The 72,089-nt window shown below is 41.0% G+C and overlaps 2 protein-coding genes across 2 annotated transcripts; one reads left to right on the forward strand and one right to left on the reverse strand.

The window, feature by feature from the left end:
* The first annotated feature begins 11,074 nt into the window (after positions 1-11,074).
* Positions 11,075-16,588, forward strand: LOC119773724. Its single transcript, XM_038270846.1, has 6 exons — positions 11,075-11,377; positions 11,483-11,616; positions 11,785-11,926; positions 13,933-14,135; positions 14,605-14,695; positions 16,449-16,588. Exons 1-6 carry the CDS (start codon positions 11,243-11,245, stop codon positions 16,566-16,568), a joined length of 825 nt encoding a protein of 274 aa, XP_038126774.1. The 5' UTR covers positions 11,075-11,242; the 3' UTR covers positions 16,569-16,588.
* An 8,143-nt stretch (positions 16,589-24,731) lies between these two features.
* Positions 24,732-47,237, reverse strand: znf507 (zinc finger protein 507). The gene is made up of 7 exons (XM_038270843.1): positions 47,087-47,237; positions 42,061-44,151; positions 41,557-41,665; positions 41,366-41,474; positions 38,151-38,255; positions 28,065-28,199; positions 24,732-26,271 (listed from the first exon to the last, which is right to left on the reverse strand). The coding sequence occupies exons 2-7, from the start codon at positions 44,146-44,148 to the stop codon at positions 25,872-25,874; spliced, it is 2,946 nt and encodes a 981-aa protein (XP_038126771.1). The 5' UTR covers positions 44,149-44,151; positions 47,087-47,237; the 3' UTR covers positions 24,732-25,871.
* Between the last annotated feature and the right edge of the window lie 24,852 nt (positions 47,238-72,089).

Genomic DNA, 72,089 nt, shown 5'->3' on the forward strand with positions numbered 1-72,089 from the left:
ATGGTGGACATACCTCGGGAGACAGGGAGACCAGTGACAAAATCAATGGCGATATGGGACCATGGACGCGAGGGAACAGGAAGTGGTTGAAGCAGGCCAGAAGGAGGTTGGTGTGAGGCTTTGTTACGGGCACATGTGGGGCAAGCCAACACATTCTCCTTTACGTCCTTGTGGAGAGTGGGCCACCAGAAGCGTCTGGAGATGAGAGCTACTGTTCTACTGACTCCTGGATGAGCAGAGAATTTGGCGGCATGCATCCACTGGATAAGACGGGACCTGACAGAAGATGGGACATATGTACGGTTAGAAGGACCGTTACCTGGATCGGGTTCAGTGGCCAAGGCTGAGTTGATGAGGTCAGTTATCTCCCAGTTGACCACTCCCACTGTACATGATGCCGGAAGGACAGGTTCTGGAGTCTCAGGATGATCGACGGAGTAGAGACGAGAGAGAGAATCGGGCTTCACGTTCTTGGATCCGGGTCTGTAGGAGATGATTAGGTTGAAACGAGAGAAGAAGATTGACCACCTGGATTGGCGAGGATTAGCCTGTTTTGTTGACTGGATGTAAGCCAGGTTCTTGTGGTCTGTCCACACAAGAACCGGGTGCTCAGCTCCCTCCAGCCAATGCCTTCATTCTTCCAACGCCAGTTTGATAGCCAGGAGCTCTCGGTCACCCACATCATAGTTCTGTTCAGCGGATGAGAGCCTACGGGAGAAGAAAGCACAAGGGTGTATCTTTTGGTCTGAGTCGAGCCTCTGGGATAGAAAGGCTCCAACACCGGAATCTGAAGCATCCACCTCTAGGATAAACTGCTTCGCAGGATCAGGTTGAATAAGGACAGGTGCTCTGGAAAACAAGGATTTTAATCTTTCAAATGCTGCTTGAGCCTCGGGAGTCCACTGAAATGTGCGTTTAACAGAAGTCAGGGAGGTTAGTGGAAGGGCGGTCTGGCTGTAGTTTCTAATGAACCGACGATAGAAGTTTGCGAATCCTAAATACCTCTGAAGTTGTTTTCGGTTCTCAGGGACTGGCCAGTCTAAGACTGCCTTGATCTTGTCCTCTGAAGGTTTTACCTGGCCGCCCTCTAGCACAAACCCCAAAAAGGTGACTGAAGGTTGATGAAATTCGCACTTCTCGGCTTTCACGAACAGCTTATTCTCCAGTAGTCTCTGTAAGACAAGACGGACATGTTTCTTGTGTTCAACGAGGTTCTTGGAGTAAATGAGAATGTCATCAATGTACACGAAAACAAACACGTTGAGAAAGTCTCTGAGAACATCATTAACTAGGGCCTGGAAGCAGGCTGGAGCATTAGTTAGACCAAAGGGCATCACTAGGTATTCGAATTGGCCCAAGGGTGTCTTGAAGGCAGTTTTCCATTCATCGCCCTCACGGATCCTGAGGAGATGATAAGCGTTTCTTAAATCCAGTTTGGAAAACACTGTTGCACCCTGTACTGGTTCAAAGGCAGAGGCGAGAAGAGGCAGCGGGTATTTGTTTTTGATTGTAATCTGGTTCAAACCTCGATAGTCTATACAAGGTCTCAGGGAACCATCCTTCTTCACCACGAAGAAGAACCCAGCGCCCAATGGAGAGGATGTAGGACGAATTATTCCAGCAGCTAATGATTCGTTGATGTATTTTTCCATTGTTTCTCTCTCGGGCTTGGAAATGTTATACAGTCTGCTGCTAGGAAGAGGAGCACCAGGTAAAAGTTCAATGGCGCAATCGTATGGTCTGTGTGGAGGTAGGGACGTCGCACTGACGTTACTGAAGACAGGGGCTAAGTCATGGTACTCAGAGGGGACTGAAGAAAGGTCAGGAGAGTCCATCTCCCCCCCACCTCTAGGAGACCCCAACAAGGGGGCAGCAGAACGAAGGCATGTTTCGTGGCACGTAGTGGACCATGATTCCAGATGACGTTTAGTCCAGTTAATGTGAGGATTATGCTTCTCCAACCATTCGAACCCGAGAACCAGCGGAGAACATGCAGAGGGAAAAACAAAGAATGTTATTGTCTCTCGATGGTTACCTGACAGAAGTTGCTCGAGGGGCTGGGTTTGGTGGGTAACTCGATGGAGTCTTTTCCCGTCAATAGCGGATACACAGAGAGGCTGAGAGAGAGGAATGATTTTAATCTGGAGTTGCTGGACGAGGTTAGAGTCGATTAGGTTACAGCCTGAGTCGACGAAAGCAGAGAAAGAGAGGCTTTGATTATCACAGAAAAGCGTGGCAGGAAGTAACAGTCGAGGAGATTTCTTTGTGTTTATTTGGCCCGCCAGACTCCTCAGATCCTCTGGCGGGCCCCGGCTTTTGATTTAGCCGGGCAGGAGGCGATGAAGTGTCCACTCTCACCACAGTAGATACATAGTTTACTTATAAAACGCCTCTGTCTCTCCTCTGGAGTGAGCCTGGTGTGTCCCACCTGCATGGGTTCGAAATCCCTTTCGCCCGAATGAGAGGCCTGAACAGGCAACGGTAGAGACTGGGGCTTAGTCCTCTGAGTGGGCAACTGCTCTGTAGAGGGAGAACAAACAGTCATATTAAGTGAAGCAGAAGAAAATGTACTCTGCTTCTTAGAGCTGTTTCTGGCTCGAATTCTATTATCTAATCTGATGGAGAGGCGAATTAAATCTTCGAGGGTGGCAGGTTCATCGAGGGTTGTGAGTTCCTCCTTAATCTGCTCGTTTAATGCCATGAAAAAGGCTCCTTTCAAGGCGCTTTGGTTCCATCCGGAAGCTGCCGCCTTAACCCGGAAGTTAATTGAAAATTCAGCCACCGAAGAATCTCCCTGTTTAAGGTTGAAAAGAGCTCTACCTGGGTAAATTCAGCAATGAAATCAGAGTAATAGCAATTTAAACTGTCGTCAGCGGCAAATCTTGCCTGAGCCCATTCCAAAGCTCTTCCTGTTAACTGAGAGAGAATGAAAGTTATCTTCTTGTGATCCGTGGAAAAACAACCAGGGGAGTTCTGAAAAATCAACCGACACTGAAATAAAAATCCTTTGCAATCTTTCATGTTACCAGAAAATTTCTCTGGAAGACTAGGACGGAACTCTGATGACCACACTGCTGGTGACCTCGGATGAGGGACTGGACCCGGAAATGGTTGTTGTACAGACGCAGCATTAGCGCTGTTCACGTAGTTAACATAGCCTTGAATGGCTTGATTCTGTCTTTCTATGTGGGTGTTTAACTCACGTAGAGCCAGGCCGTGTCCATGAATTTGGGCTGCCTGTTCCTCTAGTCGACGGAGATGGTGATCTGCTGGGCCTTGAGTTTGGCCGCAGTGTTCTGTCATGATGGGTTCACTGAAGGAGACCCAGTTATGCAGAACACCACTGACGGACACAAGGATGAAAAGTTGAACAGTTTATTAAAGCACAAAACACACAGAATGTACTGATTCTGGTTCGGGCCTGGAAACTGGTTCACCGGAGTCTGCGTGAGAGACAGCACAGTTAGTGACTGCTGACAGGGTTTGAATTCCACAGGTTCACTGATTGTACCTTGAGGGTTCTTGAGGTTAACCTTGGGAGAGTCACTGTTGGTTCTGGAGAAGGGTTTGTCAACAGAGTCCGTTTGCTGCTTCAGCATCTCACGTCTTAGCTTGAACAGACCTTGGCTTAGATTTCCCAGCTCTAGTCCTGAGCTGCTTGGGGGTTCTCTGTGAATCTTCAGGGTTTGGCTCAGAGGGTCGGCTCGGCAGGTTAGCTCTTCCAGAGTTCTCACAGAGGAGGCACGGGTTTCCTGGAAAACAGAGACAGTAGTTAGAATCCAGACTGGATTCAAAGTCATGGAGATACACTGAGGATCTAGGCTTTAGCGCTGACCAACTGGAACAACACTGCGGCGTTGAGGCAAGGTCTGAAGACAGCTTATGTAGTGGATCCTCTGATGATCTTGACGAGCTGCAGCTGTGCAGGAGGCTCCCTCAGAGGATCCACGGCGGACTCTGCTGGAGAAAGATGGGATTTCTCCAGCTCCCAACAGACAGAGACAAAAGTTAGAATCCAGTCTGGATTCAAAAGTCAACAAAGGTTCACAGAGATACTAGGCTTAGGTGCTAACCAACTGGATCAACACTGCGGCGTTGAGGCAAGGTCTGAAGACAGCTTAAGTACTGTGGATCCTCTGATGATGGAATGGGCTGCAGCTCTGCAGGAGGCTCAACTCAGGAGGATCCACGGCGGACTCTGCTGGAGGAAGGTGGTACTTCCCCAGCTCCCAACAGTTTCATCCCCAGATAAAATACATGAAATTGGCGACACAGAGTAACTACAGCCCAGATGTACAACTTGTATAGTGAAGTTAATATTTGAAATGCTCAGTGTCAGTTCCTCTTATAGTTCCAGTGCTCATGTAAATACATTATTTTCCGTCCCTTGAATGTATTATTTTTGCATGAAACAGTGAGAGCATATTATATACAAAAATACGAGTGGGGTTTACCTCTGCACAATTCTATATCTTCAAAATAAAACACAGCATAAATCTACATACAACAGACATATTTAGACTATATTTGGTTAAATAGGCACTGTCTTAGTCTCTGGTTTAAATGCAAACCTTTTCAAAGTGGGAAAAAGCCCTAATTCCACATTCCTCAGAGCCAGTGATGTTTTAAACACTGATAAACTGCATCTAGTGTGTGTAGTGCTTATAAGATTTGTATTAATGTAGCAAGAAATGCTGCTGTTCTCTTTAAACTAGATGTGCCTTTATGTTCACATTAAGCATAAAAAAGGATCTGCATATTTTTGCAAAGGACCAATGACATCAGACCAATGAAACTGAAGACCAATAGTTTCCCTACCAAAGTTGAAACCAAACCTACGCCCTTAGTGTGAACGGTGAGGTAACCCAAACTTAACTAACCAGATAAAGGTCTCCTCTTTTCAGCTTTTTGACTCTTTTGATATAGTGAAAGTCCTTTGGGAAACTGAAAGTCCTTTGGGAAACTCCTCCAACTCCCATTGTCATTGTGACACAGCACACACAAGTGAACACTGCACACCATGAAATTGCATTTATGCCTCACCCGTGCAAGGGGGCAGCCCTCAATGGCGCCCCAAGGGAGCAGTGTGGCAGGACGGTACCATGCTCAGGGTACCTCAGTCATGGAGGAGGATGGGGGGTCGGGAGTCGAACCGGTAACCTTTGGGATCCAAGTCTGACACCCTAACCGCTCACCCACGACTGATAGAAAGTGTGACGTAAAGTTTCAGTCTAAAAGAATAAAATTAATGTTTTTAATTTTCAGCTTCTAGGCTCTGGCCTCTGACTTTCTACCCTTTTCCTTCTCCTTCGCTCTGGTCTTCAATTTATAAACAGATTTACATCTCAGTCCCTGAAATGGTCATTACTCTCCAAACCCCCGCTGATAAAAAGATGAAAAGAACTGAGATTGGACTTATTCTGTTGGATAGTATGCTGCTGTTATCAGTGATTTCTCCTGCAGCTCTATGTATGAGTGGAGAGAAACTCTTTCTGTGGACTGAATGAGAAGCTGTAGCTATTATGGGTCTAAAGCCAAAAACCTGCAGAAATATCATTTAAATAGAGAATTATACTGATCAGTGCTCAAACACAGCAGCTGTTCTAGTTTAGCTTTTTGTAAAAAGTTTTTTTTTCTGCATTCAAAATGAAAACGCTCAAATGATTTAAGTTTAAAGAAATTAATAGTTAGTGAACTCTATTAAAGGGAGAATGAACAGTAACTTTAAACTGTTAAAAAAGGCAAAGAATCAACTTTAAACTTAAAGTCTGGTCAGATAGGAATAATCAATGGATCATTATTTATACCTAAAACTAATATGTTTGCAGTGATTTAATGAATTTTGCCTTATTAGTAAAAAGATAATAATTTCCGTCTTGACCACCGAGTCTGGGAGCGGCCATTTTTGCCCAAATATAGTAACACCTCCCTCCTGACATCTTCCTGCAGTGACGTGACGGTGCGGTAAGCCTAGCGCCATTCTCCCCACTTTACAAGCTAAATCAGTGGGAACTACTAGACACATCTGCAATCAACAACAATTATTGAAGATTTCCAGAGGACTTCACCATTGAAATTCACCAGAGCTATAGATTTTTTTGTTGTTGTTTTTGTTTTGAGTTTTCCGGCATTAGTGGCTTGTTCTTTCGACAGTAGGCTGACAGGAAAGGTGGGATGAGAGAGTGGAAGAGACATGCGGGAAAGGTTCACAGATCGGGCTCGAACGCTGCACGCTAACCACTGCACCACCTGCACGCCCACCATAGCTACAGTTACACTGACAATCCATGCATGGCAGTTGCATGTTGGAATACATCGGGTAAAAGTGAATTTTTTCTATTTCACCTTTCTGATTCCTGATCCTCGTGAGGGAGGATTTGCTATCGAACTTCTGGCCAGAGAAAAAACACGTAATATGTAGCCAACATTTGGAAGAAGAATGTTTTCAAGATGACTTGGATAATAGTGACAAACACCAGATACAGCACTGGGACTTGATCAACAGCCGATACCGCGGCGTGACGCCACAAACCAGTAGGTGGCAGTAGTGTTCTTTGACAAACATGGATGCCTCCAGTAAAGCACATTCAAATTAATAACTCTTAATTAAAAAACACTGTAATGATTTCATATTGAAGTACTTTCAGGAATTTGAATTCTGAATATGAGCGGACTTTTCCTCTAAAGAAACTCTGTATAACATTTAGCCACCAGGGGGCACTAGACCTGTAACTGCAGGGTTTAGCGCCCTTGAAAGCCTCTGGTATGGCAGACAAATTCTGTCATAATTCAAAACAGACACAGAAACAAACTAGAAAAAAACCCACAGAAAGCGCAGATTTCAGCCAAACAGCATTTTCGCCTCATATTGTGACCAAGAGCTAAAAGACACACGTGATCTGGATCATTAACACATTTCAATGGATTGTTCCTTGGCATGAGGCACATCTTTGATTAAAAATATAATTAAAATAAGTTCATGACCTTTCAAGTTATCCTGTATTCATAGAGGGTTTTAAAACTACCACAGCGACCACAAAGAGTTGTACATCCCAAGGTGGGTTCAAACTGTATAAAAACAGCAGAAATGGTTAAAAGATTCAAACAGATAAAAAAAATAAATGAGTTAAAGCAAATAAAACTATACAAAAAAAGTAAAACAAAACAGTCTCGTGCTGTATTAAAAGCCAAAGAAGAAAATAAGATTTTAAGACAAGTTTCTAGTCACAAGATTGTCTACTGAGTAGCAGCAACTGAAAAAGATGTGTCCCCTCCAAGCTTCCGTCTGGACATCAGCGGGTCAGGTGACCAGAGTGGGAGCACAGGGATGGAGGTCTTGGCCTCGTCTCGGTCCTCCTTGGTCTCGGTTGATGTGGTCTCGTCTAAAAGACCATTAAATACTGGCTTCTGGAGGACAATGGCGTCTGTGGATGAGGATCCTTTGCTCGCCAGTGTCTGTGATGGTGCCATGCTTCAACAAATCATCAGGGTAAGCTTCTAGTGAACTGGAGCATCAGTGGTTGAATGAAATAGACAGTTTAAAATGATTCATACATGTTTAGCAAATTACCTTCTGACCTGAACTTTTTTTTTTTTTTTACTTCCATGAGGTTTAGACTCAGTGATAAATAAGAGCTTTTTTTTAGGTAACTCATATTTAATTCAATTCAGTTTATGTATATAGTGCCAATTCACAACACATGTTATCTCAAAGCAATTTACAGGGACAATTCAACCAGATCATCCAGTCAGATTGATTTAAAGTTTTCTATCTAAGGAAAATCAGTTGATTGCATCGAGTCTTTGACTCAAAGGAAATCCCACACACCAAACATGCCTATAGCGACAGTGGAGAAGAAAAACTCTCTTTTAACAGGAAGAAACCTCCATCAGAACCAGGCTCAGTGTGAGCGGCCATCTGCCGAGGCCGACTGGGGTTCAAGGAGACAGAAGCAGATATACAAAATGATGACATAGCAGGAATGAATAAAACAAGGACATGTTACTAAAAGTTATCTCAGATCTAGACAGCATGGCGTTAGAAAAATGTCAGCTCTTTCTACTCACAGCAACACAAATAAGGTTTCTGGAGCAAGAAATCACAGAATTAAGCATCAAACTGGACAGATTGGTGTTAAATCTCAACCAGAATATCTCCGACTATTCCACCTTTTATCCATGTTTTCTTCACATCTAACCCTTTTGCTCATCCTTAATTTTTCAATGACATGATTTTATGAACTGATTTAGGAAGAAAACAAGATCCTGTGTAGAGATTAATAGACTGAGAGTTTTTTTTGTTTTGTAGACGTGAAGGGAATACAGAGGAAGCAGGTGAATTAATGGAAGCTCCTAGATTTTTTCTCTTTTAATACAAAAAGTCAATCTCAACCAGTTGTATAAAAAAAAAATAAAACACAGATGCTGTGTTTCAATCCTTTTCCAGGCAAAATGAGGCATTCACCTTGAAAGCAGCCTGGCAGGGCAGTATAATGAAAAACATTCCACTGAGATGTGAAGGAGCTGTGGCTGGTGTGAGGGTCGGACACGTCCACAACACTTTGCATTTTCAAAACTTCCTCTCTCCAAACTCAGGGTTATGCTTCTAGCAGATTCCAAAGAAAACTTTAACAAAAAATAAAGCTTTTGGGCGATGCTATGATGTGGAGGTAGGGTGCGTGACCTATATACCGGCTGACCTTTGCCGAACGTCTCTCCCTTTCCTTGTAACCCACCTCCCTGTCTACCTACTTAAAAAAATAACAAAATAAAGGTCACTAGTGCCTAAAAAAAATAATCTTTATAAATGAGTAAAGCTTTTATGACCTGTTAGCATTCAGAGAGCTCGCTGCCTCTGAGGCCTGGTTCTGCATATGTGCTTGTAGAATAGAATAGAATAATAGAATAGAAAATCCCTTTTTTGTCCCACAATGGAAAATTCTTGTGTTTACAGCAGCAATAAGATTATAGAAAAAAATGGTCACACAAACGTGGACCTTAGAAACGTGTATAACATCACAATGAAGAGTTAAAAGATAAACACTAAAATACCTTAGTGTAAAGTGTTTAAACAATATAAAACTGGAGAATAAATAACCAATATCCAGCTATGGATATTTTTACAGGAACGGATATTTGAAAGTAGCAGCAACATCAGAGATGTGCAAAATGACAGCAGCATGTTATTTAACTGACTAAGATAGAAACTTTGCTAAATTAGCATGAATGTAACAACTTATTGAGGTTGTTGGGAACAGTGGTGGTTCTAGAGTCTTCCAGCTGCTGGGAGGAAGTATCTGTGACAACGCTCCCTGGTGCATTTAAGGTGCAGCAGTCTGTCACTGAAGGAGCTGTCCAGTTCAGCACCAGCTTCATGCATGGGGTGGGAGACATTATCCAACCAAGACGTTTATTTTAGTAAGAAGCTTATGAACCTACAAATTTACCTCAATCCCAAAACATGATTAGCCTTCATTTTCTACTCACCCCCATGCTGAACAACACTCTGGAATACTTTTTTGATATCTCAAATGCATCTGGAGATCTGGGAGGCTTCTTGCTGTCTGCTGACATTCAAATAATGGAGGTCTATGGTGCCCGAGGCAGAAAGGTCCATAAAAGTCCACAAAAAACGTGTCAATATTCCTCCATACTGCTCGTCCAATGTATTCCAAGTGTCCTGAGTGGGTAGCATCCAGAATTTACTTGAAACGAAGTCATTTAGAATGTTTTTAGAGCATAAACAGTAGTGTATAGGATTTCCTGAAAGCGCGCACCTGCGCGTTCACAACGCTACGGAAGCCGGCAGACCAAACCGGAAGAAAGTGCGCATTCAGCGTCTGCTCTGCCAATAATGCAAGCATAGAAGAAGAAATGTGCTGTTTACCTGTGCAAAGAAAGAAACAACGAAAGAAAAATTTCTGAGGACTTCAGTGTTGAGGAAGAGCATGAGTTCTTTGCCGAGCTGAATGCGCACTTTCATCTGGTTTGGTCTGCCGCGGTTTCCGTAGCGTCGTGAACACGCTTTCAGGAAATCCTATACACTACTGTTTATGCTCTAAAAACATTATAAATAACTTCGTTTCGAGTAAATTCTGGATGCTACCCACTCAGGACACTTGGAATACATTGGACGAGCAGTATGGAGGAATATTGACACGTTTTTTGTGGACTTTTATGGACCTTTCTGCCTCGGGCACCATAGACCTCCATTATTTGAATGTCAGCAGACAGCAAGAAGCCTCCCAGATCTCCAGATGCATTTGAGATATCAAAAAAGTACTCCAGAGTGTTGTTCAGCATGGGGGTGAGTAGAAAATGAAGGCTAATCATGTTTTGGGTGTACTATTCCTTTAAGCGAAAAATCAAACGCGCGTCTACACCAAGATGCGTTCGCTGCGAGTCAGAAAGCTATGGTGCATTCAGGAGCATTGGAACATTTTAAACTTACAAGAATGAGGCCTAAAACAGAACTGTATTTTACTGAACTGTATTGTATTTTTTTGTTTGTTTATGCACATTGCTAGCTGTTTATTCTAAAAAATCTATAATATTACAGCAGCAATTTATCAAGGTTTTTCAAAATCCTGTTTAAAAGCTCCAAATGGGGCTTCAGATCATATGAAGCGACAATTGCACTGTCATTGTTTTACAGGGCAGAATTTGCATTTGCTTATCCTTGTACTTAATTACTGATGAATATACAGGAATACGGACGTACTGTACAAGTGTCAACGCCCTCATTAAGGCCAGGTTTGTTTTCAAGATCTTTGGCTAACATTGATGAGTCATGTGATTTATAATTGCAATGAATAAAGTTTAAATTGAGGATCTGGAATTTATGTTGCAATATGTGTGAAGTTTAGCATCAAAGTGATTGCAACTTGCATGGCAGGTGATCCAAGCCAGTCTACAATTTTTTTAACAGAAAAAATAATTCTGTGTTTCATAAGCAGAACAATACACCAACAAAAATCAAGTTACTTGGCTTAGATGGAGGCAATTGTGCAACAGCCTTTTTCTGTTCAGCTTACAAGCAGTGAGCAAAAGCCTTTTGGAGATTAGCAGTGGTTCATCTGTCACATTGCATTAGAATATATTTTGTTCACTCTAGCACTTTCTGTGATACTGCATTAAAATAAGTTTCAAATTTAAAGACATTATGGTTGGAGTTTTTATCATTTTGAAAACTAAGTGAGGTTTACCTTGAGGCTGAAAACTGACCAAGTGGGAACTATTCTGAATGTTAAGTTTCATAGTTAAGGTTAAACTTGATTGTCAGTTCTGTCATTTCTACTGGTTTGTTCTTCATTCATTTGATCTCTGTTGCATTCTTAGGTCCACTGATTTATTTCCTATCAGCTACTGGAGCAGTGAGGTTAGACTTTATTCAGAGCCTTAATCTAATCTAAAAGCATAATTTCTCATTTTGTTCAGTGCTCAGAGCCAAAATTTTGTGCTTTTCCCCCTCTCCAATTTGCAGAAGATCTACTTATCAGACCCCCTTGAGGTTGTTGATCTGTACAAAGTGCAAAGACAACGGCTTCTGATTCTGCATCAGCATATCGAAGCAAGAGTTCAAAAGCTGAGGGACATCAAACAGGACGTGAAAGAAATGTGAGAAGCTGCCTTAAAATCTGAAATGAGGTTTTAGACAGATCAGTCTTAATTGTAAAGCAGTATTGTTATAACAGATGCAGGCGACACAAAGACGTATGGTGACATGTAAAATAAAGGCAAATTACAGACAAATGGCTAACATTACTGTTACATGATTGTTTTAAGGAAAGAGAAAGTTAGCCATCTGGAAGAGAATCTATCAATCCAAGAAAGCGACATAAAGCCCATGTTGGAAATGGAAGACAGGAGGGCTAATAAGTTCAGAAGAGGAGTTCAACGCAAAGAGACACAGAAGACAGAAACACAGGTAAAAAAGCACTGGCACAAATGATATTTTCCTTCTGCTTTTAACTCATTTAAATGTTTTAGATTATTCACCAAACTGTCAGACAAGGGAACCTGGAAAACTATAAACGGTGGTTTTCAACAACAACAAAAACGTAATCAGACATCTCTGCAAAATCATGAGTTCACTGTGAATAAATCGTAGCATCTTTTGCCAACATCACAAGCCACATGAAGGATTGATTACTGTGGGAGCTGTCAAAAAACAACAAAATATGCCCTGGTACAAAAAATTCAAGAACAGATGAAAAATAGAATTAATGGAATCTATTCATCCGAACAAGGTTGAAGAAGCCATTTTTAAAACTCTTTGAAGTCGAGCAGACCACAGGGATGTGTCAAACAGTGATTAATCTCTGGGAGCAGCCAATGAACAGAAAGTATCCCAAAATCGGTTCAATGACTCCTTCTGGAGATCGTTAAAAAAAACATAGTTAAGATCGATTGCCCACCAGGCCTCACTGGCCTCCATCAATGTTTACTTTTAATGATTCAATAATACAGAAGAGACAGGGTAAAAATTACATTCGATGATTCATGGAACCACGAGGAAAAAGGGTAACTTTCTGGATGGGTGATTTTGTTACATCCAACGTAAAACAAGCAGCTATTTTAATTAGGGGCATGTCCTTCATTCTGGCTGGTTGGCGTTCATCTGACCTTCTCCACCAATATCTACCTCCACTGAGGTCTCTCGGTGCTTTAAAATGTTCTTTTACATTTAGTAGTGCTATGTCGTGTGTTGTTAAAACAAGTTTGTATTATAAAACCGGACATTGTCGATAATCATTAAGAAATCAAGAATCAAGAACAGTTTGAGTAACTTGTTTATTAAATATGCAAATCTTATAGAAGGTGAAGAAAAACAGATTTAATATTAATATAATATAATAATACAATAGATAAGATAGCTCTGTTTGTTCATGTTTGACATGATCTGTTTGAATCATGTCTGTTCTGTAAGGAAATGGGATCTTTAAAATCTTGGACAAATGAATTGCAAGATGTATTTGCTCACATGTATGTGTGAAGAACAGAGGCTGGAACAAAATACAACCAAGACAGTTCAGTGACGTTAGAGCATAGTTTATTCAGCAGCGTGCTTTGTGAGCAGGGCTTGAGTCTGAGAGGAGCCAGCAGGCTGCAGACTGATAGGCAGACAGTTTATGAGGAGATTTCCTGGGTTTATGATCCAGAGGAAGGCAGACAGATTTGGAAATCGAGAGGTCCAGGAGCAGAACAGAAAGGATATCCAGACAGGCTGCCAGAGTCAGAACAGGATCAATTATGCTCAATATCAGAAACAGAACGGGGCAGTTAACAGACGGGCAAACAAGTAATTTAGATGACGCTGGATAAATCTTACCGGGGTTAGTACAAGATAATCTGGCCCTGACGTCTGGTGTTATGGTGATTATATAGTGATGGAACCAGGTGTAGCTGGTGAAAGCTGATTGAGGGACGGGCGGAGCTGAGCAGGTGTATGGAAGGAGTGATCAGCCCAGCATCAGTGCAGAGATCATTACAGTATGGGCATTGCACTGATGGCACAGTCATGTACGAATGGCACTTATGTAAATTCATAATAAATAAACAAATAAAACAAAATCAGTACTGGCTGAAATCAAAATCAACAGGTTTTTTTTTAGAGTTCTGATCTTCAAAAAAAAACAACTGCAATCGTTGTGAACATCATGGCAAAACTAAAACATGGAAATGGTAGTGTGATGGTCAGTTATTGTTTCACATAGGATCTGGTTTTTTAGGCATGTTAGCTTAAAAGCTTTTATATATTTACTTGGGTCATTGTCATCTAATAATGACATATGTTTGATCAAATGAAACATTATGTGTGCCAAAAAAAAAATGGAAATGTGCAACAGAGTACATATTTTTCACAGCTTTGTTTTCAATTGTCAAACCTTTTTAGATCCAAAATAACTCATATAATTCTGTTCTTCTCTACAGGATCCCATCTTTACGACTGTGGATAGGAGGGTGACAGAAATTTACTCCTGCTTCTTCAAAGAACAACCAATCTCTACACCACTCTACACTACTCGGGAAAAGCTCATAAGTGTTATAGAGCCTATCGTCGCTTTGATGAAGACCCTTGAAAACATCCCTGAAAAGGAACTTCAGCAAGAGCGAGGCGCCCTCATTAAGGCCAGGTTTGTTTTCAAGAGCTTTGGCTAACATTGATGAGTCATGTGAACATATAACATCTTCCTAAAGAATTCTCATTCATTCTTTAATCTATGTTTTTTTGAAAGGCTTGAGAGTTTTTAAAGAGATTTTATGAGATAGAACAAAAAAAAAAGTGAATAAGAAAGACTAAACATTTCTCACACTTATATCTCTGGAGACTATTCCACAATGCTAATTTGGTGTTAAATGCTGGAAAACCTAAGTTTGCACAATTTCCAATTCTGACTCCAGGGGCAAAGGATGATCTGCCTAAAAAGTAGCTTTCCAAGTCATCAATGTATTAATATGAACCATTGCCAGAAAAAAACGCCAAATTTTCAAACACCAAAGCTGTTTGATAAAGCTACTTGAACTGGAAGAGCTTAAAAAAGGAATAAAGGTAATAGAGTTAGTTACCTGGTATAGGTTGTCTTATTGGACTTATCATTCCAGAATACGTGAGCATAAACGTCAGCAGGAGATGGAGAGGGAGAAGGAGAAGCAGAGGAAGTGTAAACGAGCTCTAACAGTGAGACAGAAAATGGTAAGCCATTCTTAAATGTTTTAAACAGGCGTTCACACTGCTTTTACAATTTGTATTAGTATAATACTCGAGGTCTCTATATGTTATTTTTTTTTTGCTTTGTTTTTTTGTATAGTGTAATACACTTCCAATTTCAATATTCAATTGAATCAAAATTCAATATACATCAAGAGCTCATTTCCCTTCATTAGACGACCTTGTTGCTGGTATGAACTATCACTAAACCGCTCATGTTTTTATTTTATTTTACATGGCAATTAATAAACAACAAAAGATCACATATACATATATTATATATATATATATATATATATATATATATATATATATATATATATATATATATATATATATATATATATATATATATATATCTCCATTAAAACCATAGTTATATAATTTACTTAAATAAAATATTGTGCGCTGTGTGAAAAACAAACCTGCTGCATAGACCTGCATATATTTCGATTCATAAAATTTTTTCAAAAACCTTTTTAATAAAGTTAAATAATATCATATTCTTTTGAATCTTTAATCATTCTTTGGTAAATTACTTTGTCTAAAGGTTTTAAAAAACAAGTTAATAGGGAAATGGGGCGATAAATGTTGAAAGATCAATGATCACAAGATTTAAACAATGGGATAACTTTGGCAACCTTAAAATCAGCAGTAATACATCCAATTTTTACTGTCAATGTAAAGAGTTACATATATGGAGTCAGAACTTCTTTAATAAATGGAGCACTTATTTATCATTTATCATTAAACCAACAAGCAGTTCCATAAGGTTTACACAGAGTGAAGTCCCCATCCACAAATATTGAAGCGAATTTTACACAGGCCTTTTTCATTTTAAGTAACTGATTTCTAGTTCTACATAAAATCATTTGCAGATTAAGAAAACTGATCATTTTAAAGGTGCAGTAGGAGATCTTTTATAATGCATTTATACCATGTGGCTTGAAGATCTCCCCACAGTCACTTAGCAAGCAGTGAAATAGAAAGTCTGGAAGTGAAACTAAAAGAAATGGTCCCCGCTACAGTGAGAAATCAATGAATAACCTCAACCGATCACAAAAGACAGTCCGTTGTACACGATTGGTTCCATGACATGTCAATCATGGTTGTCTGCTTGTCCCACACCCCGTGCGCGTACCCTGACACGTGAACGGATCAAGCCCCAATGCTCATGCAGGACGCCATGGCTGGAAGTTAGCCATTGTTTTGAATGTCAGATCATTCTGGCTTAAACATGTATATAAATGTACTCTATTTCAGACTATTGTCGCAAAAGTTAGAACATTTCTATTAAAAGAAAAAAGTCCTGTCTTAAAATCCGTCTTTTTTTCCATTATTTTATGCAGGCCAGTTTTCACTTATGTAATTTTAGCCATTATGTTGCATCACATCAAAAACAACAAATTAGTAGCTTTCATAAATGTTTGAATGATTTCTGATAGGATGAGTAATGAGCTTTGCAAATCTCAGCTAAGACCCCCGTTTTTAGGTTTCTATCATGGTAGGAATAGATTTTTTTTTTGTCTGAAAGCTTTGTTGTAATCTTTGTTAACTGAAATGTTAGTGCCTCTAAGGTACTTCACTTTATCCAAAATAGCAGTTTTGTCCTTTTGAGCAAAGAAACTTAACCACAATTGGTCTTATATAGTTCTTCCATTAAAAGAAAAGAAAAATTTAAGCAAAACTAAAGAAAAACATGTGCATTGATGAATTTTCTTTTTTTTTCTTTTTAAAGCCTGGAAGAAAGCTTGTGGAAAGAAGTCGTCCTTTACCAAAGGTGGAAGTCAAGAAAGAGCCCTCTGATGTCCAATATACACCAGAGGGTTGGCTGTTTCATCACATTTTATCTAAATAAAATAACTCCCTGTTCAAAAACAAGCTTATCTTTCTACATACACACCAAATGTTTGTCCTGCATCCCAATATAAAGTGTTTCACTTTCCTCCCTCAATTTAAGAACAAATGTACTTATTTTAAGAAAAAACTTTACATTTAGATTGAAAGTTTTTATAGTGCAGCATTGGAAAGACCAGTGAACTTAGCTTTTATTGCAGGCAGAAATGTGTTGATCTTCATCAGAATCTTCCTCCTTAACCCTTTTTAGGACACTCAGTTAAATACTTTGAAAATCTAAATTTCAAGCCAAGAGTTTTATTGCAAGACGTTATTATCTTTGTAATAGTGATGGGTTAATGAGGGAGCTTGAATCGTTTTGACACAATGCCAAACTGTATTGAAATGTGTTGATCTTCATCTGAAATTAAATCAGTTTTCCAGCTCTCAGCCGTTCCACTGCATAAGTCACTCCTGTTTCTCCCTCTAGAGTCCTTTGAATAACAGAGGTTTTTTGAAAAACAAAAAAAAGAAATGTTAATATGGGCACGCTCAAACTCCTGTAAATCAGAAACCACAATTATTTCAGAGCTGTAATTTGCCATTTAATCTATAGAGATATAAATAATTATGTATGTAAAATTTCAGCTAGATCAAAGAACTGGAAGTGTGTGAGGGGCTTTGCTTATTGAACGCCTCTGATATCCAGGTTTTCTGTTAGAAAACAGCTAAGCAGAAACATTGTTTAAATAGATTTAATTAATTAAATTCAGATCCAAAATGATCTTTTTTCTCTAAATTACCATAAATGTATTTATTTTTTCTCAGTGATGTAAACTCAGATACGGAAGCCCAGAGCGGTCTTGTCCCTCTGATACTTTTTCACGGTGGTTTTCACTTTCGTCTGGTTTGGTCTGCTGCGGTTTCCGTAGACTCGTGAACGCGCTTTTAGGAAATCCTATACACTACTGTTTATGCTCTAAAAACATTCTAAATGACTTAGTTTCGTGTAAATTATGGACGCTACCCACTCAGGACACTTGGAATACATTGGACGAGCAGTATGGAGGAATATTGACACGTTTTTTGTGGACTTTTATGGACCTTTCTGCCTCGGGCGCCACAGACCTCCATTATTTGAATGTCAGCAGACAGCAAGAAGCCTCCCAGATCTCCAGATGCATTTGAGATATCAAAAAAGTACTCCAGAGTGTTGTTTAGCATGGGGGTGAGTAGAAAATGAAGGCTAATCATGTTTTGGGTGTACTATTCCTTTAAAAACATGAAAAGGGCACTAAAATACAGGCTAATGTTCCTTTCCCCAGATGTTGGTTCATTGGGGCCTCCAGGCGTTCGGCCCCAGATTGTTTCGAAATACGCACCACAGTCTGGAGGAGCTCTGGAGGCGGTTCAGTGGAGCATTAGCCTGATGTCTTTTACAAAAGATGTTTCAGTAATTACACAGATGGAGAGGGGTTCTAGTGATCCTTTAGACTATCTGGATGTATACAGCCCACGGGCGTTCTATAGATCTGGGCTCGGTAGATTCTGATGGTCTAACGTCATCTAAAGTTTTTCTAATTCATACATTTTTTAATCATTGTCCATTTTTTAATCATTTGTAAACAAAAAACACCACATTGACCACACTCTGTTATGTCGAACACTCTCTGGTTTGTAAAGAGGATGATGGAGTCCATCAGCATGTTCCAGTTGTGGCTCGTTCACCTTTGCAACCTTAGTTTTGATTAAAAGCTCAGCCTCACCTGATCGAAGTAGTTGATTCCAGTTTAAATACCAGTACAATAAACTGGCCCCTAATGGTGGATTTGGTGATGCCCTCCGTTTGCTGCAGCTCTCTCTCTCTGATCTGTGGGGAGTTTTAATTGCGTCCTTTATCATCCTGCTGCCTTTACAGAGATAAATGAGTTGCCGTCCTGCTTGGTGTTCAGTTACCCAAGGAAGCAGACTTCTATACCAGCAGCAACAGAACGTCATCAGGGATTACTACTTAGACGCTCTGATTAATCAAAAACACTAAAGTAGAGATAATTAAAACAGCCAAGAAATGATAAAGGGAAACTTCAATTCTTCCACATTTTTCTTAAAACTGGATTATTTATCTTCCATGGAATAAACTTTCAGTGCTCTGCCTGCTATCCATGAGTTGCTCTGACTTTTCCTATTTTCCCCTTAAACTCTCACAGCTTAAGTTTCTGTTTGGCATATTTTTTCATTTAAAAGACTCATTTCCTGACCTATCTCTATAGTCATGCTGCTACAGGCTTAGACTGCTGGAGGACATAGGGATCAGTTTTTCCTTAATTCTCTTTTCTCCCACTCTGCAGAATCTATTAGTTCAATCTCTAACATTCTGCTCTCTCTGCTTTTTCTCATCGTAGCTTCATCTGTTCTGTTCCTGTTTGGCTGTGACTCCATCCTGGAGAGGAATATCAGCTGTGCTGCTGCCATCAACACCTTTGTATAAAGATGTTTGAGCTTGGCCTGTTTTTCAGTGTAGTCCTGTTTCTCTGACTGAGACTGGCTGGATGTGCTCTCTTGAGATGACATGCGTCATGAATTGACGCCATATAAATAAACTGAATTGAACTTGTAATAAACATTTAAACTGCAGTCGTTTCACAATCTTTATTAGCAAAAGATACAATGGCAAAGTAAAATAACACTTTGTGGGATGTTCAAAAATAAATACAAACAAAGCAAGTGTCACATTACAGTCTGAGAAGCTTTCCTGTTGACTGTTACAAAATTTGATACGGGCGTAAAAATATATGGTTCAGAGCAGATATGGCCTTTGGTTCAAACGCACACATCTCTCTTAAAAAGTTGATCATAAATGATGACAAAAGCTATTTGAAAACATTTAACAAACAATCTATGAAAATATTTTACAATTTGCAGAAATGTCAGTTCTTGGGGTTAAAAATATAAGCATTTAAGTTCTGGTGAGTAATCAAACATTGAGGCAGTGTTATGTACTTAGGCCCTGATCTACTGAGACTATTTATCCTAACAGATTGACAGAGGGGGATTATTTGGTGACTGGAAGTCAGCCGAAACATAGAACAGCACTGCGCACAGATGGCAGGTATGATGGCAATGTGGAGAGGAAACAGGCAGAGGACTTTAGCCCCTTTAAACAATATATTATTCACCACAACTACTTATGTGGGTGGAACACAAATTAGTGCCATTGCCACTGAAATTAGTCCCAGTAAATTACAGTCAGTAAATTTAACACTTAACCTGGCGATGGTGGAACGGATGTACCGACTGCTGCTATCGGCTTAGACTGCTGGTGGATATAGGGACCCCTTTTCATTATTCTGCTTCAATCTATCTCTATTCTCCCATTCTGCAGAATCTGTTAGTTCAAACTCTAATGTTATGCTTATGGAGAACGCAGAAGTATGCATGAGAAATGGCCAATGATTGGATGCAATCAGCTTGAAACAGACAGTATGAATTGTTTCTGGAAAGTGACCTTAGATGACGTGCGTTGTGAATGGGTGCTATAGAAACACATTTTTATTGATACTGTCAAAGAATTCCAGTGGGAAAATACATCTGTCAAACAGCTGATTAGCAATAACTATAGCTTCTAGACTGGAGGTTCCTACAGCCAAAGAGCAGCCATTACCTTGTCATATATAACAGGGCCTTGGGTTAGTTTACATGGACATGAATTATCTCTCCTGTGTACAACTTACTAATGCCTCCTTCTGACCACGCCTGCAGACCTTTATGTATTCTACTTGCACGCATCCTTCAAACAATTCCAGATGCAGTTCTGGCGGCGACTGTTTAGTGGATCACATTTTCCTGTGCAGTCAATTTAGCCCCGTTTTATAGACAGACCTTTAGTATGCTGGTGAAGATTCTCAGTCATCCAGGTCATAGACATTCCAAAAAAAAACAATCCACTGGACTTTGTTTCCAAGTTTGAAGACGTTTTCTTTTCCATCCAGGAAGCTTTTTTAATTCAAAATTTCAGGAATAGTGTGGAGTTTGAGGCTGTTATATAGCAGCCCATCAAAATCTTTTTTAGTTTAGAAAACATGCAAATTGGAACTGACAAACGGGTCCACTCCTTTGGAATGGGGGTCGTTTGGGTTCCTTTGTTAGCCTGCAATGCCCCATACCTGTCTATGTCTCTGAAAGGTTTTTTTTAAAGGGAACTGTTGGCCTGGCTGAATAGGCGAGGTTTTCTGTTCACCTGTGAAGAGGTATGGGCAGTGAAACGTCTTCAAACTCGGCAACAAAGCCCAGTTGATTGTTTTTTAACTTTTTTGGAAAACCTTCAGTAGATCAGGACCTTAGAGTGCTGCGTTAACTACCCTGAAAGAAGACATAAGGGCTGCTGAGGATCAGGGACATTCAAAGCTTTCAGAATAAAATGAAAATTCTAATTCTTTAAACAAATTCTTTAGCAAAAAAAAAAAAAAAAAACTAAACAAAAAACAGAAAAAATCCAAAACAGGCAAGAGGTCACTGATTTTTAACAAAAATATGGCACAGAAGAAAGGCCATGTGGTTGTTGTGCTGAGCGGAGCTTATGGGGAGAAAAATAACGGAAAGAATACCCAAGTGCTCAAACGCACCAAATATACAACACATTATCAATAAATATATATCTATGATAGTAGAAGTGTCAGTTATTCATGTTTGCAATCGGTGTGCTAGCAACGCAACGAGCTTCAGTTAGAAAAACCTTTCAAAGCATTGCTCCGAGGAGTGGGGTCTAGCAGATAACGGAGACGGGTTTAATAAGGAATAAAACCAGTTAAACTGAGCTACGCTCTACTTTTGGACACATCCTTTCAGATGTGTAGACTTTTCATGATGGGTGGAAGGATACAATGGCAAAAAAGGATAATGGGCAACAGATTCAACAAATGCTGGATTTTCTGCTTCTATTCAAGGGTTTACCCAGATGGTCTAAACCCTGAGGGCTCCCTGACCGCAGCGAACTGCTAGTTCAGCTGATCCAGGGGTTATTTTTAGCTCTGATGAAGATGATGGGTTGTAGACGTTCAGGTGGGACCTGATGTGAGGACTTAAGGGCAGATTAGACTTCTGCAACCGCACACATCAAATGTCGCATGGGTCTGGTCGCGAACCAGTTTTGCTGGTATGCTTCTGCACCACCTGTCTGAAAATTCTAAGGACGCACGGCAGTTTCCCGCCAAAGTGCAAGGGGAAGCCTATCGGAGAACTCAGGAAAACTTCAACGGATGGTATTTCCGAACCTCCTCGATCAACCTTTCGCCGTAGTTGTCCATTGTAATGGCACGCCCCCTGGCACCGAATGGAGAAGGACGACCACACAGACAGCCAGAAAGGTATATCAAAGACCAATCACAGCTGCTTTTCGTCTGCTCAGGTTTGCCACCGTCCGACGCGTAGTCAGGATTTTTTGAGGTGCACAACGACGGTTGCAGAACTTCTGCGCAGGGGTGGGGCGTGGTCGCGCACAGCGACAGATTTGACGGTTGCAGAGGCTATGCGTCAGAAGCATAAATTGGTCTTTAGTTGAGTTTACAGGCAATTTATGTTTAGAGAATAATCACATTCCAGAGTTTAACCCTCCTTATTCATGTAAAAAATCGATACTGTAAATCATTATAAACTAAAGTACAGGTTGGAGGTTCTGGTTAACTTCATGGACTCAAGACTCCAGCTGAAAGTCTTGGTTCTGTCCAGTGAAGTGCTGAACCTGAACTTCCTGAGCTGAACCCGAATGGAACCGATTTAAACCTAATCAAACTGGTGTTATAAGCTTATTGCAAAGAATCTAAATGTTTTTCATTTCAAGGAGGAGTAAAGTTCAGTTCTGTGGCCTCCTGATTGGTTCAGAGAGGCGAGCTCCACCGGACCACACAGAACCTTTATCCTGGACGCTGGTGTTAGTGAGAACATGTAAGCTGATGTATGATGTACGCAATATGATGGAAAGATTTGTGGATCAGAAACTGTTTTCTACTTTGAACTTGTCAGAAAAAAACAGGCCTATTAAACAATAAATGGCTGCTGTGACGCCACACTTTGGTTGCTGAATGTGAAACTTCAACGCAGATGGTGTGTTTGGATCCAGCGACTGCGTCCTCAGAAGGTCAGATTACGTCATTACGCGGCACCGAGGTCTATTCGGATTGGAATACTCCTCGTTATGCGGCCGACAAATGAATCCTTCTTTTTGCCCGTTTTGAAGGACAGGTCTGCTGTATTCTATGTAGCCTTGGTTTTGCCAGGATTCATTGCGAGTCCAAAGAAGCCGGCTGCTCCGTGATCAGAGGAAAAAGGCACTTGGTGCCAAACAGTGGTGAATATTGGAAGTTCAGTTTAATATTAGACATGTGAATAGTTCCATCTAAGATGAATGAAAATAGTTGTTTTAAATGGTTATTGAGTCAGACGTGTGGCGGATAATGTTGTTTTATTGAAAGGTTTTATCTGTGCCTGTGTCAATGGGTTTGGCTGATATTTAAGCTCAGATTCTAATATCTCTGCAGTGTGGAGACTATAAATCTGATATCTGAGACGACGGTACTGCTGCTGCAGTTCGCTATCCATTCTTTGCCTGCTTTCTGTGTAAACTGTCACGGTTGCTAGGCGACAGAGCGTACGCTGAGGCCGTTTCTCAATTCACAAGAACAGTGAGTATGGACTTGTGTCCTCTCCAAGTACGTTCTTGAGAAGAACACAGGAAAGTGTGGACTCTGGGAGAACGGGAGCACGCAGCATAAATATGGGTCAACTGGGACAGAAGCGTACTGATTAGGGCTGCAACAACGAATCGATAAAATCGATACAAATCGACTTTTAAAAGCGTTGGCAACGAATTTCATCGTCGATTAGTTGTGTCGCGCGATTATTGCGTCATCCGCCGCGCCGTCATCACTGCCTCTTGACTGAAAGAGGAAGAAAAAAAAATATGGCAGAGCGAGTCAGCGCCGCAGGTGCAGTGTTACCAACTCAGCGACTTTTCAGACCCATCCAGCGACTATTTTTCAAAAAAGCGACTAGCGACAAATCTGGCGACTTTTTTCGGTGTCACTGACGGCTTTTGGAGACTCTTACGTGAAAGCATGTATCGTTCCTACTCTGCCGTGGGGCGCCTCCCCCACCCCAACCGCGTTTTCCCGCAGGAGTCCCTCTCAGCGCTGCAGTCAGAGCCTCAGCGTCCAGACTGCAAATGAAGCGGGCATGCGCCGGGATTGACGGCGCAAATTGATCACAATAATTAAAATAGCCTGCGCTTTGTAAAGCGAAAAAAGTCGTAACATGCAACTTTTTTCAAAAGAAATTAACATGGCACGGAACCACCATGTTTGTTTGGTTTTAAAGTGGGGAAACGTTACGTTAGTTTCTCAGGTAGCTCATCTGATGCTTTCCTCAACGTGTTAGTAGGTTACAGACAGTGATAAGGTTGGCTACTTATTTTACCTTTAATTTCATTTGAATTAGCTTAAGCAGCGTTTACATTTACTTTATAAATAAATTAACTTGCAAATTATGAGGGCAAGGCTTTTAAAGTTTAAATCTTCTGGCAAAGATAAAGTAAAGAATATCCTGCAATTTATGGAAGTAAAGCAGAATAAAATCCAGCAAGATCAGTAATATGTCAATTAATTATCTGCCACATTCCCATGTAAATATCTGTCTTTGGAGGATGTGTTTTTTAGCTCCCCTAGTTCTCTCATTTTTATTCCAAATACAATTTATAATTTGAATCACAGGGCTATTTTTATCTCTATGGTTCAGTATTTTCTCAAGTAGCAACTTTAACTGCTATACTTTCCTGTCTTAAAAGGCAGAACTCTTCTATTCTAAAAAACCTCATTTGTTGAAATGGGGGGGCCTGTTGTTTGAACCCCTTAGGGGCTTTTAAAAACAAAAATGTCTTTTTTTGCGCTTTATGAAACAAAGTAGCGTATATTTTGTGGATGTACAGCTACATTTCTCATGTAAGTTTGCGTAGTTTTAACACAAACATTTATTTTTCATATAGCACCAGTACAGTTAATGAGCAACCTGTACTTGTGTGTTTGTTTGTTCTGTCTAAAATGTTTATTTTGGAATAAAGAGGTTAATATAAAAAATATTTTTTGTCCGATTCATCGATTTTTAAAATAATCGTTAGTTGCAGCCCTAGTACTGATGTCACCACACGCCCTGCTAGTCTGGAGCTACATTTCACCTCCTGTTATTATTAGTCTCTGTTATTTTATATTCTCAAATCGCACTGCGGGACCTTTTGCTGCACCTTGATGTGAGTCAACCCCCGACTTTGCATGAAAACTAGCTGCTTCTGCTGCTTGCAGTCTGAACGTAGCAGAAGAGCTCATAGTCCCACATTCGGTCTGCTGGATTTTACACTTGGTAAAGCCGAACACAGTTCAAGCAAAGCATCATGGGTAACACGAATAAGGTGGGAAAACACTGAGAAAGGCGTGATTTCAAAGTGTTTAGCTCCTAAATGCTGCGGTTAGAAGGTTTGAACTTAAAATACAAATAATATTAAACTACAAACAAATCAGAAACGGTGTGTGTGTGTGTGTGTGTGTGTGGGGGGGGGAGGATTATAAAAATACATTCAAACTTTAGCTTTAAAAAGGATCATAGCACCACAAACGTGATACAAACGTGTTCCTACTGTACAAACTTGGCACCAGCAGATGAAACATCGGCTCTAAAATAAACCAAAAAAAAAAAACTTCCCTTTGTTTAATCTTTCCGTTCATCAACAGCCGTTTCAAGTTAAACCTCAGTCATTACTTATTACTGTTAGAAAACGTCATTCCTCCATTTCCTCCTTTTTTCTTTTTAAAGAAGCCACTTTATAAACCATGCATCAAGTAAAACGACGTTACTTTGACTAAAATAAAGAAAAGAAGAAGTCTTGTCTTCCGGCAGCTAAAGGACATACAAACAAATGGATTCCTTCAGTTCAAACGGAAATCGGATCCTTTAGGCACAGATGGAGGTTTACTGGTGACCAAATAAAACCTTAAATATGGTCGGATGAAACAACTTCAACACTACAGTAGGAATATAAGAGCTGCCATCTTATAAAGTGGATGAAATCAGGGAGGAAATGTTTAAATCTTTTCAGCCTCTGCAGGCAGGCTGGGGCTTATTGATGGGTAAGCTTATTACTGTTCATACTTGGAGCAAAGCTTCCTAAAAATGAAATGATTTGACATAAATATTAACGGATTAAAATAACTTTCCTCTGAAGAACCGTTTCCTACTTTTCCTGAAGCTGTGCTGTTTGTGAGGCACAGCAGAGAATCTGCGCCCTCTAGAGGCTGGCCTGAGCCTCTGCTTCCTGCTGGTGCTGCTCCTTGTTGAGGATGATGCTGATGATGTCGCCCTCGTGCTCCTTCATGTGCTCCATCAGCCTCTCTTTGCTGGTGGACTCAAAGCCACAGATACAGCAGCAGAAGAGCAGCACGCAGTACTCCATGGTGGGGAGCTGTTCTGTCCGCACGTGCGATGGCGTGGTGTCCTTCCCCTCGGTGGGACACGGTGAGGAGTCTGTGGGGAGACCTGCCGGGTTTCCTGCAGGCGGCGAGGCTTTTGCTGCCGACGCCTGTGCAGGGAGAGGATCCACCTGGGTCTCAGCTTTCTCCTTAGAGTCCGGCGCCACCGCTGCACACTCTGACCCCGCCTCCAGGAGTCCAGACAACCTCTGAGACGTTCTGAAGGAACAAATGACAACGTCAAGGACTAACAGACGATAAGCAACGGGCTTTAACTAAAACCCCGATATTTTTTTTTCTCTCTCTCTCTCTCTATATATATATATTAGGGTTGGAACCGTTTGGTTCGACTGTCTCATGTTGCGTTCGGTTCATGCACTGCTCCTTTTCCTCATAGGCAAAGCATTTACACTCCAGAGCAGAAGGTACTGCGACCAAAGCCTATCACCAGTAGTAAACAAGAAGAAGAAGCGAAGCAGCGTAGCCGGGTGTAGCAGAAAAAATCAGTTGTTGTGGAGAATTGTGTGGGTATGGCGAGTGAGGAAAGAACAGGAGTTGGAAGACACGCCAGCAGCACTTTATAGGTCTTCTGTATGGGACCACTTTGCATTTAGAGTGACCTACGATGACGGCTGAAAGACAGTTGTGGATAAAAGTGCAACAGTGTGCAAGCATTGTGCAACACGTTTTGTTTATGCTAACAGCAGCATGACCAACATGTCCGGCTAACAAACAACATAAACCGAACCAAACCAAAAACCATGACCACGAAACCATGAAACGAACCGTAGATTTTGTGAACCGTTCCACCCCTAATATCTATCTATCTAATCTATCTAGCCATACCAGGGGGGTGTGGGTGCAAAAATATAAATATAAAAAACATAACCGTGGATGTCTGGGGAACAGTGATTCGCCTACATATTATGAATGCTGGCGTACCATAAAGAATAAATTGTGAACAGTTTAGTTTGTGCCTTCAAGTCGTTGCCCATAGGAAGACGTTACTTGGATATAACCTAACAGAATATCTTCAGAATGGCTCTAAATGACACAAAACTCATATAGGTGAGTAGAACATGATGGAATAACTTAAAAGCAAGGACCAATGTAAAAAAAACTGTGTTTCCCTTTTAAATTTCACTTTTGAAACTCCAATACCAAAAACGGCCAGAAGGTGGCACCAGTGCATCCATACCGACCACTTTCTATTGATAGAAAGTGGTTCCTGGAGCACAGCATGCAGAAGCCAGTGCTTGGTTCACCTAACTTCCTGCTCCAGCTGCTAAACGGCTCGCCATCTCGCCCTGTCTCCTACAGCCACGCCCAGCGCCATGTATTTTTCAGACCTTTATCTATGGACATGACATCTTCCCCAGAGTTCATGGACTGCATTGTTGCCACTCCATGTGATTCTGTTCTCTCTGTCGTCCTTCTCTCCAAACACTAAGTTTCATTTCTTTATTTTTTGACTTTATAAATGTCTCTCCATTGAATACAGCGGTAAACGGCAAAAGGTGACTTTCCGTGAAGAAGCAAGAGACGAGAGGAGGAGATACACACTTTCATAAGACCCGCCCCCTTCTTCTTCTGATTGGCTAATACTGTTCGTTTCAGAGCGCTCCTTTGCTACCATTGGCTGACAAATGCAAGACGGATTTCGATTGACTTTTTAAAAATTTATTTACCGTCAATTTATTTCTGAGTGATTTTCGCTATGAGCTGGAATACTTTAATCCCTTTAAATGTGATCTGATGGGATTAATGACACTTTCTGAATCCTCCTCATCTTCTACAGAGAAAAGTAGATCTCTGCTCTCTGGTTTAATTTACTTTTTAGCTTTTCTGCTGGCGATCTTCTGTCTGCTGCTAAGTTTGGTGCCACCTAGAGGCCGCATGTGGACGTCCACAGTGACTCCTGGCTGCTCCTGATGAGCTGCTGCAGGTCAGGGTTCTGCTAAAGAACGTCCCACCAGAGACCCGTCCTCCATCTTAATCTGTGTGGTTCTTACCGGCTGCTCTGGGAGATGGCCTCGTTGATGGCTCTGTTAACCTGCTCGTAGTTGTAGTTCTGGTCTCCGGCGTGTTTCCACATGTGGGATTTCAGTGACGGGGGATGACTGCACACATAACCGCACAGGGAGCACCTGGCAGGGAGAAGAAGGAAAGAGGGAGATGATTTCAGCCCAGGTTCTGCTAATCCTCCTCCTGTCGTCAGGAGGAATCAGCCCGACTCAGCGTCCACACTGAGACGCTGAGCTTCACAGACAACCGGCGTGGAGGGGATTAACAGCAAACACTGGAGTCATTTGTCAGGTTTTAGGGAATTATGGGTAATAAGCTGCATTTAAACCTTTGAAGCTGCAGAAAGGAACAGATGGAAGTCAGGAGATCCTCCTATTAACACTTTATAGGGCGCTCAGTGAAATACGCTGAAAATCCAAATTTCAAACCAGTAGTCTTATGGGGATCAAACACCTTATTACTTTTATAACAAACACCACCGAATATATTAAGAAAAATAAAAAGTGCTTCTATAAGAGATTCATGAAAAAAAGAGTTAAAAAAAGACATTGTCCAACATAACCTTAGAGGCATTAATGCTGATACTGTCACTTACCGGTTTTAGTTTATAAACCTAAATATAATTGTTAAATAGGCTTTTTAACTTTTTTTCTTGACTTAACTTTTTTTTCCATTCAAGGGCTCATCTAATTGGTCAAATGCCAAAATAAGATGTACAGCCATGTAGCAGAAGCTTTGCTGAAAGCTGGATATAGATCTTGTGCTTCTAGAGCTCACTGAGGGACTCCATTTGTAGGAGGGATGCAAGTGATCAAAAACACTAACTTGCCCTTTTAAGGGTTAAACTGATGCTCTGGTTCTGAAGCTCCTATTATATCAAACATTCCTCTTATTCTTCATGTTTCTCTTCATCTTTGAACATTAGAAACATTATAATCTCTGCTGAGGCGCTGCTCTGGATGTTGATTGACAGCAGCTCTGCTTTCACTACATTAAAGTGAAATATTTATTTGAAACTTTTCATAAAGGGACTGGGTCTCATGGGGATATGGCTTCTCACTGCAGGACGTCTGTTCAGCCTCTGACAGTCGGAGGGTCTGTGCAACGAAGGCTCCAGGTGTTTCTACCTAAAGCTGATGCAGTACTCCCAGACAACACAGGGGGCAGTGCAGCACATACAGGTGCTGGTCATAAAATTAGAATATCATGAAAAAGTAGATTGATTTCAGTAATTCCATTTAAAAAGTGAAACTTGTATATTATATTCATACATTACATACAAACTCATATATTTCAGATGTTTATTTTGTTTAATTTTGATGATTACAAATGACAACAAATGAAAATCTCAAATTCATCATATCAGAAAATTAGAATATTACTGAAGACCAATAAAAACAAAGGATTTATAGAAATGTTGGCCAACTGAAAAGTATGAACATGAAAAGTATGAGCATGTACAGCACTCAGTATTTAGTTGGGCCTCCTTTGGCCTGTATTACTGCCGCAATGCGGCGTGGCATGGAGTCGATCAGTCTGTGGCACTGCTCAGGTGTTATGATAGCCCAGGTTGCTCTAATAGTGGCTTTTAGCTCTTCTGAATTGTTGGGTCTGGTGTATTGCATCTTCTTCTTCACAATACCCCATAGATTTTCTATGGGGTTAAGGTCAGGAGAGTTTGCTGGCCAATTAAGAACAGGGATACCATGGTCCTTCAACCAGGTACTGGTAGCTTTGGCACTGTGTGCAGGTGCCAAGTCCTGTTGGAAAATGAAATCTGCATCTCCAAAAAGTTGGTCAGCTGCAGGAAGCATGAAGTGCTCTAAAACTTCCTGGTATGTGGCTGCGTTGACCCTGGACCTCAGAAAACACAATGGACCAACACCAGCAGATGACATGGCACCCCAAACCATCACTGACTGTGGAAACTTTACACTGGACTTCAAGCAACGTGGATGAAGTGCCTCTCTTCTTTTCCTCCAGACTCTGGGACCTTGATTTCCAAAGGAAATGCAAAATTTACTTTCATCAGAGAACATGACTTTGGACCACTCACCAGCAGTCCAGTCCTGTTTCTCTTTAGACGCTTCTGACGCTGTCTGTGGTTCAAGAGTGGCTTGACACAAGGAATGCGACAGCAGAAACCCATGTCTTTCATACGTCTGTGTGTGGTGGTTCTTGAAGCACTCACTCCAGCTGCAGTCCACTCTTTGTGAATCTCCCCCACATTTTTGAAGGGGTTTTGTTTCACAATCCTCTCCAGGGTGCGGTTATCTCTCTTGCTTGTACACTTTTTTCGACCACATCTTTTCCTTCCCTTCGCCTCTCTATTAATGTGCTTGGACACTGAGCTCTGTGAACAGCCAGCCTCTTTAGCGATGACCTTTTGTGTCTTGTCCTCCTTGTGCAAGGTGTCGATGGTCGTCTTTTGGACAACTGTCAAGTCAGCAGTCTTCCCCATGATTGTGTAGCCTATAAAACTAGACTGAAAGACCATTTAAAGGCTTTTGCAGGTGGTTTGAGTTAATTAGCTGATTAGAGTGTGGCACCAGGGGCCATCAATTTTTAACCTTTTCACAATATTCTAATTTTCTGATATGATGAATTTGAGATTTTCATTTGTTGTCATTTGTAATCATCAAAATTAAACAAAATAAACATCTGAAATATATGAGTTTGTATGTAATGTATGAATATAATATACAAGTTTCACTTTTTAAATGGAATTACTGAAATCAATCTACTTTTTCATGATATTCTAATTTTATGACCAGCACCTGTAACCAATCCACTTTATTTCTATGGCACATTTAACAACAAAAATGTTTCCAGTGTGCACATCTACATTGCTAAAAATAAAAATAAAGGAACACATTGAAAACACGTCAGATCTCAATGGGGGAAAAATTATGCTGTTTATTTCTACTGATATAGACCGGGTGATGTGTTTGGAACAAAAGGATGCCACATCATTTGATGGAAATGAAAATGATCAACCTACAGAGGGCTGAATTCAAAGATAACAGAGAAAAAATGATGCTGCAGGCAAGTCCATTTTGCTGAAATTTCATTGCAGCAACTCAAAATGGTATTCAGTCATTTGTATGGCCCCTACGTGCGTGTATGCATGCCTGACAACGTCATGGATGCTCCTAATGAGACGATGCATAGTGTCCTGGGGTATCTCCTCTCAGATCTGGACGAGGGTATCGCTGAGCTCCTGGACAGTCTGAGGTGCAACCTGGCGGAGTCGGATGGATGGAAACATAATGTCCCAGAGGTGTTCTATTGGATTTAGGTCAGGCGAGTGTGGGGGGGGAATCAATGGTATCAATTCCTTCATCCTCCAGGAACTGCCTGCATACTCTCGCCACATGAGGCCGGGCATTGTCATGCACCAGGAGGAACCCAGGACCCACTGCACCAGCATAGGGTCTGACAATGGATGCAAGGATTTCATTCTGATACCTAATGGCAGTCAGGGAGCCGTTGTTTAGACTGTTAGGTCTGTGTGTCCCTCCATGGATATGCCTCCCCAGACCAGAGATGGGAAGTAACGAAGTACAAATACTTCGTTACTGTACTCAAGTAGATTTTTCTGATATTTTTACTTTACTTGACAACTTATTTTTATGGCGACTTTTTACTTCTATTCCTTACATTTTAACACAAATATCTGTACTTTCTACTCCTTACATTTTAAAATATTGGCCCGTTACTTTAGTTTTGAATCATTTCAATGGAGTTACCGTTATTATTTTTCACGTCATCAATACCAAATTCATTCTAATTGGATGGGAATCTACATTGCATTTGACGCACCACTACAAGATGAATCGACAGATTCGGCAGTATTCATTCGTGGCAAATCATTGCAGCTTGGTGGCGGTGGCGTTAGCATAGTAGTATGGACGACGAGATGATTGAAAATGAACACAACGGAGATCTAGTCCTATTGGCAGACATCCATTTAAAATGTAGGCAACGGCATGAAAAAAGTGGTTTCTACTTTTACTTTTATACTTTAAGTAAATTTACAAGTCTGTACTTTGTTACTTTTACTTGAGTGAAGAAGTTTAATCAGTACTTCCCCTTTTACCAGAGTATTTTTTAACAAGTATCTGTACTTTTACTCAAGTACGGAAAGTGAGTACTTTTGCCATCTCTGCCCCAGACCATCACTGACCCACCACCAAACCGGTCATGCTAAATGATGTTACAGGCACTAGAGGACGTCGGGCCCTCAGGCCACCCTCATGAAGTCTTTTTCTGATTATTTGGTCAGAGACGTTCACACCAGTGGCCTGCTGGAGGTCATTTTGTAGGGCTCTGGCAGTGCTCCTCCTGCTCCTCCTTGCACAAAGGAGCAGATACCGGTCCTGCTGATGGGTTGTAGACCTTCTACGGCCCTGTCCAGCACTCCTGGAGTAACCACCTGTCTCCTGGAATCTCCTCCATGCTCTTGAGATTGTGCTGGGAGACACAGCAAAACTTCTGGCATGAGCACATATTGATGTGCCATCGAAACATTTTTAAAATGCTATTTACTTGTTCGTCCAGTGGTACGGTTATATGCTGTTATATCTGCGGTTAAACAGTCATATGAAAAAGTTTGGGCACCCCTATTAATCTTAATAATTTTTATTTCTAAATATTTGGGTGTTTAAAACGGCTATTTTAATTCGATATATCTAATAACTGATGGAAACAGTAATATTTCAGTATTGAATTGAGGTTTATTGGACTAACAGAAAATGTTCAATACGCATTGAAACTAAATTTGACAGGTGCAAAAATGTGGGTACCGTAATCATTTTATTGATTTGAACACCATTAACTACTTTTCACTGACTTACTGAAACACACAAAATTGATTTGGTAACTTCATTAAGATCTGAACTTCATAGCCAGGTGTATCAAATCATGAGAAAATGTTTTTAAGGTGGCCGGTTGCAAGTTGTTGTCCTGCTTGAATCTCTGAAGATTCATCATGGGCTCCTCAAAACAACTCTCAAATGATCTGCAAACAAAGATTATTCAACATAGTCGTTCAGGGGAAGGATACAAGAAGTTGTCTCAGAGATTTAAACCTTCAGTTTCCATTGTGAGGAACATAGAGAGGAAATGGAAGACTGCAGGGACAGTTCTAGTTAAGCCCAGAAGTGGCAGGCCAAGAAAAATGTCAGAGAGACAGAGAAGAAGAATGGTGAGAATGGTCAAGGAAAACCCACAGATCACCTCCAACCCACAGACCACCTCCATCCCACAGACCACCTCCAACCCACAGACCACCTCCAACCCACAGACCACCTCCAAAACCTGCAGATGGTGTCACTGTGCATCGTTCAACAATTTAGCACACTGTGCACCAGGAGAAGCTGTATGGGAGAGTGATGCGACAGAAGCACTTTCTGCAAGAACGCCACAAACACAAACGCTTGAGGTTTGCAAAAGCCCATTTGGACACGCCAGCTTCACTTTGGAATAAGGTCCTGTGGACTGATGAAACAAAGACTGAGTTGTTTGTTCATAAAACGGGCGTTATGCAAGAAAACATTGCGTTTCAAGAAAAACATTTACTACCCACTCTAAAATGTGGTGGAGGTTCCATCATGCATTGGGGCTGCGTTGCCAAAGCTGACTCTGGGAATCTTGTTAAAGTTGAGGGTTGCATGGATTCCACTCAATATCACCAGATTCTTGAGAATAATATTCAAGAATCAGTTATGAATTTACGCAGGGGATGGATATTTCAGATGATCCAAAACACCGCTCCATATCCACTCAGGCATTCATGCAGAGGAACAATTACAATGTTCTGGAATGGCCAGACCTGGATATCATTGAACATCTATGGGATGATTTGAAGCAGGCCGTCTGTGCTCAGCGACCATCAAACTTAACTAAACTGGAATTCCCTTCAGCCAGGATCCAGGAACTAAAAATCTACAGGAAGCGACTATAGGCTGTTTTTGCCAAAAGGAGGATCTACTAAATCTAAATGTCCCTTTTTTGCTGAGGTACCTATATTTTTGCACCTGTCAAATTTTGTTTTAATGCGTACTGCATATTTTCTGTTAGTTCAATAAACCTCAATTTAATACTGAAATATTACCGTTTCCATCAGTTATTAGATATATCAAACTGGAATAGCTGCTGCAAACAACCAAATATTTAGAAATAAAAATAATTAAGATTAATAAGGGTGCCCAAACTTATTCATACTAGTCTGCTGGAGGTTTCTTTCTGTTCAAAGGGAGTTTTTGCTCTTCACTGTCACTACAAGCATGCTTAGAGTGAGGGATTGCATCAGAGTCAATGAGATCAACTGGTTGTCCTTAGATAGAAAACTTTGAATCAATTTGACTGGATGATCTGGTGAACTGTAAAGTGCCTTGAGATGACATGTGTTGTGAATCGGCGCTATAGAAATAAACTGAATTGAGGAAGTGAGGGAGAGAAGAAATGCTTCTCACGCTCCAAACACAGCTGCGACCCTCATCTGAAACATTTCTTATCAAATAAATTCAGTTTCTTTCAGAGTTTTAGACTTGGATTAAAACACCTTATGACTTTTTTATATAAACCATTACAACCATTCAAAGGTGCGCGATCGCACGCTGGGTTCGCATGATGTCATCACTGTTGCATCACGTATAAAACAAAAAAATGGAAACCACGGGTTCACCTGGGGAGTTTATTGATCCTAAAGCATTAATGCTCTTTCCCTCTATAAACATCGTTTTCCAGGACACCTCCTTCATACCAGCATTCTAGGGAGGAACTGGGACTAAATCTGATCCTTCAAACAAACATGGATTCTATCAGGAAGCTGCACTGTTGGCTAACTCATGTTAGCATTGTTGACAGGGGCGAATTTAGGAAATTGGGGGCCCTAGGCAAAGACAGGCAGGGGGCCTCTGAATTAAGACGACACATAAAACAGACCCATTCTACAGATAGAGAAATGTTAATAGAATAGACATCCATTATGTGTTCTAGGTTTTGTCCCTCTCTTCTTGTTTTCCTCTCTATGTTTTGTACTCAGCTAACTTTTCATGCAGTCTCTAAAGGAATGAAAGATTTTTTCCAAGCACTAAGCTCACTTAGCTGATTGCTCCTTCCTGTGTGTCCAAAAAGGCAAAAGTAAATAACCCAGTCCTTCTTTTCACTGTAGACAAGCCATGATCTGCTTATCTGTTCTCCATTTTTCATTTGGATGAAATAATAGCTGCATGAATCATGACAGCAGACAAGATAGAGGAGAGCAGGAGGCAGGGTTACCAATCTACTTGCTCTGGAGAGCAGAGTTTGCTGCTTTTAGATGTGCTTTTAATGTGTTGTCAAAGTCTCTAGTAGCAGAAACAAGTTGCTAGATTTGGCGCTAGGAGCTTTTTGAAATCAAAGTAGTAAAGGGGTCTGAAAAGTCGCTAAATATATTGACCAAAGAGCTAAGCTGGCAACACTGCTTTTTGCATCGTTTGTTTTCAAATGGTTTGCTGCTGTCTGTTTGGACCTTTCTGAGCATGTGCAACAAATGGACTGATCCAATATGGTGGACACCGAGAGACACTTGATATTATAAGCGTTCTGATGACATTTTAGCGAAAGGATTTTTATCAAAAACATAATTAATGTGTTAAAATAAGGAATAGTTGTATGAACCATTCATGTAAACAGGGTTTTATGGGCCCCCAGAAACTTGGGGCCCTAGGCAACTGCCTAGTATTGCCTAATGGTAAATCTCTGCAATTGCTGATTTACAGCAAAGTTTAATTTGTTAAGTTTCTTCTACAGCAAACAGCTGAAAGCAGCGTTAGCAGAATTAGGAGGAAAACTGTACTTTTCCAGCATTAGTGAATCACTAATGTTACCGAGAACAAATATAAACAACCAGAAGTTCATCTGATTAAGATCAAATGTATTACCTTCACTTGACCCAATTCTGTAAAATGATGTCACAGCGCACTTAGCTTGGCCCACATCCACTGAGTAATTCCACACAGCGCCAGTTTAGAGATGCTTCCTGTACAGGATGGAGATGTTGAGCTAATGACGTCCAGATGGTCAAAGCTAAGGTAGATGGTCTGCAGCCGCAGCTGCTGCGCCTCATCATGAAACGCACATTTAGCTCCATTTGGCTCCGCCGCTCCATGTTCACTCATTGCCTGAAGCGGCTTCCTGTTTACGGCCACTAATCAGACAAACCTTTCAGCCGCGGCGCCCTTTGCTGTGGATGAAACAGCATTTGATAAGAACCAGGAAATCTCTGCCCAAGTGGCACGACTCAGAGACGTGTGGAGTGAAAAGTTCAAACTGACCTTGATAGTGAAGGAAAACCCCTCAGTCTGCTAAAGGAAAAGTCTGAGTTCAAACTCCTGAAAGTACTTTAAATATGAAATTATTACAAACTGTTCAATAAATGATCAGTGTTTTTAATTAAGAGTAATTTTCATTTGAATGTGCTTTACTGGAGGCATCCATGTTTTTCAAAGAACACTACTGCCACCTACTGGTTTGTGACGTCACGGTGCGGTATCGGCTGTTGATCAAGTCCCAGTGCTGTATCTGGTGTTTGTCACAACGCGCTATTATCCAAGTCATCGTGAAAACATTCTTCTTCCAAATGTTGGCTACATATTACGGGTTTTTTCTCTGGCCAGAAGATGCCAGGATTGAGGTGTTACTATATTTGGGCAAAAATTGCCGCTCCCAGACTCAGTGATCACTCCCAGAAATAATATTTTTTTACTGATTAACTCTAAATTCATGAAATCCCCACAAATGAATTAGTTTTAGGTATAAATAATGGCGACGCTGCATTTAGGTTTTTAACAGCTGAAATCTGAGTCCACCTCCTCTGTTTTAGGTTGGTTTTTATTTCTTAACATAGATGGCTTCCTTCACATTGCTCTCAAACCAATTATCTTCTGTTCAAAATGTGAACATTCTGGTCCAAAAGAACGTCCTCTGATCATAAGGTGTAGATGCACCTCAGAGTCTTAGAGGGGATGGACTCACATTTCAGCTTTCAAAACCTACAATTCATTAATGGAGTTTATTCCTTCCCGCTATCATCTCAACCCCAACTCCTTTACAGAGAAACAGAAGACCTCGCCTGTTCAGCCAGGCCAACAATTCCCTTTCAGAGACATAGACAGGTATGGGGCATTACAGGCTAACAAAGAAGCCAAACGACCCCCATTCCAAAGGACTGAACCCGTTCATTTTGTATGTTTTCTAAACTAAAAACAGGCTTTTTTTTTTTGTGGTCCACCCTATAAAGCTTGGAACTAAACTCTATTTCTGACATTTGAATTGAAAAAGCATCCTGGATGGGAAGCGAGGTTGTTTTTCCTTTTTTGGAATGACTCTGACCTGTAGGACTGAGAATCTTCATCAGCAGATAGTGGGACAGTTTCTAACAGGGTGAGCGTTCAAAGGAGACTGGCAGACATCTTTGTGAAGAAGCCTGATCAGCTGAGCCTGATCCTCCTCTGGTTCCTGAAGCTCACAGAGGGTCACTGTCTGGATTTACATGGTATCTGTCATCCTGAGCTCCTCTGATGGCTAAAGTTCAAAGTTTAGATTCAGAGGTGTTTGAGGTTCTAATAACTCATCAGTTTAATTAAATTCAATTCAGTTTATTTCTATAGCGCCAATTAACAACACATTTCATCTCAAGGCACTTTCCAGTTCACCAGATCATTCCAACCAACTGATTCAAAGTTTTCTATCTAGGGAAACCCAGTTGATTGCATAGACTCCTTGACTCTTCAGCAATCCCACACACTAAGCATGCTTGTAGTGACAGTGGAGAGGAAAAACTCCCTTTGAACAGGAAGAAACCTCCAGCAGAACAAGGCTCAGTGTGAGCGACCATCTGCTGAGTTCGACTGGGGTTCATTTATTGATGTTCTCTGATCATGTATGTCCTCGTCTGTCCTGCTGGTGTTTCTAAACATGGTGGACCTGCTGCGTAGGTCCAACCAGAACACAGCAGAGGTTAACCTCAGAGCTACGCAGCAGCTGCAGAGAACAGAACCATTAGATCCAGTCCATCTGCTGCTCACCTGTACTGCTCCAGCAGCTGCACCGCCTGGTGCTCCTGGGGATGCCTCCTCATGTGGCTCTTCAGACTGTTCATGTTGGTGGTGGCAAAATCACAGCTGCAGCATCTGGCAGACAGAAGGAAACAGGAAGAAGAACAGAGGATGGTTAAAGGAGATTCGTTCTCAGGGTCACATTGATGATTTATGTTTATTTCCAAAGTCTTAAATCCCCCTGAAAATTAGAACATCATCGTTGTTCAATGCTGTAGCACACGGATTGTTTACACTGCGACCGGTCTAACTAGGAAGTACCAATATGGCGGCTGGTGGCTTCGCTTAAACCCCGTACTACCAACAGGTAATTAGCAATCCAGCGAATAAATAGAGATTAGTCGTCAGCTTTAGGAGACCTGGCAAACGGTCTGATGAAGACGCCACCTACTGGGTGGGAGGATGAAACTTGCAGCAATCTCGTTCAGTTCTTTTATTTCTTTTTTAATAATTAGAGAGTCCAGATGTTCCTCTCAACTGACAGAAGAAACAAGCCAGAGCTGTACGATGCTATATATATGGTTCGATTCACATGATGAATGAAAGAATCGTCACCATGACAGTCTGATCGCTGAGCTCGGCTAATCCTGCCTGGTAGTTTTAGTCTTGGGACTGAAATAATTCATGACAATAACCCATTATTGAAAGACTCGTCAACTAATTTAGTAATCGATTAATCGTTAACTGAAGTATCGTTAGCTAAAAATTATTGCGTTTTTTTTTTTTTTTTTTACTGATTAACATTAAATTCATTAAAAAATTATAATGATCCATTGATTATTCCTTGCAGAGCGGATTTCTCTTTTAAGGAGGACAAGCATCAACCAGTAAAAACATGGCGTCTGCTTTGAACGAACCATTAAGGCCAATTTATGCTTCTGAGACATAGCCTATGCAACCGTCAACTCTGTCTCTGTAAGCAACCAAGCCTCCCATGCGGACGTTCTGCAACAGTCGTCATGCACGTCAAAAAAATTCTGACTACGCGTCAGACGGTCGCAAACCCCCGTAGACCTCAAGCGAAAGTTCGCAGACCGAAAGAAGCTGTGATTGGTCCTTGGTATGCCTTTCCGGCTGTCTGTTTGGTCATTCTTCTCGATTCTGTCCCAGGGTGCGCCATTTTTATAAACCTGGGAACAACTTCAACGAAAGGTTAATCGAGGAGGTTCGGAGGTACAATCACTTGTACGATGCCTCAGACAAATCATATAAAGATAACAAGGTCTCAGCCAAAACGAAGTTCTTGTGACCATCCGCTGAAGGTCACCCGAGTTCTCCAATAGGCTCCCCCTTCCGCTTTGGCGGGAAACTGCTGTGCGTCCCTAGAAATTCCAGACCGACGGTGCAGAAGCATAGCAGCAAAAGTGGTTCGCGACCAGACCTAAGCGACATTTGATGTGTGCGGTTGAAGAAGTCTAATCTGCCCGTTACACTTTCTGATTGCTTATATTAGCCTATTATTGTACCTTAACCTAATATTGTACCTAAAAATGATCTCATGTCCTCATTGTGACATTTACACATCTAATTAAGTAGAAATACTTCCCATAATCGGGACAAAAGTAATTTTGAAACAAAGACAAAATCATAGCTGCATTCCAGCTCAAAATGCAGCAAAGTGTTTCACAGAATCTAAACATCTAGACTGGGTGCCAAGGTGTGCATCCTGTCAAACATTCCTAACTAAAAGTCTTGCACTCCTCAAATATTGATTATTGCTGCTGTGTTTTGTTCTCCTTTGTCAGGTTTAAATAATCTGCTTTTAAGGAATTGGACATTTCTTGTTAAAAAAACAAAACATGGGAGCTCAGATTGCAGATGCCTGCAGAAAAACCTGAAAGCTTTCCTCAAGATTAATGAGCATTTGCTGACATCTAGAGGTTCTTTGGAGTATTGCCACTTTCACTTCGATTTTTAACAGGACTTCAGCTAAAAAAAAAGGAAAATCACACATCTTTAAAACACAAAAATAAAAACAAATCACTATTTTTTTTTTTTTACAGGCTATAGTAGGAAATATCAATTTCATTATATTTCTTTACTTTCATTAATTTTTCCTCAGGCCTCACAGCTGCAGGGCTCCAACGCATATCAACGTATCTGACGTTTTCCAGACAAACTTCCAGCTACTGTATAATGGCGTATTGGCATCATTTGGTATAAAGGGGGTTCATTTAGATTCAGTTTATTTCTATAGCACAAATTCGCAACACATGTCATCTCAAGGAACTTTACAGTTCACCAGATCATCCAGTCAGATTGATTCAAAGTTTTCTATATAAGAAAAACCCGTTGGTTGCGTCGACTCATTGACTCGAAGGCAATCCTTCACACTAAGCATGCTTGTAGCGACAGTGGAGAGGAAAACTCCCTTTTAACAGAAAGAAACCTCCAGCAGAACCAGGCTCAGAGTGAGCGGCTGAACAAACCATCAGTTCTCTTCCAGACTTCATCCCCATCATAGGGTGACCGAGAAGGTGAGTGTGATGGATCCTGTCTGCGTTCAAGCCCACTGCCAACAAAGTTCTTAGCAGACATGACATGTTTTTATGCAGGCCGGGCGCCTCTGGGGAGCAGCTTTAACTAATGCTCCTTAATGCCCATGAAATCATGCTTTACTCTGCCATGCGTTATGCATAAGTTAGGCTGTCATTGGACAAAAGTTCTGGACTCGGTATGAATACGCTATGTATATGGCCAAAATATCAAAAATACATAGAAAGTTCATCATATGCCAGAGTTATAGGAGATTCTGGGAGGTCGGTCATATGCTAGCTAACTCTGCAAGGCGTGACAGGGGCCTGAAGTTTGGACAGAAAAACACTTTCTAGATCAGAACATCGAGCTGATATGATCGGACCTGCTTTCATCTTTCAAAAGATAAAGTGCCAACTGAGTGAATTTCCACCGATCTCCTTTTTTTTAACTGGATTAAACAGTTTAATATTTGTTTCCTACGACAGTCAGGAAATAAGCTACCACTTCAATCAAATGGATCCTATCAACACATCTGAACCCTGAACCAGTCGCTGATTCTGAAACTGTTCAACCAAACCTATGAGGAAACCTGAGCTCCCTCCTTCCACCCCCCTCTGTACTGGACCAGTTAGCATGAGCTCAATGAACAACTGCTGTAGAGACGTCTTCCTCTAAAACAGCTTGTTCCTCTCGGTTGAAAGACTTACCGATACGGTTTGTCCGAGTTGTGGATCCGCCGGTGGTTTCTCACGCCGATGTAGGTGGCGCTGGTGTAGCTGCACACGTCGCATCTGTAGAACTTAGGCTTACCACCATCTGTCAGGACGGACAAAAGGAGAGGATGCTTTCTTCTTCCTGAACAACGGTCATTTAGCGAGGGAAGCGTTCAGTTTCTCACCTTCATCCGTTCCTCGCTCAGATTCCTCCACCGGGGGGATGGTGTCGGTGAGCGGCGCCGTGTCGCTGCTGCAGCTGAGGTGCTCTCTTTCATGACTTCTTAACTGACTCTGGTTAGGGGGAGAAAAAAAGAAAAACACATCTGTAAACCCGCAGGGATATACAAGCATAATAAAATATTAATTTTCATTTCAGTTTATTTCTATAGCGCCAATTCACAGCAAAGGTCACATCAAGGCACTTTTCAGTTCACCAGATCATCCATTCAGATTGATTCAAAGTTTTCTATCTAAGGAAAACCAGTTGATTGCATCGACTCATTGACTCTTCAGCAATCCCTCACACCAAGCATGCTTGTAGCGACAGTGGAGAAGAAAAACTCCCTTTTAGCAGGAAGAAACCTCCATTAGAACCAGGCTCAAAGTGAGCGGCCATCTGCTGAGGCCGACTGGGGTTCAAGGAGACAGAAGCGGCGATACGTTAGTACCGGTATTTCTATTCTTACCTTGTAGTGGAAGGTCTGAGGACAGTGTCTGCACTGGTGCATCCTGGTCTTGCAGTGGTAGATCATGTGGTCTTCCAGGTCCTTACTGTCTGACGCCTTGTGTTCACAGATGGGACACTGGTACGGCGCCCTCTGCCGGTGGACGCGCAAGTGCTGCTTAATGTAGCCCTTATTGCTGCTGCTGTAGTGACACAGACGGCACCGGTACGGCCTCTCGCTGCCCGGGTTGTAGTCCACCAACCCCCCATCAGGTGAGCCAGCCAACCCGTCCTCCACGCCGTTCCCGGGGGCCGCCGCTCCGGCCAGGGCCCCGTTCTGGATCTGGGCATTATCCTGGAGCTCCTTCAATATGTCTTCGTCGGAGGCGTTCTGGTCCGAGCGCTCTCGGAGTCTTTCGATGACGGTGAGCAGCGAAAGGCTGATTCCAGCTTTGGTTGCGGGACTTTCCTCGTCCCCGTCCACGAGGCGCAGCGGCCTGAACTCCTCCTCTTTGCCGTGGCGGCAAAGCTTCAAGTCCAACAGCGCAGTGGTCTGCTCCAAGTCGGACGCCCTCTGTCCGCTCGGAGGAACGCCCTGCATCTTCACGCCAGTTGTAGGGCTGGGGGCGGGCAGCTCCAGCGTCCTCATCGGCATGGCGACCAGAGCCTCAGCGGCCAGAGAGTGGAGGCGAAGGGACTCGGAATGTGTTCGCTTGCGACTGGTTGGGGGGACATTCTCGTCATCTACTGTAGGGAGGGGGGGCTTGGCGGGGAGAGGCTCCTCCTCCTCGTTTACGCAGAGCGCTCTCTGGTCCCTGTCCACGTCTGCGGCGAGGAGGAGAGGCTTCGCCGCCATAACCGAGTCCTCAGCTGAGGGAAGGCGTTCAACGATCACATTGATGTGTCCGACGCTGTTCGGGCCGCTGTTGATGATCTTCTGGGCTGAAGACAGCAGGCTGTCTGCGGCCGAGCTGCCCTCTCTGCCGCCGCCGACCTCCATGTCACAGTCTGCCTCGGTGATCACATGCACCTCCACTGCCGGCTCCTCAGCGCTCACATCTTTAGGGACATAACCATTCTCGGCGTCACCGTCTGCGGTTGTCGCGGAAACGGCCCTGGAGTTAGAGACTGGAGCCGGCGGCATGCAGAGCTGCAGCCTCACGGCAGCTTGGACACTTTTATCATCCAGCCCTGGAGACTGGAGAATGACGACATCCTCTCTTGGCGCTGTGCTGCTGGGGGGGGCTTGGGTCTCCTGTCGTCCTGAAGCGCTGTCCTCCTCCTCGAAGATGGGATAGGAGCAGTCGACGAGGCCGGCGTGCTTCCAGGCGTGGGTCTTGAGCATCCGCTGCTGGCTGCAGACATAGCTGCAGATCAAGCAGCGGTACAGGCCATACTCTTCATAACTGTACCATTTCTTCTTCTTCTGCAGCTCGGTGGAGTCCTCCGCCGCGCTGTTCATCAGCTCCCCGCCCCCATCCCGTTTTAAAAGCGTTCCTTCGGCCGCGCTGAGCGCAGACGCCCCGTCGTCAAAGTGCAGTCTGACATGCGCCTCCAGCAGGTCCTGGTCTCTGGAGGTGAAGTGGCACTCGGAGCACATGAGGATGAGGTCGCTGTGCTGCTCGTCATGCTGCTTCAGGTGCTCCCTGAGCTGCGGCAGCGTCTGGGAGAGGAAGGGACAGAGGCTGCACTGGTAGCACGTCACTGTGCGTTTGTGATCGCTGGGCTTTGAAACGCCTGTCGCCGCCGAGATGCTGTTATTATTATCATCTTCATCATCGCCGCCATCTGCTTTTTCCTCCTCATTAACGTTTATCCTAATCTTCTTTTTAGGAGAACTTGCCAGACTCTGCCTCACCCTCCCAGAGGGGGAGTCCGGATCTTGCCCTCTTTTCCGCCCCCCCAGAGCGCAGTGCCTCTGCGGACGCTTCTCCACTATCTTGCTGAGCTTCTCGATGACCTGGATGAGGGACTCGTCCACCTGTCTTGGCTGGGCGGCGTCCTGAGGCCGGGTCTGGAGGAGAGATGCTGGCGTTCCAGGAGATGAGGACGCAGCGGGTGATGCTGAGGACTTGGAGATGAGGACAGCAACGCTGCTAATCTCATCCATCACCTAGGAGACAGTAGCAAACACACTGGTTCAGTCCTCTGGTTGCTGCACGCTGATGTCATCATTTCTGGAACTTCTAGTAGTGAAAACAAGACGCCAACTGTGATTTTTAACAGTCAGCGAGATTCTGATGAGGAGCTTTGTACAGGCTTGAACTTAAAAGAACCCCAGGGCCTCGAACAAAAAACACTGAGAACCATTTCTGGAGGCTTATCTTTCAGAACCAAGACTTACAGGCCTGGAAAAAGGTTTTTTATTTGTTCAACAAATCAAACTATGTAAATATTTCTAACTTGTTAAACTTAAAGTTACTGAAGTTTAAATCAGAGATAGACGAACAGATAAGGAGTGATGTTATGTGCCGAGGCTTCATTTTTGCTTCATTTGGGGGAGGAGCCCAAATAGATGTCTGAAGCCTTTCTACCCCGCCATACCACGTGAGCGCTTCAGGAAGTAGTTAATCTCGCCCCGAACTTCCACAGGCATTTAAACAGCCTCAGTATTCAGTAAAGATGTGGGAGTTTGTAGTAAACCTGGATAGAGTTTGGATAGATTGTAAGAATAGATTGGAAGGAAAACCAACCAATCTAGTTGGTTAAAACTATTTTGGTTTGGTTAAACAATGTAGTGATCAAAAGCTGAGCAAGCCGCTGGTTACAGTTGTAACATTAGTGATAAGTAGCATTGCTCACTTGACAGCCATCAACTCGCTATTGGCGTCAGCTCTAAGACAGGGACTTCTACCCAGGCGACATTTGATGTGTGCGTTTGGAGAAGTCTCTGAAATCTGCCCTAAAGAAGGGGAATTATTTACACACTGAGAGATTTGCATACGACCACCACGACTGCAAAAAAAATTAAAAATGGTACAGTGTAGACCCGGCTTCAGATTAAAAGGAATAAGGAGACTGTAAAACATTACTGCAGCGGTAAATATATATATATAAAAAAAAAAGATATAAAAACATTTTGCATTTAAGATGAAAAAGTTTTCATCTGTCGAGATGGTCTATCCAGAACAGGTGGAAACATTTTAGTTTCACCTGCTTTAATATCAAAAAGAAATATTCTTTAAGAAACCTTGCCTATCAGATTATTAATGGAAAAATATAATCGAGAGATTAATCGATTTGCAAAATAACCATTAGCTGGTGGCTGAGCTCCTCTCCCTCTCTCTAAGGCAGAACCCAGCCACCCTACAGAGGACACTCATTTCAGCTGCTTAGATCCAGGATCTGGTTCTTTGAGTCATAATCCAGATGAATGACCATAGATGAGGGTAGGAACGTAGACCGACAGCTAAACCAGAACTTTGCCTTTTCTCTCAGAGATGCAGAGTCTGCATTTTAGTAGAAGCCGCACCGATCCCACCATGGATCTCCTCCTCCACTGTTAGTTCAATCTCTAACATTCTGCTCTCTCTGCTTTTTTCTCATAGTAGCTTCATCTGGTCTGTTCCTGTTTGGCTGTGACTCCATCCTGGAGAGAAATATCAGCTGTTCTGCTGCCATCAACACCTTTGTTTATAGATTATGGATATCGGCCTGTTTTCCAGTGTAGTCCTGTTTCTCTGACTGTGACTAACTGGCTGTGCTCTCTTCATCCTCTGACATTGGAGCTGGCTCAGAGCTCGTCTGCCTGGCTGTGTGTTTCCCAGATGGAGCCGCCTTTTACAGCTGCTTTTTGCATCTCTGCTTCTGTCTCCTTCTTTTAATGCTCTTCCTCCATCATCTTTACCATCAACAGGCTGCATCGATGTCTGAAATTCCTCGTTTTCCAACCACTTCTGTTGAAATTTGCATTTTCCCATTCTCTAATTATTTCTCCGCCTTGAGCTTCTTTTACGAAGATACGGCTTTACGATCAACCAGAGGCAATTCTGCGCAAACAAGCGGAACCGGTCATATCTGACAAAATTGTTTTTCTAAATTAAATAAGCATTTCAAATGCAACAATAATCATATTTAATGAATTTTAATGCCAATTAAGGCCTTAATAAAAAAAAATAATTTAATAACATTTATTGACCAGTGGAAACCCTGTTGAACCCCAGTCGGCCTCAGCAGATGGCCGCTCACACTGAGCCTGGTTCTGCTGGAGGTTTCTCCCTGTTAAAAGGGAGTTTTTCCTCTCCACTGTCGCTACAAGCATGCTAAGTGTGAGGGATTGCTTAACTGGTTTTCCTTAGATAGAAAACTTTGAATGAATCTGACTGTATGAACTGGTGAACTGTAAAGTGGCTTGAGATGCCATGTCTTGTGAATTGGTGCTATATAAATAAACTGAAAGTGTTTTTATCCGTATTTTTTCCCCACGTGCTGCTGTCTCATACTACCCAGACTAATCTGCACTTGTCTAATGAATGTTTTGCTTTGCAATCGACCTCCCTGGATAAGCAGAACAGTTTAATCCATTCCTGATAAGGGTTTCCCGCTGAAACACGTGCTTCTGTTTACAATCTGAGCTTTGAGGAACCGATGAGCTTCAGATTCCTTTCATCTCTACTATCCAACACTTTCTCCAGTTCCCCTCCTCTGACCGCAGCCCTGCTTCCTCTTTCTCCGCTTCTGAAGCAGCGAGAGGAAGGAGAGCATGAGGAGGGAGAGAGCAGCTCCATCAGCCCGTCCTCTGACCCTCACAGGGACACCTGTTATGTCAGGGTCTAAAAATATTTCCTCCACCAGCCTGTGGGGGAGGGGGGTGGGGGGCTCCGCTGAGCTAACAGGCTAAACGGACACGGACCAAAGTGGGTTTTTATTTCCGGTGATTTTAGGATTAAAAGCAGAGAAGTGGAGCAGACAGCGTTAGCTGGACAGCTGCTATCCACACACTGCTAACAGCTCAACACATCAATGTTCAACAAGGACATCTGGCTCTGCTCGCCGCTAAAGGGCGACAGAGGAGCACGAGGCGACACGTGACGGAAAAACCAACTCACCGACAGACACGGCGCGTGCTCTTTGTCCTCAGCGCATAAAACTCTGCGGTTTGTGCTCGTTAGCCATAAAAATAGACTATTCTCTTTCTATAGCACATTGCAAAATGGCGAGGATGGAATATCGGTCACGTGACCTGGAGTTTGGGTCAGGTGACCAACGCCTCTTTAGGTGTTGCTCGTAAACGGCGGCTCTTTTCGCCAAGAAGAAAATCCCATCCCAGTCAGAAAGACCCAAACCTACGGAAGAGGAGTAGGGCCACTGAACAAATAAAAATAAGTTAACTGATTTTTTTATTTTATTTTAGTATGAGAAAAAAGGCAGAATACTGACTTTAATCATAATTCTGACTGAATTCTGACAGCTAGCACACTTCCATTAATGAAATAGCATTACCCCCTCAGACATGTAAAAAGTCACCTAATTGCCTCATTTTCCACCAATGTGTTCCTGTTCCTCCCAAACGTCTCTCATCTTTGTCAGTGAAGCCAAGTGCTCCGACATCTCTTCCTTCATGGTGCCTATGTGTATTAATTAAAATTCTGAGATTAAAGTCAGAATTCTGAGATTAATGTCAGAATTCTGACTTTTTTCCATATTAAACTAAAATAATATTTAAAAATCAGTTAACTTTTTAAAGTTTTTTCAGTGGCCCTAATCCTCCTTCATACAAACCAACAGTTAGGCAAATGTCAGTTCAAAACCTCTGAAGCAGTGTCCCAAAATTGCAGATTATCATTAATTGTAAAAAAAACAAATAAAAAACAAAGAAAGATTTTGTTCTTTTCATGTTAGAAGTGATCAATTGTAGCGCTCAGACTTCAAAAAAACAAAAACAAAATCAACATAATAGTGAAAACTGCAGAAAAGTATCTTGAAGTCAGAGATTTAAACTGGGAAATGGTTGAAAGTATGATGGGAAAACGAGTAGGACCATCAGAAACTGGCAGAGTGACAATAACTCAAAGATAAATTAGAAATTATGAGGACAAATTTAATTAAGTATTTATTATGTTGGGTTAGGTTAAACAGTTCGTAAAAATATTATTATATTTTTATATATATATTTCTTATGGGAGTGAGTCTTGTTTCCTGTTTCCTTGTTTAACTCCTTATCAGTTGGTGGCAGACTGGCAGTGATGCACTTTTAACTAGTTTGCCAACGGTCATAAAACCTTACAAGAAGAAGAAGAATGTGGCTCTTTTTTGTTCAGAAATAATCTCCAGAAGCTTCCTGATGAAGCGCAGCTAATCTCAGAGGTTTTACTTTCCAGCAGGACTTGGAAGATATCCAAAAGTCACTGAAATGTTACTTAGCCTAAGTGGCCATGGAGCCTCAGAGGTTCACGAGCACCTCTGCAGAACCACAGGCTCATGGCCTCCAGGCACTGATGGAGAAATCGAGTGCTTAAAGTTTACATCACGTGGATTTTATGAAGTTTTTTCAATTGCATTGGAATGAAATATCAGCTTTATAGATGTTGGAGATCTGCCTGTTTTTCAGTGTAGTCCTGTTTCTCTGACTGTGACTAACTGGATGTGCTCTCTTCATCCTCTGTCATGGGAACTGGCTCGGAGCTCGTCCGCCTGGCTGTGTTTTTCCTGGACGGGGCCGCCTTTTACAGCTGCTTTTTGTATCTCTGCTTCTGTCTCCTTGAACCCCAGTCGGCCTCAGCAGATGGCCGCTCACACTAAGCCTGGTTCTGCTGGAGGTTTCTTCCTGGTAAAAGGGAGTATTTCCTCTCCACTGTCGCTACAAGCATGCTTAGTGTGAGGGATTGCCTTCAAGTCAATGAGTCAATGCAGTCAACCTTGAATAAATTTGACTGGATGATCTGGTTGAACTGTAAAGTGCCTTGAGACAACGTGTGTTGTGTACTGTTGCTATAGAAATAAACTTAATTTAATTTAATTAAAAAAGAACAGAAAAGCTAACAAAAAGAAGACATTAACATTTTTGATTGCCATGTTTCTCCGGTTTGTCAATGGGTTAACAGTTCAGTTTAATTGAACTGTTAACCCACTCTCCCTGTGCAGTTCCTCAGTGCTGGTTCCTCATCTTTTCCTGGCTTCCCATGTATGTTTTCCCTGATGTCTCCAGGGTTCTGGTTTTTCTGTATTTGTTATGTTGGATTTTTGGATTCCTGCCTCAGTTGCCAGTGAGTACTTCACTAAATCTACAAAACTCACCTCTGCTTCCTAACATCAACCCAACCTTGACAAAGAGAGGAAGGGAAATATATTATATGGAGCAAATTACAGCCAAACTACAGATGAAAAGGGACATATTTAAGAAGAAAATGGTCCTTAATTTAATTTAATTTACAGCTTCATTGGGTCTGTTTAAATTGTGACTCCTATGGGAATGTTTGTCTGTATAATACACTTCTTTGAATCAAGGAAAAACTGCATTGTATAGGATTTATTGTACAAGTGTCTGCATATATAAACTGTCTTACTGTGATAAAACACTTAAAACAGATGAGTTCTGATTCAGTTTTCATGTCAGAGGATGAAAGAGAGCACATCCAATTAGCCACAGTAAAAGCTGAGCCCATAGCTATGTCTAGGAGAGAAACAGGACTAAACGCTGGAAAACAGACCCATGTCCAACATCTATTAACAAAGGTGTTGATGGCAGCAGCACAGCTGATATTTTTCTCCAGAATGCAGTCACAGCCAAACAGGAACAGACCAGATGAAGCTACTATGAGAAAACGATAATGGCTCTCTACAACTAAAGTCAACAACAACAATAACCCACTACCTTATGAAAAAAAAAAAAAAAAAAAAAGAATCTAAGGAAATCAGGGAAAACATACTTATTCCTTTTTTTCTTTCTCTTCATCTGTACTCCCAAAACGTTTAAAAAATTTTTTCTTTTTTTTCTCCCCATCTTCTCTATTTCCTTGATACAAACAAGTAAATGCTTGTAATTTTGATTAAAAAAAATGGAAAAGGGATAGAAAAGGAAACCCTATCCTCTACCTAAACCCTTTGGTCAGTGTCTATAACAAAAAATGGCATGCAATGTAATATATTGAGGCATTTTTTATTTGTTCTGATCACCAGAGTACAACTGAAATTGCAGAGAGAGCATAAAGTTGGGTGTTGAACTAACAAATACTGCGGAATGAGAGGGGACAAATAAAATGATCCAGAATAAGAAGGCGTCCCTATGTCCTCCAGCAGTCTAAGCCTATAGCAGCACAGCTATAGAGCTAGCTCTGGATAACCTGAGCCACTCTAACTATAAGCTTTATCAAAGAGGACATTTTTAAGCCTCACCTTAAAAGTAGGCAGGCTTGGACAAGCTGTTTATTGCTTTTTATTTGAGATCTTAGTTGATTAGGCACATTCTTAATTCCCTGTGTTATACATGTATAAAATGAAAAAGAAATATTGAACTCTTTCATATGGTTTTGAGCTGTTCTTGTATTTCGTTTTATAGTCAGTGTTTTATCTTATTATGGTTGTCTGGGTGATTGTTTTATTGCTCTCTTGTTATTTCTAGCTGTACGACAGATTGAGCTACGGGGACAATAAAGACTCCTTGAACCATAAACCTTGTTTCTGGATTGTTGGAAGAAATTATTTGCTCTTCGATGAAGGCTGTTCTTGGGCAGAGTTAGGAAGACCAGATCACTGAGATGAAACAAGCCCCACTTTCTTATGTTCTTCAGGTTCCACTTGAAAATGGTTATTTAATTTTAAGCAAATTTGCAAAATATAAAGGAACCTTACAAAGCAAGGGGGAAAAAGAAAAAGAAAAGTATTTTTATAGAAATCTCTCCAACAATGTTTTTTTAGTTTGAGGATGATGCCTCATATGTGTCCTGGGGGGAAAAATTAAGTCCGGAGCTGAGAGAAAAGACATGAAGGCCCTTAGTGTTCTCAGCACAGCTTCTGTGACCATATAAGGCAGCAAAGAAAGACTAGCAGATTGAAGCCTGGATAAAGCAAGGTATGTTTAAAGAAGAGCTTCTCAGCAGGGCTTTACTGTACAACCTAACACTGCCATCTAGTGTTTATTTATCTGTATTGAGCATAAGATGAAAACTGCTGACCTGAAAGAGGCAATTCCTTCAGGTATTACACCTTAACTATAACTGCAGCTAAGTGGTGCAGAAGTGTGACTGAACTTATTTCGTGATATTATTTCTGTGGTGGAATCTGCTTAAATTTAATGTCTAACATAGTTAGTTTGTAATTAAGTCTAAACGGAAACAGCTTAAACTAAATGTATTTTATTAGTTTTATTTATAACACCTTTCCTCTGTTGGTAAAAGCTTGTAGGTTTGGAATAAACGGAATGTAAACCACATTTAAAATAAACTTAATGTCAAAAACATCCTTGGTTCCAATCTAAAACTTTGATCAAAGAAAGTCAAGATGTCAGAAAAGAGAACAGATGATCATTTAATTATTTTTTTTTATGTGTGGATTCTTTCTCTCAGTAACTCTAAAACTGTGTGCCTTGCATCAAGAAGGTTCTGGGTTTGATTCCCGGCCCAGGGTCTTTCAGCATGGAGTTTGCATGTTCTCCCTGAGCATGCGTGGGTTCTCTCCGGGTACTCCAGCTTCCTCCCACAGTCCAAAAACAGGACTGTTAGGTTAATTGGCTTCTCTAATTCTCCTTAGGTGTGAGTGTGTGCATGAATGGTTGTCTGTCCTGTTTGTCTCTGTGTTTCCCTGCAATGGACTGCCAACCTGGAGATAGACACCAGCATCGCTCAGGACCCCGCTTGGGATAAGTGTAATGGAAAAATGATGGATGGATGGATGGATATTAAAATTAAAGTGATTTTTTTCCTTCTATGTTCATTCAGTTGCTAGATCATAGATAAATAGAGCTGCATCATAAAAAAAACATAAGTAAAAAAGGAAACATAAACTAAATTTTGCACAAAAAGAAGAATATATATATATATATATATATATATATATATATATATATATATATATATATATATATATATATATATATATATATATATATATATATGAGAGAGAGAGAGGCTGTAGTTTTTTTTACCCCTTTTACTGTCCCTGGGAGTCTGTTTCTACCCCAACCAGATAAGGCTCAGTCTGAATAGCTGAAATTGGTAAGGACGAAGGTAAGCATTGGCGGACGTGCATCCATGGTCACCAGAACAAGGCCTAAATAGTTCTTAAATAGAATATCTAAATAGTTCTTGCAGTAAGAGAGGAGATCCAAACAGGAAGCATAATGGTTCCTAGCATCCATTAATTGGACATAGGAACTTCCTTACGTTCCTAGCCACCAGAAAGAGCTATCCAGTGTCAACAATCCGTTACGCGACAGAGTTACAGGCACAGCTCACCCCAAAGAGGTTAACAAGACATATATTGTTTCCCTGTTCTGTGTGTCTCATGCTAATGCTCACAAATCAACGTGTTTTGGGTTTTATTACGAAGAGCTTTAGCTGTTCACTACAGTTGGGAAACTTTGGTTTTGGTAGTTCTTTTCCTGAAAGCCATAGTCTGATTTATTTATTTATTTTTTTTACCAAGGAGCCTGGGCTTGTTCGTATTCACCAAGGCAATCCATGGCTTCTTTCCGTCCTCAATAGAGTTCTAACTGTTGACTCCATAAAAGATGAAGGAACAAGAGCTAGGGGCTACAATTTGAGGTACTCTGATCAGTGTTGTTTTTGCTAGTTCACTTAGAATTAGTCTTAAGGGCAGATTAGACTTCTGCAACCACACACATCAAATGTTGCTTGGTTCTGGTTGCGAACCAGTTTTGCTGCTATGCTTCTGCACCATTGGTCTGGAATTTCTAGGGACACACAGCACTTCCGCTTGAGGTCTGCGTGGGTTTGCAACCGTCCAACGCATAGTGAGGGTTTTTTGAGGTGCGTAACGACGGTTGCAGAACCTCTGCGCAGGGGGCGTGGTCGTGCACAGAGCCAGATTTGATGGTTGCAGAGGCTATGCGTCAAAAGCATAAATTGGCCTTTAGTTTCATCTTGAAGACGAAAACTATTATTAGTTTTAATCACATTTTAGTCATTATGAAATGTGATAGCTTTAGTTGGTTTTAGTCAACTAAAACTCAAAAAAGTTTTTTGAAGTTGCACTTCAAAAAACAGTTAACCTTTACAATTTCGAATGAAGACCAGATTCTCTACCTGGATAAAATTTAATTCAGTTTATTTATACAGCACCCGTTAACAGCACACATCATAGCAAGGCACTTTACAGTTCACCAGATCATCCAGTCAGATTGATTCAAAGTTTTCTATCTAAGGAAAACCAGTTGATTGCATCGACTCATTGACTCAAAGGCAATCCCTCACACCAAGCATGCTTGTAGCGACAGTGGAGAGGAAAAACTCCCTTTTAACAGGAAGAAACCTCCAGCACAACCAGGCTCAGTGTGAGCGGCCATCTGCTGAGGCCGACTGGGGTTCAAGGAAACAGAAGCAGAGATACAAAAAGCAGCTGTAAAAGGCGGCCCTGTCCAGGAATCATCCAGCCAGGCAGACGAGCTCCGAGCCAGCTCCCATTTTAGAGTGTGAAGAGAGCACATCCAGCCAGTCACGGTCAGAGAAACAGGACTACACTAAAAAACAGGTCAAGCTCCAACATCTATATACAAATCGTTGATGGCAGGCACAGCTGATATTTCTTGCCAGGATGGAGTCACAGCCAAACAGGAACAGACCAGATGAAGCTACTATGAGAAAAAGCAGAGAGAGCAGAATGTTAAAGATTGAACTAACAGATTATCCAGAGTGGGAGAATAGGGATAGAATGAAGCAGAATGATGAAAAAAGGGTCCCTATTTCCTCCAGCAGTCTAATCCTACATCAGCATATCTATAGAGATAGCTGAGCCACTCTAACTATAAGCTTTATCAAAAAGGAAAGTTTTAAGTCTACCCTTAACCCCCCAAAACCACTGGGTCACCGGCGCCTTGTTTTAAAGTGTTTACAAATAATAACTAAGAATGCATGAAAATTACACTGGTACAATATTTACCAATATAGACATGTTAGACATTGTGGAAAAGCTTAGATTCTCCACAATTTAACTACCAAGTTCATTTTATGGACATAGTGAGCACGAAAGCACAATTAATACAGATAAAGGAACATGTCAAAATGTACCATGACAAAGCAGCCATAACAAGCAAGCATGTCTTTATAACTGAAAAGACAGCTTTGAGTTTTGTCTGAACTGATTCAGCTTGGGCTTCATACAGCTTGGGTGTTTTACTCTCCCAATTTTCATGTATATATTCATAAACTAGAAGGTGTTAGCTTTCAAATAATGTATCAAACATGTAATTTCGGCTTAAAGTTCCTAAGTTATTTGCTTTTCCATCTGGGTATGCAAAATAGGTGAGGTGTCTGCCTCACGGACTAAAACTGGTAGAGTTGGTTCCACATGAGAGGAGCCTGATAACTAAAAGATCTATACATAAAAATCTCTATAGAATGCTGCTGTGAAGTCATTCATTGCTGTTGGGCAGAAAACTGATTTCTAGAATTTAAATAGACTTTATAAAAAATTGTTTCACTAAAGCTGTAAAAAATAGTAGATCTAGTTTAACACATCATATTGGTTATAATAGCAGACAAACAAACTAACAAAATGTACAGTAAAGGAATGGTTTTAGACATACAAGGTTTCCATCCCAAAGCAAACACTTGATCCACTATGAATAATGCATTACTCACAGATCATTAAAATCTTCATTACTCCTAAAAAGCAAAGAAACATTCTTCTTTCTACTTTGGCAATTATGGATTTATTTCTTAGAATTTGCCCCTTTGTTACCACTGCTCAGGGGTCAAAGGTGATATAAATTCATAGGGGTCTGATATAAAACAATACACAGAGAGAACCTACATAATTATAATGCCATGGTAATCTCCACCTGAATTTCAATATGTTAACTAAAATGCTGAAATGTTCAAATAGCTATACATAAGAACTATGAAAGTGAAGTATTCAAAGATCTATGTACGTTTTCATCTGGATCTTTATCAAAACATAAACTGTGAGTAATTAAATATTTTATTTATATATATTTTAGGGGTTCCTTTTGGTAGAAATTAAGGAATGTTTAGTATCACCTCTTGTGAGCTGAAAGAAATAAAATCATGATAGTTAGACAAAAGGACTTGGCAAAGGATCATCAGTCACATATTTTATTAAGTAGCGAGGGCAGGAAGAGCCATACTGCTGAGAGGGCAGCATCAGTGTGGAGCGTAAAGCGCAGACTCGGAGCTAGCACGCGAAAAGAAGAGCAGAGTTTATCCGAGCTGGGCGCACAGTACCGGATCATTCCGGCTTATTTTCTCCCCTGCAGCTGCTGCCATGATCCATCTGTGGTCAACATCTGACTGATTGATTAATTGATTAATTGATCTCACAGTGGAGAAATGTATTCGTTACATCAGCTCAAATACTCAAAGAAGAAGAATGTGTCATAGGAAGAAAAAGGGGCATGGGGATATAGAGATTATATAGAGTGCGAACATGTACAGTATAACACACAACCCGCTAACATTTGTATTTAGTCTTGTTGACGAAAACTCACACCCATGAGTCGTCTTGTTATCTGTATAATAGGTCTGTTTTATGTGGTGTCTTCTCAAAGAGGGCCCCTGACCGTCTTTGCCTAGGGCCCCAAATTTCTTAAATCCAGCCCTGTCTCTAACAGATATATATTTTTAAGAAAAGGCTGATTAAATCCCAATGAGATTTTCAAATAAAGCTGAAAATATGGAAAACCAAATTAACACCAACTGAGCTTCCATCTAAAGTTAAGTCAGTGCTGTGAAACAAACCAAATCTAAACTTTTGAACAGGCGTTTGAAGCGTATCAAAATAAGGAGATTTGTTTCTTCCTGTTTCAAAAAACACATATAAGCAGAATTTAACACAAAACCAATAAGAGTAAAACCGGACTGAGAGAAAAAAAAGACATATTTCATGGTTTCCATCACCACTCGCATGTCATATTTTTCAAAGTGTAATTCCTTTGACCTCCTATTAGCCCTGTTGCCTCTCCATCACAGGCACAGCAAGGCTGTTCTCTAATCTGAAGTGACAGCCCATAGACTTTCAATCACACTTTACAGTGTAGCCTCAGGCAACTGAGGCTGCTTCCTTCAAAATGTTCAAACCAGGTTATTTCTATCGAGGTATTAAAGTAATACTTCAATTTAAGCTATTATTCCACAGTCTGTTATTATTATTTCAGCTGAGAGGCGAAGGGCAGAAGAAATGAAGGAAAAAAGAAAGAAAGAAAGAAAGTAGGAATGAAGATTAGTTAAAAAAGTGCGGCTATAATGCTGAAATAGAGACCAGTCTCGGCTTAGTTTGCTTAAAAACAGCCTTTTCTTAAAGAATTATAATGTAACATCAGGCGGTTAATAAATAATTTGATTGAAACAGATGTTGAAAAATGAACACCATGGTGGAAGCAGCTTACAGTTTTAATATATACTATTTTACTAATGTTGGTCCCTATTTAGCAGCAAACATCCTAAGCTGGGGGAGTGAATGGGAACATGCACTAACTTAAAAGAGAAGTTCAGTCATATTCAGAATTCAAACTTCTGAAAGTACTTTAAATATGAAATTATTACATACTGTTCAATAAATAATAAGTGTTTTTAATTAAGAGTAATTTTCATTTGAATATGTTTTACTGGAGGCATCCATGTTTGTCAAAGAACACTACTGCCACCTACTGGTTTGTGACGTCACGGTGCGGTATCGGCTGTTGATCAAGTCCCAGTGCTGTATCTGGTGTTTGTCACAACGCGCTATTATCCAAGTCATCTTGAAAACATTCTTCTTCCAAATGTTGGCTACATATTACGGGTTTTTTCTCTGGCCAGAAGTTTGATGGCAAATCCTCCCTCTTTAAGTTGGCAATCCAATGACGACCCCGTCCGTAGAGGATTAGGAATCAGAAATGTGAAATAACAAATGTTTTTTTCACTTTTATCCAATGTATTCCAGCATCCAGCTGCCATGCACGTGGGCATTGTCAGTTTCACTATAGCTCTGGTGAATTTCAATGGTGAAGTCCTCTGGAAATCTTCAATAAATATTTTTTTTTTTTTTTTTTTTTACTGATTAACTCTGAATTCATTAAATCACAGCAAACATTAGTTTTAGGTATAAATAATGTTCCATTGATTATTCCTTGCTTTCCTTTAACTGTTTTACAAAATAGATGACATTTCAGATGTCTGGAAATGTGAGAAATCAACCGACTCCACTGATTTGGATGTGACCAAGTAAAGAATTTATCAGCATAATCTCAAAACAATGGCTGTACACTGGAAAAATTATCTAGAAATAAGTAAAAATTTATTACTGGAAAAATGATCTAGAAATAAGTAAACATTTCTGAAATTAAGTGTATTTATCCTTAATTTGAGTAGGTAAATAAGATAGTTTGCCAATGGAATGAGTATTTTTACTCTTGAAATAAGATATTTTGATAATATGCAAACTTGAAATAAGACTGTGTGATTGTGTTTTCTTCTTTTAAATCTAAATTGTCTTGTTCCATTGGCAAAATGTCTTTTTTATCTCCTCAATTCAAGAACAAATGCACTTATTTTAAGAAGCCGGATGTGATAGGAAAGAAGGAAAGTAAACCTACGGCAACAGGAATCTCTGAAGACAGAGGAGAAGGTTAGTGACGGGAAATACAGACATGGGTCTCAGCTCATTGCCACATTACTAGTCCTGTAAACTCCGGGGAACTGGGACAAGAGCTGAGTTTAGGTTTCTTTCCAGACGAGGTGGAAGTGACATCATAGTAGGTCCGCTGCACTGATAGCAGTGCTCCCTTCAATGTGGGTATAGTCCAGAAATCTGGACTATTGCATTTCAACAAATAGGAAATATAAAAAAAAAAGGCCTGATTTCGACCACATTGGTTCAAACTTTTCTATCTGAGGAAAACCAGCTGATTGCATCGACACATTGACTCGAAGGCAATCCCTCACAACAAGAATGCTTGTAGTGACAGTGGAGAGGAATGCTCTCTTTGAATGGGAAGAAAGCTCCAGCAGAACCAGGCTCAGTGTGAGAGGCCATCTGCTGAGGCCGACTGGGGTTCAAGGAGACAGAAGCAGAGATACAAAAAGCAGTTGTAAAAGACAGCCCGGTCCAGGAAACACACAGTTAGGCAGACGAGCTCTGAGCCAGCTCCCATGTCAGAGGATGAAGAGAGCACATCCAGCCAGTCACAGTCAGAGAAACAGGACTACACTGGAAAACAGGCCGACCTCCAACATCTATAAACAAAGGTGTTGATGGAAGCAACACAGCTGATATTTCTCTCCAGGATGGAGTCCCAACCAAACAGGAACAGAACAGATGAAGATACTATGAGAAAAAGCAGAGAGAGCAGAACGTTAGAGATTGAACAAAAAAAAAAAATCTGCAGAATAGGAGAATAGAGATAGAATGATGAAAGAGGGTCCCTATGTCCTCCAGCAGACTAAGCCTATAGCAGCACAAATGAAGAAAATGGCTCAGTATAACCTAGGTATTTTGGATGAGGTATAAGAAAGGTAGAGCCAAGGAGAATTGTCTATCAGAGACAGGGAAACAAAGTATCATATATTGTGATGTTTTTAAAACAAAAGGTTTGTAGGAAATTCAAAAGCTTTTAGTTTGGTAAATAAAAAAATGAAAAAACTTAGACCAAGAGCTGAATCATTTCTAAAACACATCCCAATGAAAGATTTTTGCTAAATTTGTTGTGAGAATTATATAATTTTTCTTGGGGGCAGTTTTAGAGAGAAGCTGTTGTTTGTGTTTTTGATGACAGAGTCGTATGAAGAGGTGGACCTTACAAGTCGTTTACTTCTACACCCTCCCCCATGTGGATTTCTGTTGGTTTTCTATGATACATGTACGTGTGTTATTAATCTAAATAAACGGAACTGGAGAAAATTGCTAAATGTTTGAGGTAACATTTTGTTTCTCGTTGGTTAAAGGCATAAAGAAGCAGAAGAAGAAAACATTTCAGACTTCATTCACGTGCATAAAGATACAAATGAAACCTTTTTTAGGTTTGAACTATGCTATAATGCTCTTCATTCATCAATTATCAAGTGGTATTTCACTCAATTTGTGCATTTCAAATGAATCCTGATGAGTTCTGCAGCAGCTCCTTGCCGATCCGTGACAAAATGGGGTTGGAGATTTTAAAAGATATGAGAAACAGCAAATACAAACGTTACTCGTTTCTCTTGGCTTTGGTTTAATGCAGAGGTCCGGACCCACCTGCCTGGTAATCCGGATCCAATCTGATTTAAAACATTTATAAATTACCACATGTTGTCTGACGACATTGTCAAAGCATCACTTGTGCCGCTTCTCCTGTTACCCTGAAATCCCACATCCTCCATCAGCGCTCCGCTCCGCTCAAAGCAAAGCCTACAGCCTCCGCTGTTCCTCCCGTATCGTTCCGCTCTGACTTATCCTCCAAGCTCGAGGAGAGCATGCGCAATATTATCATTAAATTCATAGGAGGAAAACATGCAGAAATTAACACTTAATTTAATATGACATATTAGCATCCAGCAGATGTGCAGTTTCTGATGGAGATAAGAAATCTGCTTCCTGGTCTGTTGAAGGACCAATAGTTTGCATCCAATCTTTAAAATAAACAGTGTTAGTTTTAGAATTATATAAGAATTATGCTCTAATTTGTAGTTATCGATCTGTTGTTACTATATTTTAATTTGACAAACTGGATCTTCTCGCCGTTCTTTTTCCTGTTTGGGTCGATTGCAATAGCGGATCTTGCCCTGGCCGGTCCATTTTTAAAATCTAAACAGTTTTTTTAGGTAGAGAACAACAATCTTTCAGTTTGGTATATAGACAATTTCTTGATTCACATATTTTATAAAAAAAAACCCTGAACTGTTTGTTATTGTCTTTCTTTTTTCTGTCTTAATGAGAGCAGTGGGCTTTATGCTGCCCTGCAAGGCTTTAAACCTGGTTTGAATGGAGACAAAGCCATTCTAAAGCACATATCAACACTGCAAAAACAATCCAGAAATAAGTAAAAAATGGCTTAAATTAAGTATATTTAGCCTTAATTTGAGCAGGTAAATAAGATGATTTGCCAATGGAATGAGTATTTTCACTCTTAAAATAAGATAGTTAGATAATATTTACTTGAAATAAGACGATAAAATAGTTTTTTCTTATTTTAAAAGGAAATTGTCTTGTTCCATTGGCAAAGTGTCTTACTTACCTCCTCAAATCAAGGAAAAACACACTTATTTTAAGAAAAAATAACTTATTGAGATTTATATTTTTTGCAGTGGAGGCGCTCATTTTGAGCCTGGATCCATATTTATTTTTGATTCTGTTCATGGTGGAGAATCCTGCTTCACAGCAGCAGGTTGAGCCAAGCATCCTCTAAATGTTCAGGCTCATCTTTGAGCACCATTTTACTTTTCTTTCACCAGTTCACCACAGTTCTTCCAGCAGTCCACACTTTCTCTGCTCTCTTTTTCTCATCATCTTCTCCTTCTTTCCCATCGCCGGCTTGCCACAGGTTTGCCTGCTGTGTCTAAAAGTAGCAGCAGCAGCAACCCAGACTGACAGCAGCTCATTGGCTAATTTCTATCACGTGCAGCCTGGATCCGGACGCTCTGGAGGGCTTTACCGTATTAACAGGAGAAGCGGCGCAAGTGAAATTAGACAGTGTTGTCGGACAACATGCAGTAATTTATAAATGTTTTAAATCAGGTTGACGCCGGATCCGGACCACTGTCCACTAATCCGTGACCTCTGCTATATAATATATAGTGCGTACAGTATATCGTATGTTTGATATTGTATATAGCTATAGATTCTGTGTTCTGTACATCTATCTAATTGGTCTGCACCATCAACACCAAGTCAAATTCCTTGCATGTGCAAACTACTTGGCAATAAACTTGATTCTTGATTCAGAAGGCCCAGCAGGAACAATTAAAAACGATTAAAAACTCAGCTGCTGGTGTCCTTCTACTGCTCCGCCATAGAGAGCCTGTTGACCTACGCTGTGACAGTGTGGCACTCCAGCTGCACGGGATCCGACAGGAAGCGACTGCAGAGGGTGACAAACACTGCACAAAAAATTATCGGCTGCCCTCTGCCCTCTTTGACTGCCATCTACAACTCCCGTTGCCTCAGTAGGGCCAGAAACATCCTGAGGGATACCACCCACCCCGGCTTCCATCTCTTCAACCTGTTGCCCTCAGGCAGGCGCTTCAGGTCAATACGGATCAGAACAAACAGACTCAGGGATAGCTTCTTTCCCAAAGCTGTCACCATACTCAACCTACATTTGGACTTGCACTATTGTATATGTATGTAAGTGTTATTTATGTGTGCACTTTTACAGAGCTGCTCTTCAAATCTCATTGTATTGTGTACAGTGACAATAAAGGCTTTTAGATTTCAGCTTCTGTTTATTTATAATAGTACTGATGGAATTAATACATTTTTACAGCTCAGTAAAATTAATGAAGTAAAAAAATCCAAACAGATGAAAATATACCTATCAGGCTGAATATCCATAAGTTTTCATTATCAGAACAGACCAAAATATTTTTTCCCATCCCATTTCAAATAAAGCTTCATATCAGCATACTTTTGTCCCCTAGCTCCGAGTCAAATGAATTAATCTCACCGTAAAGATGAACTCCTAATAGCATCAGATTGGTGTGATCTATTTATTTAGAGCAGGAGTTTCTCATTTATTTTACAGTTTTTATACCAAAAGTCAGAACAGGCTCCAACTCTGACGCTGTTCCATGAATCACCACAGGGTGGCGGTAGTGGACTTTGAAAACGCACAGCTGAGACAATTCAGGAGATTTAAAGACCAGGCTGCATATTTACATTGGATGTACATTGCATCATGTTATGGATATGAGTAATTATTTACCTCCAACATGTAGGCAAGAGGAGGAAGTTTGTTGGGGGGGTTCAAATTGAGAGGAAGGACACAGGATGGAGGAAATGAAGCTGACTTGTTAGGATTTAATAAGAAAGGTATGAAGGAAAGCTGGTGTGGAAAGCATTAAAGGAGGAAAAGCTGAGTGTGGATCAGGTTCCTCTGTTCTGGGGATGATGAACTGTTCTTAGCAAAGATGAGGAAATAAGAAGGAGGGAGGAAAAGGTGGGGGTATATTGTTCTAGCAGCAAATTGATGTGATCCATCTGAACCATGTGACTCCAGCAGCACACTCCCAGAGTGACCAGGACCACGCCACACCCAAGGGCAACTGAGATTGCATTGCAGCAAAGCCAAAACGCCACCATTTCCCCCTTTTTTAAGCAATAAGAGACGATGTATGGCCTCTATTTCGCCCTAGGAGTGAGCAAACAAAACGACAGCCAGTAGTTATATGTATCACAGTCCTTCTTCCTCTAAATATATATTTCAGTAATGCATACACACACACGCACTGATTCAGAGAGGTGGCCGTGCAGCTTGCTTTCCCAGGTCATTTTCCTTGGAGCTGCGGCTTTATTGTGCTCGCTGATCCGATTTCCCTTCCTCTCTGGTGTGATTTCTCTTTCTATTGCCCTGGCCAATCTCACGGCCACGGTTCACCTGGAAAAAAAAAAGAAAAATAGTGTGACCGCTACACCAACACAGCGCCGCTAACAACAACAACATGGTGGGCATAATAACGCTTTCACTGGGAGAACGGGAAGTAATGCATCTTCATGATCCATCTGGGCCACATCAAATATATGGATCATGATAATCTGGAGGAATTGGAGGAGACTGGGGGGAGTACCAGGATTTACCATTAGGCAATACTAGGCAGTTGCCTTGGGTCTGATGTTCCTGGGGGCCGCATAAAACTCTGTTTACATGTATGATTAATACAACTATTCCTTATTTGTGCACATTAATTATGTTTTTGATAAAATGCCATCAGAATCCTTATAATATTATCCGTGTCTCAGCCCCCCCTTCAGTGTCCACCATAGTGGATCAGTCCATTTGCTGCACATGTCAAGAAAGGTCCAAACAGACAGCAGCAAACCATTTGAAAACAAACGATGCGAAGAGCAGCGTTGCCAACTTAGCGCTTTTGTCACTATATTTTGCGGCTTTTCAGACCCCTCTAGCACTTTTATTACAAAAAAGCACCTAGCGCCAAATCTAGCAACTTTTCTCTGCTACTGGAGACTTTGGAGACAACGTATAAAAGCAGCGAACTCCGCTCTCCAGAGCAAGTAGATTGGTAACTAGTGTTGCGCTGATGCCATTTTTTGGCCCCGAAACTGATACCCGATACCTGGCTGTGCAGTATCAGCTGATACCGATACCATCTGTTTGAAATTGGTGTGCTAGTGTATATATATATATATATATATATATATATATATATATATATATATATATATATATATATATATATATATATATATGAAGAACTGCATACTGCTTGGATGTAAAATAATTACCATCATGCTTTTGTCAAGCTGCTGCCTACCTTTGTGAAGCAGGAAAAAAAATAAAACAAAGTGAATCCAGCAGAAGTTTGTATTGCCTTCCTGGAATGGGTGATAATAGTTGAATAAACTTTTGGCTCTAAAAAATGGTATCGGTGCCCTATTTGTTGGTACCAAAATTTTTCTATCAAAATTTCCCTAGCTGTACAATGGGTCTCTTTTATGTGTTGTCTTCTTAATTCAGAGGGTCCCCTGCCTGTCTTTGCCTAGGGCCCCAAATGTCCTAATTCCACCCCTGGTGAGTGACAGTGTGTGCTTACCTTTGGGCTTTCTCTGTTTATGGTTAGCGGCTGAATCCAGAAATGAGTGACTTCTCTGGCTATAAATGGTAATCACGATGATCAGATATTCAGGCATTTATTGGACCAAAACGAGCACAGACCCTGAAACATTTCTTTCACCAAAAATTCATCTTTTGTGCACAAATTAACCCGGGAAAATATAAAGTCTGACCCGACCCAGAAGGTGTGGTTTGGTGGGATTAAACCGATAAAACACCAAACAGTCCCCTTCAGATGCAGCAGCATTTTTCAACAACCTCTGAAAACAACCACAGATGTTTTTACTTCATTTCAGTGCAGCAGACCGACCAGAACCTGTTGTTGCTTCATATCCTCCATGATTCACATCTGATGGTTTATTTCCGCTCGGATCCAGTTTCCATCTCCTCTCAACCTTTTTGCTGCTTCCTCCAATCATGTTCAGTTACCTCCTGATTCTAAGCATAAACCCTCTGCTTTAAAAGGCACAGAAACCTGACTGTTTCTGACACTTTTCAGGTCTCACTAATCTAATATCATGCATTTAAATAGAAAATGGAACATTTATCTAAAGTGTAGGTTGATGCAGATCGATGAATTATTATTGACTGATGTGTTTCTCAGTTCTTTTTAAGAAACATAGAAATACAAAAAGGTTACATGTTTCACTTTGTAAAATTACAGGAAAAGAAAAAAACTGAAATCAAGAATCGATTTCCTGGACAAGTTTCCTCCTGGCTTGAAAGAGGCGTCCAGCAGTTGCCTGAGAGGAAGGACCCAGAATGGAAACGGATCCATCAGTGGAAGCTCCTGGACTCCACCTTCTTCTGCTTTTATTTTAGGGCCACGAACATTTTCTCCTGCAGAACTTTTGCAGATCCAATGTCCAAATAAACACAACCTGCCTTAAAGGTGCATTATACAGGTTTAAAAGGTAAACTTCTTACCCATAAATGTTCTAACTGAGTTTTACGTTCGCCTCCTTTCAACTGACATATTTCTGTGGGCGGAGCCTAACTGGAGGGAGTTCCTAGTTAAACAAAGCTAGCTAGCAAGTCTTGTTAGCGTTTTTTTCTCGTAAAAAATAAAATTTTCATTGAATATGTAAGGTTAACACTTTTAGGGCCGAAACATGAAACAATGTCTTCACCTCACTAACTGAACAACTGAGTGTGTTTAAACTGAAGTGGAACATCCAAAATAATCCAAGACTCACTTATAGATTTTCAGTCACACATATATTTTCTTTACAGTGTATTGGTGGGACCAAATTCATCTGTTTTAGAAACATTCCCCCCCCCCTCCTGTATCTAAATTAGTTCAGTCCACCCACCACCATCAGCAAGGTGTGTTGAATAAAGTGACCCTGATGGGACAAAACCATTATAGAGTAAAAGCTTAAAAACCATCATCCGTCCCTGAAATATTCTGTTTGCTCCACAGTTAAAAAGTATTCAACTATTCTTCCCAGTTAAATAAATGGAGATCGATTGATTTCACTCAGTTGGCACTTTATTTTATCTATGCAAAGAGAGAACAGTTTATCATACGGCCCTTATTGCATGGTAATCAGCCATGTTGTGATCTGGCCAGAGTTCGTTCCCCCTTAATTACAATAATGGAAAGTAGTCAAAACAAATTAAAGACACTTTGGTTAAATAGTAACATGTTGTGAATAAACCTTAAGAAAGAGTTATAGGAATAAATATGTCTTTTCTACAAACACCCCTCACGCAGGCATTGTGTGGCCTTGCAGGTGAAACAGTCTGAGTGAAAAAACTTTTTAAGACAGTAAATAGCATAAATAAAATAGGAGAAATCTAAATTTTCAACCACACTTTGAGGAACAGAATCTTTCTAGAGTTCAGGCTGAACGACAGCTCTCTGTCATGATTGGTTTAAGGAATCTGACCCACATGCAGAGAAACCAGTCAGAGAACCAGGGGAAAAGCTCAACAGGTTTATTAGTTGTAGTGAGAACTGGCATTGGACCTGGAACTCAGTGAACTGGTGAACCAGAACTGGAAGTCAGAAGTGAGGGACTCACGTTTGAGGGGGCTCTTGTCAATCCTTGAATCCAGTCTGTGTGGGATTATCCAGAGAATAGGGAACACGTTGGTGAGTGGACAGGTAGACACACGTTGGACCCTGAGGAGTAAAGGAGCGGACTGTCACTCGGATTTCCGATGGGAACTTGAACGGATCATGTGGAGGTTTTCCCCTGTTTAGTGTTAACTCTGTATTTCCTTCCAGAGGGAGAAGGTCCAGGTATCCAATAATACAGGAAGGCTTCATGCCGAAGAACAAAGACAAAAAGAACATAAGTCTCAGAGAAACAAAGCTCATGTTAGACTCTGCTAATCTCAGCATGGCTAGAGTACCCAAAACTGGCTTTAGATTTTCTAGGACAGTAGCGTCAGATGCTGGAGTTTGTCCTGTAACCAAAGGGTTGTTGGTTCAAGCCCCAGCTTGGGCGTCCAGTATCCTTATGTCCTTGGGCAAGATGCTTCACCTGCATGGTGCACTTATGGTGGACTCATCAAGGTGAGTCTAGTCTTAACCTGATGACTTGATGGGATGAATGGAGTCTGGTGTGCAACTGCTTGGGTGGAAAGAAAACCAGCAGCCAAACGGCCCTTTCTGGAACGACTTTGACACCCCTGATGTAGAGGGAAGCTTTTTGCTCAGATCTCCAGACTTGAAAACATATTAGATTTTCAAGCAGCAGTCTGAGATCCTATAAGAGCCCAAACCAGGTTTAGGGGTTCTGAGCACCCAGGGAGCTGTCTGGACAGGCAAAATTCATTTTTAATGTTTTCTACTTGCATTTTAAACACATCTTATATGAGAATTTTGTATTTTGTCTTCTTGTGTTTTTTCCATCTTGGACGAGCTGAAACGAAACTTACCTTCCAACTTGCTCCTCTCCTTCCCCTTGTACGCCTCGCCCTCTTTGGACTTTGGATTGCATTTAGCAAGTTAAATATATACAGTTGTGCTTGAAAGTTCAGACACACTCCACACCATAAAGAAAAGGATACATTCAAAACAGAATTCTAATAACAAGAAACTGAAAAAAAAAAATAAAAAATACAAATTTATGATTTGATCAACTGAAATTGTGATTTTGAGTTGTAATTTAAAAAAATAATAATGATATAAAAAAAGTCACAGTCCCCGAACATGAACATTTCAGCAACAAACCATCAACAGGAGTAGAAATCTGACTGAACATTTAAGAAAACACCTGAGTGCAGTGATTCCCTCAACATTTTAGTTTAGGAGCTCCATTGTGCTGGGTTACCTTTTTTTGTTTGTTTGTTTATTATTAATATTTCTGTTCAACCACAATTTAAAATGATTGGCACTATTTTCATTGAATGTTTGCTATTTCAATGGCAGCTGATTTTTTTGGGACAGTATGTATACTTTTTATATTTATTTTCTATGTTTAGTATGTTTTTGTTTTACATTTTTCAATTTAAAAAAGCAATATAGTATAAAAAAAACAACAAAGCATATTTTAGGGGTGCTACGATTCAATTTAAGGGTGCTTAAACACCCCCCAAAAAGGGGGTTAGAGTTAGAAAATATTCTACATCCTTTTTAGACACGAAGGTGGAAAAATGGAGAAACTTAGATGATGAAAACCGTTTTTATAAATGAAGACGTCTTCTCCAGGTTCCTGCAGCTCAGAGTTTTTCTATCGGCACACACACACTTTATTGGTGTTGATTTTGGTCTTTTTTTCTTTTTCTGTGCTTTTTATATACATCTTTACATGTGGAATTCATGATCCTGCTTTATTTGGCAGCTTTGTTTATCATTAAATTGACAGAGTAACAATAGTATGCCTTATACTGTTCTTTCAGTGAGGAAGGTGACCTCACAGAGAAGCTGTCTCCTCATCTTCCTTTCATGCTTTGCTCATATATTAGAAGCTAAATTCACGCACCTTTGCTATAGTGAAAAAACCCCGTTGTCTCTGCCCTCCATGACGTTTGCTAATGTATGCTAGCACTTCTACAGTTCTCTATCTATTCACTTATTTATTCATTCCCTTCATTTTATTCACTGGCTCTCTTGATCAATAAGTAATTAATTTCCCTGGCTGAGGGAAAACAGGACCTATAGTGTCTCTAACTTCCACTTTGCTGCAGACTTTTATTCTATTCTTTTATTTTTTCTTTGAAAACTTCACATCTAACTTGGAGCAGAAGAGGAAAACTTATTCCTTTAGGCTCTGTCTGGTCTTTTATTTTGAATTCCATATTTTCCTTTTTCACTCGTCTCTGCTTTTGAATCTCAAAGGGATCCTTTTAAATTTGATGAAACTTTCATCTCACATATGAAACGTGTGCTTACATTTTATATTCATTCAGAAACATTTAAACCTTTTGCTTTAATCGTTTTAGTCTCGCTGTTGGGAACTAATCCATGTGCATCAAAGTCCATATGACAGCTGTCTTTTTATCGTAGTAATAATCATGACCAGGGATGCTTTTATTTTATTCTGTTCTTCTTCCGTTCTAATCTTACATAAAGTAGCTCCAGCTTCAGAAAGGTCAGATTTAGATGGACGATGTCCAGAGAAAGTCTCGTTCTGTCCGTCCCCTAAGATGGCTCACCTTAAAGAAAATATTCCCAATGGGCCTTTGGGATTTTAAAGGAAAATTCCTATTCAGAATTTAAACTTCTGAAAGTACTTTAAATATGAAATTATTACATACTGTTCAACAAATGAAAAGTGTTTTTAATGAAGAATAATTTTCCTCTGAATGTACACTAAAAAACAGGCCAATCTCTAACATCTATATACTAAGGTGCCTAACCACTTAAAGGTAAATTCAGTTTATACTCAGAAATAAAGCTTCTAAAAGTACTTTAAATATGAAATTATTACACCCTGTTCAATAAGTGATAAGTGTTTTTAATTCAGAGTAATTTTCATTTGAATGTGCTTTACTGGAGGCATCCATGTTTGTCAAAGAACACTACTGCCACCTACTGGTTGGTGACGTCACGGTGCGGTATTGGCTGTTGATCAAGTCCCAGTGCTGTATCTGGTGTTTGTCACAACGCGTTATTATCCAAGTCATCTTGAAAACATTCTTCTTCCAAATGTTGGCTACATATAACGTGTTTTTTCTCTGGCCTGAAGTTCGATGGTAAATCCTCCCTCTTCAAGTTGGCAATCCAACGACAAACCCGCCCATGGAGCATCAGGAATCAGAGAGGTAAAATAACTCTTTTTTTCACTTTTATCTGATGTATTCTGACAGGCATTCCCATAGTCGGTAGCCTGATGTAGTCCTACTCAATTCTAGTCAGAATATGAGTCTGATACTGCTCCATAGAGCTGTGATTATGGGGCGTGAACCAGGAAAAAAAATGCCTCTGCACTCAATTGGACAGACCTACAACCAATAAGAGCAACGGAGTGCGTGACGTATGTCAAGCAACGCGTTGTTGTCAACAAAAATCAAAGCGTGCAGTTTCACGCCTAGAATAAGAAGATGAGCCTTGATCGCGTTTCTCTGTTCCTCTTTTAAAATTAAATTGCTGTCGATATCTTCTAGAACAGACCTAATAGCAGAATCTACTCACCTCAACTCTCCGGCGGCAGCCATTGTTGTTGTCACCCAAGCGTGCTTTGGTCACGTGGTTGATTACGTTACTGTTGATCATCTGTCCATCATAGTATAAAGCCCGCCCTGACAATTTGATTGGATCGCCTGACAGTGGGCGATAATACTCGCGCTACTATGGAGCAGAGCCAGACCGAACTTCCCGACCTCAAACCTTGTGGGCGGGACTAAGTTCGGAATGGCACCCAGGCTACATAGTCGGTCCTCAAGGGCCGCTCTCCTGCAGGTTTTAGAGTTTTCCTTGCTCCAGCTCAGCTGATTTAAACTGAAAGCTGATTAACAGGCCTTTGCTCAACTGCAGTCATTATAATCAGCTGTGCTAAAGCAGGGAAACCTCTAAAACCTGCAGGACGGTGGCCCTCGAGGACCGACTTTGGGGATACCTGTATTCCAACATCCAGCTGCCATGCACGTAGGCATTGTCAGTTTCACTATAGCTCTGGTGAATTTCAATGGTGAAGTCCTTCAATAATTGTTGTTGATTGCAGATGTGTCTAGTAGTTCCCATTGATTTTGATTGTAAAGCGGGGAGAATGGCGCTAGGCTTACCGCACCGTGACGTCACTGCTGGAAGATGGAGGGAGGGGTTACTATATTTGGGCAAAAATGGCCGCTCCCAGACTCAGTGATGAAAATTATTATTTTTAGTTTTTCACTGATTAACTCTAAATTAATTAAATCACCATAAACGTGTTAGTTTTAGGTATAAATAATGATGCATTGATTATTCCTTGCTGAACACACTTTTCCTTTAATAATAAAGATATCAGTATTTTAGAACAGATCAAGTAGTTTTCCCATCAGGAACACATCATGATCACATCCTTTGTCTTTCTAATTTCTTTGTCCATTTATTTTATTTTGCTTAAACTTCTAGAATCTGCTTCCTTCACACCAGGTTGTGCTCAGAGGTGCATCATCAGTCAGGATCCTGCTGCATGGTATTCTTTCCGCTGTTTGATTCAGTGTCTTCTGGAGTTTTTAAGGACTTTGGAAACTTCTCCTCCTCTTTGTCCTAAACTCTCCACATCTGAGGGTTAAGAGCCAATTAGCTGCAGTGAAAAACAACAGCAGGATCCTCCAGCCACATTCATCTCAGTGGTGCTGCTAGGGAAGCAGGCCGCCCCGGCTGTCCCCCTGTTGGATGTGAGGAGTTAAGGACAGATTTATCACCGTAAATATTTCGACTCCTCGACTTTGGAGATAACTCCTTCTTTTATGGGATCATATTTCCACCCCGTTCTTCTTCTGCATTAGGTGCATACTTCACTTAAAACTCCACCATTTCATTATTTGCACCAGACCAATAAATATGACTTTATAGCATCCATAAATCAAGCAAACAAAAACACACTGCTAATCTCACAAGTTCAACCATAAAGCAGCACCAATAAAGGAAGTGTTTTACACCAAATGGGCATCACTGAATACCTTAAGTAAATGTAATAAACGGGGCAGGCATGCTGAATAAATCTCTGCTGCCACATGTTGTTAATTTGATGCATTAGGCAATAATTTGGTATAAATAATTGTTTATTAGGGGATCATCTTCTACCGAAGCCTAATGACGAGCTCTTAGCAACTTCTGAGGAGGGCTCCAAGTTTCCAGCAGCGCGGCTGGTGATTAAAACAGGGAGAGGATGAAAAACACTCGCCGCTGTTTTCAGAAATTAAAAAGGAGGAATCAGTTCAGGTACAGAGAAACAATCTGAAGATTAAATTCAATTCAGTTTATATCTATAGCGCCAATTCACAACACGTCATCTCAAAGCACTTTAAAGTTCAACCAGATCATCCAGTCAAATTGATTCAAAGTTTTCTATCTAAGGAAAACCAGTTGATTGCATTGACTCTTCAGCAATCCCTCACACTAAGCATGCTTACAGCGACAGTGGAGAGGAAAAACTCCCTTTTAACAGGAAGAAACCTCCAGCAGAACCAGGCTCAGTGTGAGCGGCCATCTGCTGAGGCTGACTGGGGTTCAAGGAGACAGAAGCAGAGATACAAAAAGCAACTGTAGAAGACGGCCCCGTCAAGGAAACACACAGCCAGACAGACAATCTCAAAGCCAGCTCCCATGTCAGAGGATGAAGAGAGCACATCCAGCCAGTCACAGTCAGAGAAACAGGACTACACTGAAAAACAGAATTTTTAAAAATATATGTTCCTACTATATGTATAAAATGATAGGGTCCCCGCTCCATCTCACCATAAGTTTGGGGTTCCTTTAGGCCCAAAAACCTTGAAGACCCCTGATTTAGAGGAAGGTTGAGCAAAGAAAAGTCAACTGTAGTTGATTATATTATGTAATGAAATAAACTAAAATTAAATTTATAAAAATTTAAACAGTCAGAAACAAATACTTAAAGTGCGATTATTTCAAGTTTATCTTTTTATTTTTCTGTGTAAAAATGGGTCATTTTTTCAGTTCGTTTCAATCAAAACCAGGTAGTTCAACCTGACAGACGCGTTGATCCATCTCAGGGTGATGCATCAGGCGATCGGCTCTAGAACAGAGCCACGCCGCCTCCGATGCTGTCACCGTTTTG

This window comes from Cyprinodon tularosa, unplaced genomic scaffold (genome assembly GCF_016077235.1).
Source record: "Cyprinodon tularosa strain WSP-4 unplaced genomic scaffold, ASM1607723v1 ctg78, whole genome shotgun sequence".
Classification (NCBI taxonomy): domain Eukaryota; kingdom Metazoa; phylum Chordata; class Actinopteri; order Cyprinodontiformes; family Cyprinodontidae; genus Cyprinodon; species Cyprinodon tularosa.

Bases quoted from the DNA above. Each gene is read 5' to 3' on its own strand.
- LOC119773724 (XM_038270846.1), top strand. From the start codon at position 11,243: ATGTTAAGTTTCATAGTTAAGGTTAAACTTGATTGTCAGTTCTGTCAT. The intron at 11,927-13,932 runs GTAAAAAAGCAC...TCTTCTCTACAG, and splicing joins CACAGAAGACAGAAACACAG to GATCCCATCTTTACGACTGT. The intron at 14,136-14,604 runs GTTTGTTTTCAA...TTATCATTCCAG, and splicing joins GGCGCCCTCATTAAGGCCAG to AATACGTGAGCATAAACGTC.
- znf507 (XM_038270843.1), bottom strand. From the start codon at position 44,148: ATGGATGAGATTAGCAGCGTTGCTGTCCTCATCTCCAAGTCCTCAGCA. The intron at 38,256-41,365 runs GTAAGTCTTTCA...TCTGTCTGCCAG, and splicing joins AACTCGGACAAACCGTATCG to ATGCTGCAGCTGTGATTTTG. The intron at 28,200-38,150 runs GTGAGCAGCAGA...TCTCCCTGCCAG, and splicing joins CAGCTGCTGGAGCAGTACAG to GTGCTCCCTGTGCGGTTATG.